The sequence below is a fragment of the Rhincodon typus genome, chromosome 3, assembly GCF_021869965.1.
Source record: "Rhincodon typus isolate 14 chromosome 3, sRhiTyp1.1, whole genome shotgun sequence".
Lineage (NCBI taxonomy): Eukaryota > Metazoa > Chordata > Chondrichthyes > Orectolobiformes > Rhincodontidae > Rhincodon > Rhincodon typus.
The window spans coordinates 694,821-766,909 of NC_063334.1; the positions used below are offsets into that span (position 1 = coordinate 694,821).

At 42.0% G+C, this 72,089-nt stretch overlaps 2 protein-coding genes across 2 annotated transcripts in view; one reads left to right on the forward strand and one right to left on the reverse strand.

Moving 5' to 3' along the window:
• Window positions 1-10,645: 10,645 nt before the first annotated feature.
• Window positions 10,646-36,193, forward strand: hacd4 (3-hydroxyacyl-CoA dehydratase 4). Its single transcript, XM_020511137.2, has 7 exons — window positions 10,646-10,881; window positions 22,613-22,719; window positions 25,514-25,641; window positions 27,006-27,118; window positions 31,262-31,368; window positions 34,373-34,504; window positions 35,979-36,193. Exons 1-7 carry the CDS (start codon window positions 10,793-10,795, stop codon window positions 36,059-36,061), a joined length of 759 nt encoding a protein of 252 aa, XP_020366726.2. The 5' UTR covers window positions 10,646-10,792; the 3' UTR covers window positions 36,062-36,193.
• Window positions 36,194-53,094: 16,901 nt separating this feature from the next.
• The window catches only part of focad (focadhesin), a 187,727-nt gene continuing 168,732 nt past the window's right edge, over window positions 53,095-72,089 (reverse strand). The window contains exons 33-37 of the mRNA XM_048619555.1: window positions 69,977-70,154; window positions 68,054-68,151; window positions 67,046-67,297; window positions 62,771-62,846; window positions 53,095-53,763 (exon numbers count right to left, since the gene is read on the reverse strand). Of these exons, the coding sequence (XP_048475512.1) occupies window positions 53,690-53,763; window positions 62,771-62,846; window positions 67,046-67,297; window positions 68,054-68,151; window positions 69,977-70,154 (678 nt within the window). The 3' untranslated portion in view covers window positions 53,095-53,689. The remainder of the gene's footprint in view (window positions 53,764-62,770; window positions 62,847-67,045; window positions 67,298-68,053; window positions 68,152-69,976; window positions 70,155-72,089) is intronic.

Below are 72,089 nucleotides of genomic sequence, written 5' to 3' on the forward strand. Positions count from 1 at the left end.
AAATCATTATTCAATAATAGACAATTTACAGAATATAAGAATGTACAAATTATGTATATATTCACGTATGGAATTCCCCTGCACTGATCTACTGCAATGTAATGCTCATCTGTAATCTGTTTATCTGACTGTAATGGTTATCTTTTCATTCATTTTCTTATACTATGAATAACTATAAAGTAACAATTTCTTCTTTACTTCTGTATCTTATATCCAAGATTTGTACCTAGATACTTTGTACCAAAGATAGCGCTGTGAGAGGGGACATTGTAAACTTTCTCTGTACTCCTGTAATTGAGTACACATGACATAAACTTAATTCCAATCCTGCATTGTATATATGAACAACTACTCGAGTGTATACTCAATGCTGCTCTCTGCTGGTAGAATTATAAATGACTCTACAAAGTTTCCCTACAACAAGATAAACGGCTTAGATTATTTCTCCAGTCCTTTCAATGATTTTCCATAAAAGTTAAAGAGACATTCTAGAGAAATTTCCCTTCCCATGTAAATTCCTGGCAGCAATCTATATGTGGTTAGTAAAGAAATACACATTTCACTTAGATACATATCTACTTGTGAGATACTGGTATTTATTCCGACTTGTGACTTATAACTGGATTTAACTTCTTTTGGCTGCAACATACAGGAAAGAAGCAGTAGACCAAATATTCTCTTGAGCTTGTATGCTGATAGCCGGATGGTGTGAGTTAAAGGATATGGGTAAAGGGTAGAGTTAGAAGTGGAGTTAAGGTTGAAGATCAACCATTATCCTATTGATGATACATTGTTTCAAGATCTCCCCATAATTTAAGTATTGAGGACTAAAGGTGGCTTTTCATTCCCACTTTGCCAAGTATGGCCCAGTATGATGGTTATAGTACAAAGGTAGTGGATACAACATCGCTCTACTAGATTAATTTATCCCAAATGTGATTTGAATAGTTTTGAATCTTTTGAATGTAGGCACTGAAGAAATTCAATTTAAAGTGTCATCAAAATATACTTTATGTTAAATAATGATTTTTAATCCATCAGTGGGTACATAAATTGGGGTTTTACAAAAGAAGAACTTTTTAAGATACGTGGATTAAAGTTGAGATAGGTTGTGATCATGATCTAAGATGGCTATCCCAGTTTGCACTACTGTACGTCACATATTCCAAATCATTGGATTGGAGATAGTAGGTTTGCAAAATGCACCAATGACCTCCCAGGTAATGTAAAGAACCCATATCTTCAGTCCCATTAAAAAAAATTAAAGCCAGTCTTCTAAGGTATTCAACTGTTGGGGATGACCTATTGGACTAAGCACTCGGACAATGAGACCCTGGTAATGAGAGTTTTGCAGTCATTATCTAGGCAAGATACTGTTGCAATGCACAGACAATGAACTTATTTGTGTCCCCTGGACAGTTGCAGAAGGAAGGTCATATAAGAAACCAACACTTGTATGTTTTATGTGCTGGGTTTCTTGGAAGAACTGAGGGCAAACAGCTGAAACAGCGAGAGAGAGGATTTGAGTGGCACACTCCTCTCTCCAACACATCTTGCAAACGTTGAACCCTGTTTACTGATTGCAGCCAACCAGGTCCAACTCAGGTGCAGAAAAGGACTTGCTAAAAGAATTCAGCCCAGCGGTGCCATTTTCAGAAGAACCAAACCAGCTGTCAACACCTTTAAATCAATTGCAAGACTACTAAAGGGAGTTTAGTTGACAAATTCAACCTGCAGCCAACCAAGCCATCAATCTACAGATCATATATTTCTTTCAGTTTACGCAACATTTCCTTCCTCATTCTCTAAGCTATATTTATATCTGTGTGGAAACTTCATGATGTGTAAGAGAAACTTGGGGCATCTTTTTATTTTATTGAAACCAGTTTAAGTATAACAAAACGGAAACCTTCTCATTATAAACTCACGAAAACCTGTTCTCTTTTTTTCACCAAGATGGCGGTAGCAGAGTGAGAGCACGATGCAGCGTGTGGGCTCCTTAGCCTATAGCTCATCTACTCCATTGGCTTTTACAAGTTTTTTGTTTCTTTTTCTTTCACTGTTTCCAATTAGCATCATTTATATTAAAACATCAAAATTCATCTTACCTTCATTTGTCCAGCGACAGGGTGGCCTCCAGTGGTCTGAAATGGTGGGCTTTTCCCAGCATGGTGGTCTTGGCCCTGTGGAGTGGTCTCCTGGTGTGGCGGTTTTTGCAGTCTGGCTTAATCTCCAGTGAACGCTTCCAGCCCAGTGTTCCACTGGCCCAGCGAGGTGCCTTCATCCAGGGTGACAGTCTTGTCCCAGCAGCGGTTTTTTTTCAGAGGGGGCTCTCGGCCCACTTTTTTCTGGCCTGGCGTGTTGGTTTCGTCCTGGCGTTTGATGGTCTCATTCCAGCTGTGTGTTTCGCCTTTTGATCGGCTTCCTTTGAGCTTTCATCTTAAATTTACTTTTCAGTTTTACTTTTGAATTTACTTATGATTTCTGTCACTAATACAGGCACCATTGTAAGGCAACTTATAACACTTTTTGGTGTATTTTTCTTGTAAAAGTACGTGTGACAATAAATTCCAAATTCTCAAAAAAGAGGTGACTCTTCTACACCCCAGTGTAACAAAAGAAAGATTCCAAGGTGGCTGTGATCTTTCACCAGCTTTTTTCCTGTTCTGTGATCTCAAAACATGTTGCATCTCTGAAACCTTCCCTTTCCATCTCCCTCAGAAACAAACTTTTCTTTTAACATTGATTTCAGTGGAAACAAAAATTGAGAGATATGTAATGGGCTGCCAACTTGCTATTACGCATGTTACCTTTCTATAAAAAGCCAAGATACAGCCTTATAGGCTCTGCAACACAATGTAGCCTTTAGCAGAGTTTGTGTAGTGTCACTTAATGCCAGTATCTTCATTTGTTCATAATTTATAAAGATGTAAAGGAATAAACGACCATCCATCAAAAGTAGGTCCCACTAGGAGAAAGCTACAAAATAACTATCCAAACTGCTCACTGCGTGATAAAGTACTAAATTGTCCATAGTATCCAGGGATCTGCAGGCTAGGTAGATTAGTCATGGCAAATACAGGGTGCAGTGATTTGATAGGTCTGAATGGGATGCTCTTCAGGGAGTTGGTGTGGACTCGATGGGCCAAATGGCCTGCTTCCACACTGTAGGGATTTTATGATTCTATGTCACATTACCCTCACTTCATTTGCACATCACTTTATATTAATGCCTTCTTGTTCTTTATTTTTGACAAGCGAAAACAGCTTCACCCTGTCTACTCTGTTCAATCTGCTCATGATTTTGAAGTATCTCAAAGATACTAATGACTGAAGACTTTTTTGGCCACAGGATATAATTGATAGCATTTCAGTTATAAGCCAATTACTAAAGTTAATTCTGCACATTCGTTAAAATATTGTTGAAAATTGAGATCACCTACAGTGGAAGTGACACAGCAGCATTTTGCAGCAAAATTAAAATGTAAGGTAATATCATGAGATATGCAATATTTCGAACATAGAACAGTTCAGCACAGAAATGGACCCTTCGGTCCACGATGTTGTGCTGAACATGATGCCAAATTAAACTAATCACTTCTGCCTGCCCATGATCCATATCCCTATATTCCTTGCATATGCATGTACTTACCTAAAAGTCCCTTTAACACCCCTGTCATATCTGCCTCCACCACCAACCCTGGCAGGGTGTACTACACTCTTCTGTGTAAAAAAACTGCCCCTTACATCTCCTTTGAACTTACCCTCTCACATCTTAAATGCATACACCCGAGTATTAGACTTTTCAACTCTGGAAAAAAGATTCTGACCGTCGACCTTGTCTATGCATCTCATAATTTTATAGACATCTTTCAAGTCTCCGCTCAGCCTCCACCGCTCCAAAGAAAACAACCTGAGATTTTCTAGCCTCTCCTTATAGCTGTACAGCATTATCTCCACCAGCATTAGATTAGGAAAATCGAGCTCTCAAATGTATTGGATTGGATAGCAACAGAATATGGCAGGCGTATATTATCACTGCTCTGTTAAGGTTTTGTGGTTAAGGTCAAAGCAAAGACACTCATCACCGACCTTAAAGAATGTTGACCACAATCGTTGAGTGATCTCTGTGGCCTTTACCAGGTTAAATCTGTCACTAAGTGAAACACATTTCCAAGCATGCAACAGCAGCGAAATCATAAAGCAGGATAGACAATCAATTAGAAATCTTCTCCCAGAAGGCCAATCAGGAAATGGAAAGCACAGAAATTCCTTCAAATTTAATCTATCTTTTTCAGCTAACAAACTAAGTCATTAAATTATTGGATTAAGATGAAGACAAATAAGCTTTAGCAAAATGTTTTGAAATTATGACGTTGTTTTGTAAGAACAATGGGAGAAGGGCGAAGAACTTGACATTGATTCTTAGTTGGTTGCTGGGATCTGGGGCTCTTGACATCTCCACAGCAGTCACAGTCCCCTCCCATCTTGGTCAGGATTCTCACCTTGTAGGAGCTGAGGAGATGAATGTTGGGCACCCCGCCATCTATTTTGTCTCTCTGCCCACCATTGTGGATTTTTTTTCTCTCTTGCAATGAGGCAAAGGAAGGGATTGATTGAGATGAAAGGTGCTTGTGTTATTGCTGGTGCAGGGGTGAGGTGTCCTGATTGAGTACACAGGGTGAATGCATTAGGGGTTAGTAGTGTGCCTTGACCTTTAATGGTGACAAAGCCCTTTGACACTCAATGGTATCACCATCACTAAATTTCCCCCAGTATCAACATCCTGGGGGTGAGATTTTAGAGTCCATTATTAAGAGTGAGATTGCAGAATAGTTGGAAGTGCATGGTAAAAATAGGGCTCCATCAGCATTGTCAAGTGGAGGCCATTCCTGATAATTCTGTTATAATATTTGAGGAGATAACAATCAAGTCAGACAGAGGACAGACAGTGGACGTGATCTATTTGGATTTCCAGAAGGCCTTTGACAAGGTGCGGCACAGGAGGCTGCTAAATAAATAGCCAAGGGCGTTAGGGGCAAGGTACTGGCATGGATAGAGGATTGGCTGACTGGGTAGAAAGCAGAAAGCAGGAATAAAGAGGTCTTTTTCAGGATGGCAGCCAGTGACTAGTGGAGCTCCACAGGGTTCACTATTGGGACCACAACTTATCATGTCATACAATAATGACCTGGATGAAGGAACTGAGGGCATTGTTGCTAAATTTGCACATGGTACAAAGATAGTTGGAGGGACAGATAGTGTTGAGGAAGCAGGCAGATTGCAGAAGCACTCAGACAGGTGAGGAGAATGGGTAAAAAAGTATAAGATGGAATACAATAAGGTTATGCACTTTGTTTGGAAAAATAAAGGCATAGATGATTTTCTAAATGGAGAAAGGCTTTAGAAATCTGAAGCACAAAAGGACTTAGGTGTCCTAGTTCAGGATTCTCTTAAGGTTAATGTGCAGATTGAGTTGGCAGTTAGGAAGGCAAACACAGTGTTAGCATTCTTTTCAAGAAGGCTAGAATACAAGAGCAGAACTGTACTGCTGAGGCTGTATAAAGCTCTGGTCAAACTGTATTTGGAAAATTGTGAGCTGTTTTGGGCTTTGTATCTAAGGAAGTATTGGCTGGTGTTGGAGCAGGACCGGAAGAAGTTTACAAAATTGATCCTGGGGATGATGGGCTTGTCATATGAGGAGTGATTAAAGACTCAGGGTCTGTACTTGTTTGAATTTAGAAGGATAAGGGAGGATCTGATTGAAGAATATTGAGAAGCCTGGATAGACTGGATGTAGAGTAGATGTTTCCACTAGTAGGAGACTCCAGTTCCTGAGGGAATAGCCTCAGAGTGAAGGAAGAACCCCTTAGAACTGTGATGAAGAAGAATTTCTTCAGTCAGATGGTAAGTTAATCTGTGGAACTCTGTCACAAAAGACTATGGAGGCCAGGTCTTTGAGTAACTTTAAGACAGAGAAGGACAGGTTCGTAATTAGTAAGGGTATCAAAGGTTACGGGGAGAAGGTAGAACTAGAAGTCGAGAAACACATCAACTATGATGAAATGGCAAAGTGATTTATTTATATACATATATTTATCGCTACAGTGGCCAAAACAGCAGGTCAGAGGCTAGGAATACTGTGGTAACTGACCATCTGATTCCCCAAAGCCTGTCTATCATCAATGAGGTACAAATCAGGAGTGTGATGCAATACTCCCCACGTGCCTGGATTGGTGTAGCTCCAACAACCCTCAAGAAGCTTGACACTATTAAGGACAAAGCAGCCTGATTGATTGGCATCACATCCACAAACATCTGCTACCTCCACCACTGACGCTCAGTAGCAGCAGTGTGTAATATTTACAAGATGCACTGCAGAAATTTGCCAAAGATCCTGAGACAGCACCTTCCAAAACCATGACGACTTCCATCTGGAAGGGGAAGGGCAGCAGATACATGGGAACACAACCACCTGCAAGTTGGACTGCAATCCACTCACCATCCTGATGTGCAAATATATTGGCCTTCCTTCACTGTTGCTGGATCAAAATCTTGGTATTGAGAGCAAGTGAGAGAAGATGCTGCATGCCATATTGAGAATGGTAGAGCATGAGCCTTGGTAAAAGCAGTGGTAGACTGATTGTGAGGAAGAAGATAGTGGAAGACAGAAGATCATTGGCTTCCTTCCTGCACAGCTGGATGTTCCTGCAGAACATGGAGATGACACTGACCCAGGTCAGCTCAGATCAGGGTGGCAGGGTCTGATGCTGTGGTCTCCTTTGATAGTCTTGAGAAAAGAGCCATATTGCTTTCTCCAAACTTGCCCACCAGGGCCTCCAAACCCCTGGTAAAGTGTGGTGCCCAAGCTGGGTACCACAGTGATATGATGCATGCGTAGTGGGGTGAGAAGAGGACAATTGCATGGGATTCCTCATGGGAAGAACACCCATCCATGAAATTCCCCGAAATTGGCCCTTAGCTGATTTTTGGTAAATTTCAGCTCATTGATACTAAAACTGAGAGCCTAAAGTAAAAAGGTACTGAGTTAGTTACTTTAATGAAAGAGAAAAAGTAGAATTTTTAAAGATTTACAACTTCATAGGTTTGAGGAAGTAAGCTTCAGAAAACTGTTACAACTGAAGTGGAAAGTGAAGTGGTAAATTTCAGGAAGTAAGCATACCTTATAATGTACATTTTGCATATTATGTTATTATCAATGATGAAATCTTTAACTCTTTCAGCAGCACAGATTAGTGTATGGATGGAATAACTTGGCAATTGCTGTGCAGTTTCTGTCTGGGAAGCGCTGCTAATGTGTGACTAAACGATGCCAGAACCAGTTCAACATGTCACTAGAAAGCTTCTCCCAGCACATAGGGCACTGGGAATGCAGGGGGCAGACTATGAGACACCCAAGAGTCCACGTACACAATATCAACATCATTGTCCTCATTATCTCTCTGTTACCTCTTCAAAACATTCCAGCAAGTTGATGAAACATGATTTTCCCTTAATAAATTTCTTGGCAAGGGGTTGGGGAAAGAGGAGGTTGCCTTCATTTGTTTCTGCTGGGTGTTATGAGAGTGGGGAGGGGGGGTTAGGAGGAGGATGTGGTGTTAACAAACTCTTTGGGTTGAAGGTACTAATTGTTGCAGGACTGTGACTGACAGAAGGTGCAGGAGGAGGAGGAGGAAGGGGAAGGGAAAAAAAATTTCCTCGGATGGTGATGGCTAGCACGAGGGGACATAGCTTTAATTTGAGGGATGCTAGATATAGGACAGATGTCAGGGGTAGGTTCTTTACTCAGAGAGTAGTAAGGGCGTGGAACGCCCTGCCTGCAAAAGTAGTAGACTCGCCAACTTTAAGGGCATTTAAATGGTCATTGGATGAACGTATGGATGATAATGGAATAGTTTAGGTTAGATGGGCTTCAGATTGGTTTCACAGGTTGGCGCAACATCGAGGGCCGAAGGGCCTGTACTGTGCTGTAATGTTCTATGTTCTAAATCCTTGCTGGATTTTCTTAATGAATCTGCACATGTCTATGTGATCATTAACTTTGAGTTATTGTTTTGAGAAGTTTCCCACCATCAAATTTAAACTATTTACTAGGGTTACAAGCTTTTTTGAACAAGGCAGAAAACAAATAATTAAAAACTACGGGTGAAATTTTCCCAGCTTTTGAATTTCATGGACAATGAGGAGAAAGTTTGGAAAATACTGTGAGAATTAAAAAATCCTCAATTTCGAGAAAAAGAATTCAATCTTTCCCTTAAGGTTTAATTGATTAGGAGAGAAATATGCTTGTGAGCAGCAAGTGGCCTAGATGTATGTATCAACATCTCATTATGATCTAAGATAACACCATGTGGAACTGGAGGAACACAGCAGGCCAGGATCCATCAGAGGAGCAGGAAAGCTGACGTTTCGGGTTTCTGAAGAAGGGTCCCGACCCAAAACATCAACTTTCCTGCTCCTCTGATGCTGCCTGGCCTGTTGTGTCCCTCCAGCTCCACACTGTGTTATCTCTGACTCCAGCATCTGCAGTTCTTACTATCTCATTATTATCTAATCTCTCCTTATTTATAAGCAGGTACAATTTTCCCAGGGGCCAGTGAGAAACCCAATGGTGCCACTACCCGACATGAAAATCAATGGGCAACTGGAGCTTACCAACGTCTTCATATTGGCCTGCATTCCCAACATCTCAGGGTACAGTTCATGGGCATCAACCATCTGCACGCTTTGTCTTCAGAAGTCAATATCGGTAAAGCACCAGCCTCACCTCATCGGTGACTAGTCTCGGACAAAACCTATAAGACAGTTCACCATTTCAATGCTGCACTTTGAAGCTCACCACGATACATTGCAAAGCTGGTTCCAGGCAGGCAACTTGTCATGTTCACCAACAGTACAGTCAAGACAGTGGGCATGTTGCTGTAGAGCAGCATGCTACATTAATGTCATCCTATAGCATATGCCAGAAATCTATGCAGCAAATGCACTGCATGAGCTTCAACCTAATGGTCTTATCTGAAAATCTAACAGGAGTAGTCCTTAGTCTAATCAAGGCCTACTATGGTCAGTCACATGGTATCACTGCAATTAGGCAACATTATCATCCAACCTTAGTCCATGGTCCATGATTAGTCAGTTGCTTTGTGCAATCAGGGTTTGAGCGTTCATATAATTCTAGTCTGGGGATTGGGCCATGGTTAGTCCAGGGGTTGAGACTAAACATAGAGTCATGCAGCACAGAAACAAACCAGGTTTCCCAATTTAAACTAGTCCCATGTTTTAATTTTATGTCGAAATGGGAAGAATAACTTTTGTAGCTCTTCCATGCACTCTTTAAGTGTTTTCCATTACCTATCAACAGTCATCCCTTCAAATAACAATTCCCAATGATCATAGCTAGCACTTACCTCATGCCATTGTAATTCCCTTTATTTAAATTCAGGACCCTTGTCTGAGAAACAACTACCATCGCACTTTATCTTTATGAAGAATTCTATCCTCTTATATTCTTCAGAGGGCTGGTGTGGATTTGATGAGCTGAAAGGCCTGATTGCACACTGTACGGAATTTATGATTCTATACTGAGGTTTCTTTGCTGAGTCAGAGATAGTAGGAACTGCAGATGCTGGAGAATCCGAGACAACAAGGTGCAGAGCTGGATGAACACAGCAGGCCAAGCAGCATCATCTCTGCTCCTATGATGCTGCTTGGCCTGCTGTGTTCATCCAGCCCTGCACCTTGTTTTCTTTGCTGAGTACCTGCTTTTGAGAAGTACTCTTCAGTTTATATTCTCTCTCCATGCTTTTTTTTTCAACCAAGATGTATCATTCCACAGTTTGAATTTTCATCTGCTACTAATCCATCAACTCTACCAATGTCTTTACCTATGTGCTTTTGAAGTTTGATACTATCCTTCTCACAGTTTAAAACATTTCCAAGTTTTGTATCATGCAAATTTGGAAATTGTGTTCTTCATGTCAGGGTCTAGGAAATGTATTAAAGAGATATGAGCTAAAGGCAAGTACATGGAATTAGGCCACAGATCAGCTCATTCAAGAAGCATTCTTGATGGGCTGAATGGCCTACTCCTGTTCCTATGTTCATATCATCAATATATATCGGGAAAAGCAAGGGTGGCAGCACTGATCCCTTGGGATGTCCATTACATACATTTCTCCAGTCTGGAAAACATCTGGGAATGATCACTCCTATCATTCATCCTATTTTGCGTCCATGTAGCAACGTGTCCCTTTCAAACCGTGAGCTCTAAACTTTGCTCACCAGCCTATTGTGGGGCGCCGCTTCCAACTTATCTGACCAGCTAAGACTTTTGAAGCTCAGAATCTTAAAAATAATTTCTCATCTGAAGTGTTTCCAAAGCCACTTTGTAACATTAATTCTTTACTTTCTGTCAAAATACTGCTCTGCTCACTTAGCTTTTAGTCAATTCTTCAGAAGATTAAGTACTTTCATATTTCCAAATAGACCGCAAACTTTTATCAAAACAAATCCCGTTTTGCAACAGTAGCTGTGTGAAAAGATAATCTTTCTTCTGGCTGGCTTTACATTAGCACTTAGGTGCTTTTGCTCTTCTGCCATTTCCTGTGCGCGTGTGTATTTTTATACATCAGCCACTATTCATGAAATCACCAGTTCGTTGGTGCTTCTCGTCCAGAAATAAGATACTTTCCAAACATGGGAATCCTGACGTCAGGCTTCCTGAAAAATATGCGCGGCTTTAACTTCCTCAAGACGCCTCAGAGGAGAGCTGATGTCTTTAAAGTGGGAGGTGATGAAATCCACCCTTAGCTCAAAGACGTTTGACAACCAGGAATCGACCACTAAGTCACCCCAGACAAGGTAAGGAAACAGCGGCTTGTCTGATCCTGGGCTACTCCCGGATGGATCGGAAACGCCGCACCTCAAGCCTTTTGTTCATTTACCTTTTATGTAAAACATTTGTCGGGGAGAAACACAGAAGGAGGGGACATGGGGCTTGATTCGGTATACAACTGTCAGTCTCAGATTTCCTGTAATTCTCGAGTTCAGGAAAAGGGAGTTGAGCAGATACGAGGGAATGAAGAGGCTTTCGGACAGCTGGAGTTCAAACAAGCTGCTCATTGCAAAACAAAAGTATTATAAACACAAATTACTGCGGATGCTGGAAATCCAAACAAAACAAAAAAGCAGAACATATTTGAAATACCCAGCAGCTCAGGCTGTGGAGAGGAAGGGTTAGCATGCTAGGGGGGCAGATAGTTCAGTTGGCTGGATGGCTGATTTGCCATGTACAGTGATGATAACGGTTTGGGTTCAGTTCCAGCACACCCTGAAGTTACCGTGAAGAACCCTCCTTCTCAACCTCTCCCCTTGTGGTGACCAACAGGTTAAGCTACCACCAGTTATGTCTCTTTGTCTCTCTCTAATGAGAGAGCAGTCTCTCTAATGTGATCTGGTGACTTCACCTTTACCTTATTATAATGGTTGCTTATGGGGATCCTGCAGAATCCACCTGAAGATCTTCATAAAAATTGGTGAATGGTTGCAATTATATTAAGGAAAATGATTACTCAGAAAAGGTTAGACTCTTAAATACATGGTGTAACTCCTGAATAACTGTTAAACTGATCCCATCATTTGCTTGCACAAATGTTACAGACCCTTCACACTCCTAGATACTGACCTGGCACTCCCTGTGTATAATCCCTAACTCTATATCTCTCTATAGCATCAATTCCCCCACCCCTATTACCCTGCTACTGGCCTGAATCCCCCTGACACTCCTGTTCCTATGTTCATATCATCAATATATATCGGGAAAAGCAAGGGTGGCAGCACTGATCCCTTGGGATGTCCATTATATACATTTCTCCAGCCTGGAAAACATTAACCCTCTCAAGCAGCACCCTGATTAAACCTAATTTTTCTACCCCACCCCAAAGTACCCTAAACACTTCGCTGCCCCTTTGTCACTTTACACCCCCCATCCCAGCTGGCACTCCATCTCTTGTGGAATTGCCACGCTCCGGAATGTCTGACCTGATGTTTCAGATTGATGACCAGGCCAGATGAAACATCATCAATCAACATGAAATCCCATACCTAGACTTACATTTTTCAAAAAAAAGTCCCAATTTCAAGGGAATGGGAATGAAAGATCATAGAAACTTGGAAGATTGGAAGATTTAGATCTAGCCCTTTACCACCTGCTCCTTCGCTCATGAAATATTTAGCGATGTGCGTGCAAATTTAACAGCATTTTGAATATTGCGAAGTTCCACAATAGCAATACAATGTTTCAGGTTATAGATAAAAAAAAGTATTGTTCTGTAGTAATTGTAACAATGTCAGCCAGTTGGACCTCATAGAATTTGAGTTTCCTGATTGGGACTGTTAATCTGGTCCAATCAGGGAGCCCTGGCTGACAGATATAAACAGGAGTGTCAGATATCCTGTTGACTCTGAGAGCTGGCTGTGAGGGAGCTGGATCAGTATCAAGGACTGTCCATGTGTAAATAAAAGGTGACTCGGTAATGGGATACTGGCCTCTGTGGAGATATTTCACAAAGGAGATCTAATACTCATTTCAGGTACAGCATGATGGAGATACAGCCCAATGTCAGTCAAAAGCAGCACCTGCCATACTATAGCACCAAGACATTACCTTCACTGTGTATTCCACAAATAATTTGAACTCCAGCCTTATAATTTGACAAAGAAGTGCTCAACTTGTAAATAAATTCTAATCTCTCATTCTATTTATACCCCTGCTCCCATTGTTGTGCTCAATTCTGTCACAGATCCACTTTTTACTGGTTGCATGGGTCTATCTACAAACACTCAGGGATCACCACTTCACACTCACTCTACCCCAGTGCAGACTGAAGTCTCCGTAAATATTCTTCCACATCATTTAATAGTTTTCAAAGTTCATACTGAGAGTCTGTGAAAATTTGGGATTCCTTTGTTTCTTTTCTTTTCACAAGTCAACTAAATTTGGACTTTTCATGGATGATGTGGGTAGTATGTGGGTGATTTTCTAATATATGCCACAAGTAGGCGAGGATCTATTGTAGCACTGTGAATTTGGACAATTGTCTCTGCTGTTCAATTGAGGACCATGTCACTATCTTGCTACGTCCTTTGCTTCTGAATATAATTTGAGATACATTTTACCAAATAGAGTAGGCTGCATATATGGAACAAAAACAAAGTTGCTGGAAAAGTCAGCAGATCTGGCAGCATCTGTGAAGAAAAAATCAGAGTTAATGTTTCGGGTCTGGTTCTGAGGAAGGGTCACCGGACCCGAAATGTTAACTCTGATTTTCTTCACAGATGCTGCCAGACCTGCTGAGCTTTTCCAGCAACCTTGATTTTGTTCCTGATTTACAGCATCCGCAGTTCTTTCGGTTTTATTTAGGCTGCGTATATGGTTCTGGCAGCATAATCTGTTCTGTTTTCAGGGTTAATGCCAGGATGTGGTGGACATCCCAAGTATCTTCCAGTGAGTGATGTAACATGAAGAAGAATTCATTGCCAAACACGGATGAATTAAAATTTAAATTTTAGAGAACAAAATGACTTTTAATAGAATGTTTGTGAAGTGGTATCCATCAATGAATGTGAATAGAAGTGTTTAAAAACCAATTGAACGAAGCTGTGTATTTCAGCACAATTGGTTGTGTGTCACTGGATAAGCAGAATAGTAGCTGATAGTATAATAACATGCAAGTATAGAAGAGTGAGTAAAGGCTACCAAGTGATTCAATGCTCACCTTATTTAATTAGCAATTGCCACCTTTACTTTGTTCACTCATGTGACATGGGCATCTCTGGATGGGCCAGCATTTATTGCCCGTCCCTAGTTTCCCTTGAGAAGGTTGGGGGTGAACTGCCTTCTTGAATTGTTGTCGTCCATGTGCTGTAGGTAGACTCACAATGCCCTTAGGGAGGGAATTCCAGGATCTTGACCAGTGACAGTGAAGGAATGGCAGTAAATGTCCAAGTCAGGATGGTGAATGGCATGTGGGGAACTTGCAGGTGGTGGTGTGCCCATATATCTGCTGCCCTGTCCTTCTAAATGGAAGTGATTGTGGGTTTGGAAGGTACGGTCTGAGGATTTTCAGCAAATATCTGCAGTGCATCTGGCCAAATGGGCACACTTTGATCCTATGTCATAAAGTCATAAAGTTATACATCATAGAAACAGGTCCTTTGGCCCACCGTGTCTTTGCTGACCAACAAACACCAAACTACACTAATCCTATTTACCATGTGTTATGGTCTTATGTCAGGAAATTGATCCATGTCTCTCTATACCATGCACACACGACCCAAGAGATTCTGTTTCCAGTATGTTTGTGATGATTGCAACTCATCTCATGTATCTGTAATATGGTCCACTGTCACAGGAACATAGACTGTAAAGGATGGCGAAGGATCTATTTGAGAGTCTATTCTTAACGGTCACAGACGCACTTCCTACTGGGGCAAACTGGACGTGGAAATTTCCTGACACGTGTACAAGTCTGGCAGGAGCGCACATACATGGTACAGTCCTTAGAGGCAGTATCATTCCCTAATATTGGTTTTGAATTTATTGATTGACTTCTTTTAGGAGGTTTGACTTTTTTTGATATCTGTCGTCATCTCTTGTTTTACTTCTTTTTTACAATTACCTACCTGCACAAGCTGTTAACTTGGCTAATCCCCTTGTTCATCCTTGTTTTCAAATTACGCTATGATCTCACTTCTTCACATCCCTGCAACACTCCAGGTCTCCAACCCTCTGAGTCTCCTTCACTCTAAGTTCTTATAAATTCTCACTTTCAATTTTTTTCTGAGCTGTGGAATTTGTTCCTTAAACATACCCGTTTCTTCATCCTTAAGGCCCTCCTATAAAACTACCAAGTTTTTGCTCACAAGATCTCTTATCTCCCCATATGACACATTTTCAAATTTTATCTCATAATGCTGAATATTAAAAGCACTGCTGAAATAAATGTTGTTATAAAGGCTCAAGATAAAAGAACTTGTCTAGTCTTGCACCATTTCTGGGAGCAGTAAATCTACAGGGTAAGGAGCGGCCTATCGTTTGACAATAATTGGCAATTTCAGAGATCAACAAAGAGATTAGGTTGAGAAAGAGAAAAGCAACATTGATACATAGGCTTGCTGCACTTCCCTTGTTCTGACAAACCTCTCTAACTTGAAGTTCTATCATTAGTGGAAAACAGGCAACTTCAAATTTGTCACCTTATTCACACTTTGCCTGCTTTCCCTTTCAACAGAATTCAATGAATGCAGAATGTACAATGACTGACAAATCCACTGTTATCTTATTATTACCTGACTAATGTGTTGTGAAGCTGTAAAAATGAATGTAAAAATCTGTGTTCAATTTACTTGAATTGGCAAACTTTGGAAATGTTTCCTGATTGTCAAGGTGCTACTGAGGGTTTATATTTCCATATAAATCGTGCAATATCTCAGCTGAGAAAGCTCATTACTATATTTACCATTAGTGAGTTTGTTTTTTTACAAGGATAACATATACTCTGTTAATTTGAAAAGTGCAATTTGTAAAAAGCTTTTGGCTTCCACTATGATATCTCAAAGTATTTGATCCAGAACTCACAATATATTTAACTTGTATCATGACCACTGCCATCCGTTTGTTCATTTAATCAATGAACGCTTCATCAGCAGCGATTCTCACAATCAGGACATGTACTAACTAGAAGACCAGGACACCCAGATCCTTCCATCCCGCAGAGTTCTGCAGCTTGTCTCTTTTTCAAAAATGTGCTTCCCTAGTCTTCCTGCCCAAGTGGAGAAACTAAAATTTTCTCACGGTATATTACTGTTGGAGGGAAAAATGTTAAAGATGTCTCCAGTGTTGTATCTAGCAGCACAAATTGATCATTATTCAGAGCTCTTTAGCATGGGAGAGGTTGGTGGATCAGTTTTCCACTGAACACTGTGGCCCTCCCAGTCAAGCACAGCGTTGTTATACTTTTCATATTACAATAATCATGTGCAACATTGATGCCATTGTTAGCCATGTCACCCTCAATCTGTACATCTAATCCTGTAAACTCATGATCAATGATGGACATCTCTATGGATAGCCCTAGATCCTTCCACGATTTCATGATGTTTACCAGACACCCTTATCATTAGTCCTTGGGATCTTACAATGCATGCTGTATTCATTTACATTCAAATATACTGACAGTTATAGTCCTTCCCAGACATTTGCCAGCTGCATTGCATTAATTGATACTGCATATCACTAATGATCTTTTTTCAACTTCGTTAAAGCAAGTTATATAATATTACTACGGGAGATACCGAAGAATACTAATTTTACCAAATGCTACCGATATATATCAGTCCAAATATAAAGTTAGTTATATATTAGCTTATATAAGTACATCTAATGTTATAATCCCTTGACGAGGAACAGCTTCTCTCTAGCTTGCATCAGCAAGTTGGTTCAAAACTGAAGTTTTATACTGGGGTGGGCACCACCCCTTAACTACCTTTACTTCAAATACCTTTCACACTAGTTTCCCCACCAGGTAGCACATGTTCAAACTCCATTGATAAGAATGAAATTCAATCAGTTTCACAGCTCTCTGCGTGCAGAGCTGTGAAGCTGCAATTGTTTATTTTCGATGTTTTACAATCTCTTTTGCTGTCTTAGAGGTCGTCTGTTTACACCATTTGTTGGTCCATCTTCCCTGCTAACGAGGGGGTCTCTTTTTACTATCTACAGTTGGCTGCTTAGAATTTAACTAAATCCCTGAATGGAAGCTTGTAGGTTGCATTTTTAATTTCACAATACCCATATGGGCATGTTTTACTCTATGTTATTGTGGGATCATACTTTTCTTTTGGTTCTTGCTAAACTGCAAACTTCAGTGTGGTTGTTACTAGATGATGCTTTCTTATCAAAAATGCTTGTGCACTTACAGCTGCCTGTCTACAGAAATCTTATTAAATTCCCAATGTCTAATGTACTAAAAATAAAAAACAACCTACTAAAAAAATAAACCAACCAGTGTGTGTGTGTGTGTGTGTGTGTGTGTGTGTGTACTTGTTTCTGCAATTTACAACCACCTCAAACTTTTTTAACTCAGTGGCCCAATTTCCCTCTATGTTAGATGGGACTCTTATGTTGGATTGCTAAAGAAAAGGTTTCCATCTATGCCTCAGTTATCATGGATGCCTCATTGACTACATTCCCCTGTCTTCTCTCACTTAGACCTTTTAATATCTTATCCAGTGACCCTGAATGGAGGGTATATGTAACTGCCAACCCCTTTTGGCCATCTTGTGTCGGCTTAAAAGCCCTTGTCAGCCATTTTAAGTCAACTTTAGCCATGGGTAGCTGCAACAAGTCCATTTTTGTTTGTTAATCTATCTGTGTCTCATTGCAGACTCTTCACTACTTACTTTTTCTCACCTACCTTTGCATCATCAGCAAATTTAGTAACGATACATTTTGTCCCTTCACCCCCCTCCCCCCATCATTGATATAGATTGTAAATATTTGAGGCCCCAGCAATGTTCCTTATGGCACTCCACTCATTGCATCTTGTGAACCCAAAATAAGCTACTTGTCTCTATTTCTGTTTCACTTTAGCTAACCAAACTCATAGAACAGTACAGCACAGAACAGGCTCTTCGGCCCACCAAGTCTGTGCTGAACATAACATTATTCTAAACTAATCCCATCTGCCTGCACATGGTCTGTATCCTTCTATTCCCTGCCTTTTCATGTGAATATCTAATTGCCTCTCAAGTGTTGCTGCTGCATCTGCTTACACCACTGGCATCAATATGGTCAGGTGAATACAATCCCCATCATGGGAGTACTTTCACCAAATGGCTGCAGGGATGTCGGAAAGCATTCACCATCACTCTCTCCTCAAAGGCAATTTAAGGGTGGACAATATTTTCCTAGAGATGCCACATCCTAGGAATGAAGCACACCATCTAGTTTTATTTAGTTGATTTAATGACTTTGATGGATCTAAACTGAGCTAAGATGAAACAATGTGAGTGAATTAATGGTACACATCAAAGCAAAAAAAATAAAGTACTAAGTTATCGCAACAGTGTTGAGAATAATAAACGTTTTTTATAAGTTTTGAATTGGTAACATTTCACATGTAATTTGAGAGTCTTCTTTACAAAAGCAGAACAATAAATGAATAAAAACAAAACTAATTTGTCTCTCCTTTTAACTTAGATAAGAGCCAGGAATTTCCAAACAGTTACTAAATTACAGAGAAGCCTCCAATTGACTACTGAATATACTTGTTCACAGGAATTCAATCTCTTGCCTCAAGGGAGAATATATCTGTCTGAATTTGACATTCTCACCTGGCAACGTTGCTTAACTGCCCATTAGCTGCAGTTTTATTTTGATAGTTTGGAAAACACGAACCAATAGTTTGAAGAAGTAGAATTTGAAATGTCACTGTCTCCTATCAGCAACAGTACCAAAACAACATAAAATAATTACTGATTAACTCTTGCACTGTAGAACTGTTGCAGTCAAGAATGGTGCTAATTACTGTGCTATAACATATAGGTAGCCTACCATAGAAAATAGAAAGATTCACAGCACACCCTGAGGGGCTGTGCATCCAATTGTGCTCTTGCCAGTTGACAAAAAGTTAGTTAGTCTATTCCAGAGATAGTAAGAACTACCGATGCTGGAGTCAGAGATAACACAGAGTGGAGCTGGAGGAACACATCAGGTCAGGCAGCATCAGAGGAGCAGGAAAGCTGATGTTTCAGCTGAAGAAGTGTCCCAACCTGAAACGTCGGCTTTCCTGCTCCTCTGATGCTGCCTGACCTGCTGTGTTCCTCCAGCTCCACACTGCGCTATCTTAGTCTATTCCAGCTATGCCTGTATAAGTTGTAAGTTATAGAACCTGAAGTGTACATTTGGATGGCAACAGATTTTGGGTTAGCCATTGTACAGGTTGTTCTATAATTACATAACATTATGCAGCCAAAAGCAAAACTCACTATCTCATAAATCTGAAACTGATATCCTTTTTTTGTGAGGGCAAGCTATTGAAAAGTATATATCTTTCAGAATTTTTATTTGTAGTACTGTAGAGCACTGCGATGATAGAAACAGTACCTTTCAGATTACTCCATTAACGAAAGATTTTGAAAAAATTTAGCTTCGATGTCAGAAGGAAAGGAGCTATATACTCCATGATGTTAATGGAGACAATAGTGAAATTAATGGTACTTGTTGTTATTTATGAATAAATAGTGTAGAAACTTCAGCAAGGGATAGAGACATAGACTTAAACTAAAAATCCCTAATTTTACTGATCATGTTTTGTTGCTGCAACTTTGTGTAAACAGTATCATGTTGCTTGCTTCCCTACTGAAATGCAACAAATGCCCTAAAGCTTTGTAAGCTAGACATTTTTTTTTGTTATTCATACAGAGTCAACATTTGTTGCCCGCTTGCCTTTGAGAGGTGGTGGTGAGCTGCCTTTTTGAACCAATGCAGTCATTTTGTTCGGTATGCCCGCAATGCTATTAGGGAGGGAGTTCCAGGATCATGACCAGATACACTGAAGAAAAGGCGATATTTTTTCAAGCCAGGATAGTGAGTGACTTGGAATAGAACCTACTGATAGTGCAGTTCTGATGTAGCCGATGCAGTTATCTTTCTAGATGGTTATGGTCATGTGTTTAGGTAAAGGTAAAGTTATCATAGTCTTCTCTCCCATCAAAGAGATGACTGCTGATGGCTTAATCTGCAGGTCACTGAACCTAAGGCGAGGGGAGAGGCTGAGAAGGAACGTCCATCGTGGTAACTTCTGCTGGTGCAAGAATTAAATCCATGCTTTTGGCATCACTCTGCATCACAAGCCAGCCACCCAGCCAGCTCAGACAAACCAATCGCTTGCAGAGAATCAGTGTTAAATTGGAGCATGTCTTCAGAAGGTGATCTCTAAGGATCCTTGGTGAATTTCTGCAGTGCATCTTGTAGAGGGTACATGCTGCTGCTACAGTACACCAGTGGTGGAGGAGGTGAATTGTGGATTTTGTGCCAATCAAACAAGCTGCCTTTGGTCTGGTAGAATCAAACACTTCAACTGTTGTTGTAGCTGCATTGAATGGCACTACATGCAAAAAAAAATCAAGCGGGTTGCTTTTTCCTGGATGCTGTCAGCTTCTTGAGTGTTGTTGGAGTTGCATTCATTCAGGCAAGTGGGGAGTATTCCATCATATTCTTGACTTGTGCCTTGTAAATATTAGGACAGGTTTTGGGAAGTCAGGAGATGAGTTATTCCCTACAGTATTCCTAGCCTCTGACCTGCTCTTGTAGCCATAGTATTTATATGGCTAGTCTAGTTCAGTTTGGTCAATGGTAACCCCCAGGATGTTGATTTAGATGAACTAAATTTGCCACAGGAAACTGATTCTTGCCATTTCCCAAGTACCATTTTAACATGATAGCTGTTAGCTACTGCCAATCAATCCATCTTTCTAGCACTGAAAATTGACTGTTAGAAATTTAGAATCTCATTCCTATAGGCTTTAATTAGCACAGGAGGTTTAAAATTGGAGAAATTAACGTTAAATTTTCAATTTTAAGTTTCTTTCTTCTTTACATCATAATCCAACCTTTCTTTCCTTGTCTTTGTTTGCTTTTCTGACTGATTGTGCATTGAATTCATATTCTCTAATTTAACTACCTACTGAGTCCTTGCTCTGTGAATTTCTCAATATTTCAATCTGACTGGCAAGGAGATATAACATTGTTTGCCCTGTTTAGTTGGGTCCAACTTCCATAGTTTTCAATTTGCTAATTAAAAGTTAAGTCTAAATGTGCAAATAATTTTAAATCATGGTTGATGCTCATGGATGCCTGGCATCACAGATTATGGTCAATGATTTCTGATAAGACAGTTGAATAAAACTGTGCATGTGAAAACAAAACAACACTTGAGTGAATGGATTCATTAACTAGTTAAATAGCCTGCAGGAACAGAAATTGTAACAGAAAATAAAGCTTTGGCCAAAGTACTTGTGCTGCAATTAGCTCTCACATTATTCCTTGTATCTTTTAATATTTTTCAACAGCATTTGCTTAACCAAATTGGCCTCAAAGGTCATCAATGAGTTGCCTGCAGAAGACGTGCACTCAGCTTCAGTAGCCATAGACGCACAGCAGTAATGCTACATGCTACTGGAGCACACCAGCAGCATGGTGCTACAATGTTAAACCAGCACATTTCAGGGAAGGAGCCAATGATGTCCTGCAGCTCGGTTTCAGATTGAGCACGCACACAAATGTGATCTGAATCCTAAAGCTTTATGAGGCAGGAGTGGTTTTAGTTTTACATTGAAGGCAGTGTAAGTTGCACAGTTTCTCAGCTATTCTGTGTTATCTCCAGAGCTGTGGCTTATTTGCTGTCAGGGATGAAATGCAGCATTGGAAATGGAGAAGTGGTGGCTTGATGCAATGGTGAAATGGGCCTTGCACCGAACACTCAGAAAACTAAGTTCCTCTTGCAATGAGTTTCCACTGTACAAAACCTCCATCTCTTCCCTCTCTCCCCACACACCAGCAGATTAGCAGTGAGATCCTGGAAAATTATAATATTTTAGCAGCCCTCTCCTCTCAACAAAGACAGATATGGATAATATTGATTGTCACCTCCAATGTGCCAGTTCATTCTCTGGTTGACTGAGAAGCATATTTGAGGACCACGATTTGAATCCATGTTCCCACACCATTAGCCTAGGTCTCTGGTTTTACTAGTTCAATTACCTCATCCCTACTTCTCCAACTCCCCATAATAGTCCACATTTGTCCACATGACTGTTAATAATGGCATGAATTATCATTCCTAAAAAGATTGATTTTACCACCACTGTTAAACCAATAGGTCTGTAGTTGCTAGCTTTAACCTAACAGCCTTTTCAGCAATTTTCCAGTCCTCAGGCACCACTTCCTTATCTCAGGAGAATTGTAAGGTTTTGGGCAGTTTCCACCCTTACTTCACTTGATATGATTGAATGCATCTGATGCAGTTCTGATGATGCATTGACTTTTAAGTACTTTCTAAAACCTTCTTTTTATTATCTTTTAGCCTACCCACTGTTTGAACAGGAGGTCTTGTGGTGCTGTGCTGACATCACTACCTCAAGACTGGAATCTCGAGGGTTAGGTTGCCTGCCAGGACATAATGGCCAAATGTCGCCAAACAGGTTGATTATCAGCCTGATGGTAGGTAATAAGAGTGGGGTATTCCCCTGGTCTGCTAGCTCACAGAAAGCAATGGCAAACCAAAGCAATATTTCCAATGGCAAATGGAATATTGTTCTTCATTGCTAGAGGGATGGAGTTTAAAAACAAGGAGGTTATGCTGCAGCTGTATAGGCTGTTGATGAGGCCACACCTGGAGTACTGTGTGCAGTTTTGGTCTCCTTACTTGAGAAAAGATGCAGTGGCACTGGAGGGGGTGCAGAGGACGTTCACTAGGTAAATGCCTATGCTAAAAGCAAGTTAAAATTACGTTTGTTTTCCTTCTCTCAGATATGGGTTGAAGATCTTGTATCTTTTCACATATAATCTGATACAGTTCTGTGGATACTCATGGATATCTACGAACATTACTGCCAGATTCTTAACATTTGGTGAAGGTAAGGACTGTTCTGTTTTAACGAAGTCTTGTGTCCTGCACTAGCATTCCTGATGATGTTTCACCCTAACCCCAGGTCCGGGAGGATTTAACCCGGTGCTGAGTCTTCTCCCCCTTAGAAATTCTGCTGGAGCTACCCCTGTAGTTGCATGAGGAGTGGCCCTATAATCAAACAGGAACCGGGACAGGTTGGTATCTAGTGAAGCTGTAGGCTGTTCCTTTAAGCCTGCCTTCAAAGTTTGGAATGCTCTTTTTGCCAGACGATGATGGATGGCATAGAGCTGTCATTATACATTGAATACCACTTGACTTTAGGAAATAGTCAAATTCCCTGCTGGTAAATGACGGCACGTTATCTGCGACCAACCACTTCCAGAAGAACTGAGCACAGTTTTTCTATTGTCATTCCTGTGTTTGACAAGTGAACTCTATGCTCATCCGGCCATTTTGATTGGGCATTCACAATAACTAAGAAAATTGACCACATGAAAGGACCTCCATAGTCAACATGTAACTGAGTCCAGGTTTTTACCCAGCCATTCGCATGAACGTGGGGGTACTGTTGACAGTAATGTTTGTCCTTGTTCCCACTCTGGCACTGCCCCACAAACACAGCAATGTCTGCATCCAATCCTGGCCACCAGACAAAACTTCTCGGCAACATCTTCATTTTGGAAACCCCTGGATGATCCTGGTGGAATTTACCCAGAATCTGGTGGCGACCTTTGCTCGGGACAATCACTTTTGCTCCCCATAGCAATATGTCATCCTGCGCTGTGATCTGGTCTCACCGAGTCTAAAAATATTTCATTTCTGGTTGTGACGGCCCTTTGGTTTCCCCCATCACCACCAGCTGGTTCAGTTTTGCCAGGACCGGATCTTTCTGCGTCCAAAGTCTGATATTGTCAGCTGTGACTAGAAGTGTGTGTGGAGAAAATTTAAAACTGTTATGGACTCTTCCAATGGTGGTACCACCGGTGGTGTATCTGCCAATGAGAGGTACTCAATGCATCCATATTTGTTACTTGGTTCCCCAGAGAGTGTTCCAACTTGTATTTATACGCACTTAGTATTAGAGTCCACCACTAAATTCAGCCTGAAGTTATGGGCTGCACTGCCTTGTCCTCTTTAAGTAGAGCAAGCAGGTGTTTGTGGACAAATTCACGTCCGTAAAGGTATTGGTGGAACTTTCTGACTCCAAATATGATCGGCAAACCTTCCTTCTCTATCTGGGCATAAAAACGTGCTGCATCAGCCAAAGTCCTGGGTGCAGACGCTTTGGGCATTCCTCTCCATTGGGCCACCTATGAGCTAATACTACCCTGATGCCTTATGGGGAGGCATCGCGTGTCAACACCAGATCTCACTTGGGATCATAGAGTGCCAACATTTTAGAGAATGATAGCTGTTTCTTCACTTCCCTAAAAGTGATGGTTTGGATACATATCCATTTCCAAGGCTGGCTCTTTTTGAAGAGTTGATGCAAAGGTGCCAGGATGGAGGCCAGGTTATGTATGAACTTTCCATAATAATTCACCAACCCAAGGAAAGACCTAAGCTCTGGTACGGACGTGGGAGCTGGGACACCTTTGTTCAACCTCGCTTTATCTTCCAACGGGTGTAACCCAGTCTTGTTGACTCTGTAGCCCAAGTAGGTCTCTTAGGGGGCCTGGAACACACATTTTTCCTTTCTAAGGCATACACCTGCCTGGGAGAAACATCTAAGGAATATGTACAAGTTCTCTAAGTGCTCCTTATTGGCCTTCCCCGTTATTAGCACGTCATCTAGATAAGTGGCGACCTGAAATAGACCTTGTAAAATGTTCTCCATCATCTGCTGAAAAATTACACAAGCTCATAATACCCCAAGTGTCAATCTTGTATATTGGTACAAACCCTTATGGGTATTAATTGCAGCATACTTCTGGGAATCCTCATCTGACTGAAATTGCAAGTACGCATGGTTCATGTCCAGCTTGGTGAAGGATAGCCGCCCGCCTGGCCAGCTTGGTTCTGGATACGAAGACTAACCAACACTTGCTAGACATGAGCACTGCATCAGTATTCAGTGGGTTTGAGCAGAGCTTTGATTGTGATGCTGTCTGGGTAGGATGTGACAATCTCCAGAGTTGATGTGCCTTGTTGACCAAGCATGGGGACTAAATTCTGAAGGATTCCACCTGGTATGTATAATGATCTCCATTCCATCCTAGTTCCTTAATCCACAGTAGAGGGGCTGAGAGAGGCTGTCCTACTACCAATTTATTGAATAAATCAAGAGTGAAGGGAATCTGTGTCAGAAATTGAAACAAGTACTATTGGGAAGATAGCGCCTTTCTTTAATCCATGTTATAATTTATTTTTGTGTGCCATTAAGGATCAAAGATATTCTTGTGCTACGTGTGTGAGATATGAAGATTCATTCCAAAGGATAGCAGAGGGTCTGCTAATGTATTCCTGGGCCCCACTGCATGTTGATAGACACGAGGAAGTGAGAGTCAATTGATTTATTAAAAGAATTGCTGACAGCACTGAATCAAATGGATATCAGCAGCAGAATCCAAGTCAAAATATGTGCCAGTTTGTAGTTTGCACTCTTAGCTAACTCAGGTCCCTGAATATATGCTAACTCTTGGTAGAGAGCCCAATCAATTCACTGCCCAGCTTCTAACACTGCATGACTGCAACCAAGCAGCAAGGAATAAAGAGTAGCAATTTTGGATGATATTTTTCATTACAGCTGATTGGAGAAACTAGATCATAACAATATTTTATCTCTTGTGGTTTCATTGAAGACAGTCTGGTGGACACGTACCATTCGATTGGGACTGTGATGAGTTTCTGCCAATTGTTATCAATCCTGGAATTGATTCATATACTGATAGGCATTGAACAGAGTCCATTTCTTCCACGACTTGTGCAGGTAGGATTTATAAGCTCAAATAAATCAGTTTATTCTTCCCCGTGTGAAATTGTGATTTCTGTTTCTTTATTCCATGGATGACATTCCTCAGATGGGAACTTTGACTGAACAATATGGTAGCCAAGTTCTTGGATAATATTGGAATAAGGCTTTATGTATTAAAGGAGGTATATGTTAGAAATGCAGATTTAGAGGCATATGGGCCAAATGCTGTAAAATGGGATAGGATTTATTTAGGGTATCTAGTTGGCATGGACAAGTTGGACCGAAGGGTCTGTTTCTGTGCTGTATATCTATATGACGCTATGACATAAGAAAAAGCATTCCTGCTTGTTCTGGCAACATGTACATAATGATTCAAAAATTAAAATTTATATTGTGTAATACTTTATCAATCACATAATATTATGCAATCATAGAATCTCACTGCACACAAAGAGGCTGATAATGCTTGTACTAACCCCCATTGGTTGGGAGATACAATTAGTTCCACTCTCCTGCTCTTTTCCCACAACTGTTCTGCTTTAACTCACAGTGTTCTGTAGAAGTTTCTCTTGAACCTTTTTCCACCACCCTTTTAGGTAATGCATTGCAGATGCAATAACTCATTGCTTTAGAAAAATTCTCATCTCCACACTGATGCCTTTGCCAATTATTATAAATCGGTGCCCTTTTTTACTGATCTTCCTGCCAGTTCATCACAACATATTCTACCACAACCTGTGAAGCTGATTGCATAGATGTTTTCCTGGGAACTGTTTGGAAAGATCAGGTCAGGGTCTAATTAAATTATATTTATTATTACTGATTCTTTAATATTTGAATCAGTTTTGTCCCTGCTGGTCTGCCTCAGTTTAATAACAATTCCTACTGCCCTTCGTCAACAATTTGCACAGCCTAAGGATATGGGGCAGGCATTTAGAACTGAGATGAGGAGAAATGAAGACGGTGGTGAGCCTGTGGAATTCTGTGCCAAAGAAAGTAGTTGAAGTCAAAATAATGAATGCTTCCAACGATATGTCAGTTTTGGTTCTTAAGACTAAAGGGTCTGTGGAGAAAGCCGGAACAGGGTGTGGAATTGGATGGTCATATTGAATTGCTCAACAGAGTTGAAGGGCTGAATAGCCAACTCTTGTTCCTATATTCTATGTTTCTGTTTCATATTTTAGCCAAATTTCAGACATGTCGTTTAATATGGTGTAAAGCAGCTAGAGAAACAGATGTGATAAATATAAACAAAATGTGTGATAAGATGGTTATCCTTATTTCAAATTAGCACATCATTTGTGTGAACTTCATGTGCAAGCACTAACATTTATGAAGCTCACAGAGTTATAGCCAGTGTTACTGGTGTATATTTTCAGGTTACCGAGAGGAACATAATCCTTTTTGTGGTCATCACCAGTCAAGAGGAGATGCAGGCTAAACCTACAGTTTGGGGCTTGTTTTCCCTCTGGAGCACCCTCGATGTAATCAAGTGAGTAACTGGGCAGTATGAATGACCATTAGCCTACTGGGTGAAATTTCTGTTAAGATTTGTACAGAGCAGAAGAAATTTCTGCAGGCTGCTATCAAGAAAAGAAAGCTCATAAAGCACAACTTCAAAGTGATGAGATAACAAGGTGCAGAGCTGGATGAATACAGCAGGCCAAGCAGCATCAGAGGAGCAGGAAAGCTGACGTTTCGGGCCTAGACCCTTCTTCAGAAAAAAAATCAAAGTGATGCTTCAGTTAGTCGGTTCTTGGCCTCCAAACAATACTGGGTCATACTTGCTCACCATTGATCTCTTCATCTAACAGTGAGCATTTTGTGGACTCAGTCACCATAGCAGCATTTGACTGATTCACCACAGCAGCTGTCCTCTCCTTTGAGTTCTATTGGGTTTGGCCGGCACTGCCATCCATTCTGATCGCTCGTCTCACTGAAGCCCTCTCAATCTCTAGCCTCTGCCCAGCAACTCCCAATCTCTGGCCCATATTTGCCTCACCCTTTGAGAATCTTTGAATAGGCCGAAGCTGGAGATTGGGAGGCACTGGACACAGGCTGGAGATTGGGAGGGACTGGACACATGGGGGAGATTGGGAGTCGCTGGGCACATGGTGGAGATTGAGAGGTGCTGGGCACATGGAGATTGAGAGGTGCTAAGCACAGGGTGGAGATTGGGAGGTGCTAGGCACAGGCTGGAGATTGAGAGGTGCTGGGCACATGGTGGAGATTGGGAGGTTCTGGGCACATGGTGGAGATTGGGAGGTGCTGGGCACAGGCTGGAGATTGAGAGGTGCTGAGCACAGGCTGGAGATTGAGAGGGCTTTAGTGAGACTGGTGTCAGAATAGACAGAAGGCAAACGTTTCTCTTAATAGGCATGAGAGACAGCATTCTTGGGTCATAGGGTGTGTTAAAACAGCTATTTACTCTGGGAGCCAGCAGCTTCTACTTGGATCATTGCTTGGGATCCCACAACATGAACCACCCCTTCAAAGTGAAATCAAGTTACGCACCGATTATGTTATCGGACTACTGCCCTGCCTTTAGTAGGAAGCTCATCATTGGCTTGATTTCTGTATTTCAGAACTTAAAGGAAGGCGACAAATATATTAGGTTGCTTGATTCAGATAGCTTAACCCCTTGTCATCTTCCACCAATTGGTGGCATACTGTTAAAACATTGACCATGCTATTTTCAAACCCTTAAATTCCCTGATAATTTTGACTTTCAGGCAAGTGTCATCGCCATCTGTATTAGTGGGGATTTAACCCATACCTCTGTCCTAAGCATTTCTATCTTACAATCCCTCTAAATAAAAACCAAAAGACCTGCGGATGCTGTAAATCAGGAACAAAAACAAAGTTGCTGGAAAAGCTCAGCAGGTCTGGCAGCATCCGTGAAGGAGAAAACAGAGTTAACGTTTTGGGTCTGGTGACCCTTCCTCATAACGGTTCACAGATTTGTTTTTGTTACAATCCCTCTACTTCTTTAGTTTACTTAACACCAATGCATTGGAGCTTCTGATAATTTAGATTGACAGTGAGTAAATGCTTACTTTATGAAAAGAAAATAAAGAACTGCAGATGCTAGAATTCAGAAACTAAATCAGAAATTGCAGGAAAACCTGAGCAGGTCAGGCAGCATCTGTGGAGAGAAAGTACAGTTAATGTTTTGGGTCACTGGATGAATTTTTGATTACTTTATGAAGACTGATGCAGAAATTAAAGATAATGACTTCACAAAACCACATTTCAAAATGTGCAAGTTTTGCTTACTTATCTTACAAAACCACAGACATGCATGCATTTTGGCAAGGTGCCACATGACATGTGGGTAAGTGTGGGTGATGAGTGTTGATCATTTTCTGCCACTAGTTAAGTTTGTCAATAATGATGGCCCAAATCTTCTGATATGGGGAGAGGTCTCTGACTCAACCCACAAGCCTTGGAACCCTGAGAAAGTCCTGAAGTGAGTACATCCTCAGTATTTTCCAGGAAAAGTTTAGAGTTCACGTTAATGGTTTTAGACCATAAGATACAGGAGCACAATTAGCCCATTCGGCCCATCAAGTCTGCTCTGCCATTCGATCGTGACTGATATCTTTCTCAACCCCATTCTCCTGCCTGCTCCTTGTAACCCTCAATCCCCTGACTAATCAAGAACCTCTCTATCTCCATCATTTCCATGGATTTACCATGTCCTGCATTGTTACTGCAACTACTGTGGATCAGACATTCGGAACGTTGGAGACATGAGCTGTTGGCTAAACCGATCCTGGTCTTAACATAGATTTATCTGCCATTTTTAAACAAAAATTAAAGGTTAATGAGGTTTCTTAAAAAGCCAAAGGGCCTGAATGTTAGGCAAGGCTGACATGAGCAGTAAGGCAATAATGGCCAAGCTGTTTTAAAAGGCCTGCATGACCAAATGTAGGAAGGAAGGAAATGCCCGTGACTTAGAGGGATGCCCAACGCATATTGGGGGAAGCCCTTCAAGATGCCAGTCCCCCTTCCTTCTGCACTGCCTGCCTGACAGAACCAGGTCCCTCACCCCAACCACCTCCCTTCTCTGGATTGACGCCCTAAATCCTTATCCTTGAGTTTCCTCTGACCACCTCCTGGAGTACCGGCAGTGCTCAGTACTGACCTAGTAGGAGCAAATTACTGCAGATGCTGAAGCTCTGATGAAAAGTCATCTAGACTCGAAATGTTAGCTTGCTTTCTCTCCATGGATGCTGCCTGACCTGCTGTGATCTCCAGCATTTGTTGTTCTCAGAACTAACCTCAAGTGTTCCTGAGAGTGATGGATCTGTCCAGCAGCTCCTCTGGGCAGGACTTTCTCCCAACCTCAGGGCAGGAGTCCCAGTAATTTGCCCATTGCATGTTATTGCTCTGGGGTAGCTTTGCGTGGAGTGAATTGGCTTCCAATTCAAAGCTTCCAGCATAGAAACAAGAAGTATTAATTCATTAGAAATGCATTACGCCCAGTTTCTCTATGCTGGTGTTTATGCTACAAACAAGCCCTCTTGCCTGTCACCTAACCCTATCAGCAATTTAAGAAGCACTTGCACAAGCACTTACAACACCAGGGCATAGTAGGCTGTGAACCCAGTGCGGTAAACGTATATAGCTTGGTTGACATGAACATGGTAGGCCAAAGGTTCCATTTCTGTGCTGTATGACTGTATGACTCCATGAGAATTGGAAGTGGAGAGAGTTAGACACCATGCTTAGTTAATTTTAAATCCCAAAGAGGTTAACTGGCAGCAAATAAAACTTGTGGTCTATTTAGAGTGAAATGGACAAGAGTTAATTTTCTGCAGCAAGTTTAATTTATACATGCCACTCAGATGCAGCAACCTCATTACAGTAAAGGTAAAATTACCATTGTCTGACCAAACCATAGGGCTGCTCACTCATTAGAGAGAGAGATGACTAGTGGTGGTTTAACCTGAGGGTCACTATGCCTTAGGTGAGGGAAAAGGTTGAGAAGGAGAGTCTTTCATAGTAACCTCAGCTGATGGGGGAATTGAACTCACATCACTCTGCACTGAAAACCAGCCATCCTGCCATCAGAGCTAATTGGCCCCCATCCTTTTTAATAAAGGACAATTTCAAAAAACATTCAGCATTCAAAAATATTCCATCTTCTTTGTTTCCTACCAGTGATGTGCGCAAGTAGCAAAATACTTGGCTTTGGCTGTGTGCTTTTTATTGCAGCTGACTGTTTGGTGTCTGGTTTACTTTGAACATTCTCCCTTTTCTAAATCTATTCCATGTCAAGGAATCAAGAAGCTGAACTTGAACAGTTTAATATTATAGACTGCTGATATGCTGACCTTTTGAGATTCATGTACAATGACACAGAGGTGGCTCTGTAATACATAAGTCAGCTGTTTATGCATTCATTCAAATTCCGTGATATGTGAAAAACATTTCAACCTCGGTGACAGCGTCTCTTTCAAATGAAAAACAATCCTGAAACTTGGATGACTTTCATGTAAAATTGAAACTTCAGTTACTTTGTAATTAAATGAGCAATCTGTAAAATGATCATCGATTGATCATTGATTGAGCATTTAATTATTTAAAAATGTTTTAAAGTTACAAGCGTATTATTTTCTTGAAATTGCAGGTATCCACATCGCATGTTATCTATCGTAGGAACTGATTTGTATACATTGTCATGGATTCATCATTGCCTTTGGATTCCTCTTTTGCCTTCAATACTGCTGACTGAAGGTATTATTCTCACTCACCATATTACCTTATGTAAACCTGAATTATAGTGTTACATAGATTCTAGAAGATGTTTGTGCTTTTTTTCAATTCTACTTTTTTTCCCTCTTTTATCACTAGTGTAGTCTCTTTGGGGTAATGACTATGCCTCACTAAAGGCAACTTAGAGGCACAGTCTTAAGCTTCTGCCAATACAACACCTTTGTAAGCCTCTGTTAGAATATATTGTCCAAGTCCTCTCCCTCATATACTCAATGATATTGAAGCTTTGTGAAAAGTGCAGAGGAGGACCACAACATTTATTCCAAGAGATTATATAACGCTGGGCTGGGTGAGAAGTAGAGGTATCAGCAAAGCTGAAAGTGCATGTCAAGTTGTAGAGTTATAGAGATGTACAGCAGGGAAACGGACCATTTGGTCCAACTTGTCCATGCTGACGAGATATCCTAAATTTCTCCACTCCCATTTGCCAACATTTGGCTCATATCCCTGTAAACCCTTTTTATTAATATACCCATCCAGATGCCTTTTTAATGTTGTAATTGTACCAGCCTCTACCACTTCCTCTGGCAGCTCGTTCCATACAGCACCACCTTCTGTGTGAAAAAGTTGCCTCTTAGATCCCTTTAAAATCATTCTCCTCTCACCTTAAACCTATGCCCTCCAGTTTTGGACTCCCCTGCCCTGGGGAAAAGACCTTGGCTATTCACCCTATCCATGCCCCTCATGATTTTATAAACTTCAGCAAGGTCACCCCTCAGTCTCCTGCACTCCAGGGAAAACATTCCCAGTCTATTTAGCCTCTCCCTATAACTCAAACCCTCCAAGCCTGGCAACATACTGTAAATGTTTTCTGAACCTTTTCAAGTTGTTGGTTTAGATAATTGTTTCAACCAAATAGGTTAGAGAACTGGGGATGCATTTGTAAATTGTGTAAAGTCAGGGATACCTTCTTTTCCTGGAGAAACATGACCATGTGGAACAGGCTATCTGCTCATGTTGACGGGAAAGTGATTTCATTGAGTTTCCAAATGGGCAGTCAGGTTTTCCAGCAGGTCTGTACCCCATCCACTACAGGATACCTTTATGAACTATAATTTTACTTTTGTGTTGGTGGCAATTGAAATGGTTGCTAAATCAGATTCTCTGTCTGCCTCATACAGACTTGCTGTGTCCCTGTGATGAACCATCAGGTACCAGTGGCTTGCTCTTTCCTGGCCAGCCTGGCACAGAAACATTTGGTCACCCTCTGCCCAGATACCCTCGGGTCTAGCCTCAGGCACTGTTGTTGTTGATGGGTTCACCTCACTGAATGTTAATTGCGACCATTCCTTCTGTCTACTGCAACAAGTTTGCAGATTTAAGGTGGCCATTCGCACGGCCTTAGACAGTCTGGTTTTCAGCTGGTCCAGTGCCCAGGTTTCTTGGGCTGCGTCAGCGACCACCCTACCACCTGGCCAATGCCGAAAGCAAGAGTGTGACCTATTTTTGTTTTGTTTTGGCAAAAGTTGCCTCATACAAGAGGTGCCTTGTAATTTTAATCAGGGCTGAGGCTGTTGCCTGGACTAGACTCAATGGCTCAGGAGGACTGGAGAGAATTGTCATGCTATTACCCCCAAAGTGCCTGTACTTTCATCTGTTTCTCTCCTCTTCCGGGAGATTAGGTAACTCTTAGCTGTGTGCAAAATGTTTGTACCAACAAAGCTGAAAATGCATAACAAACCTCTCTGCGCCTTAATTTTATAAAGAGGAGAGAATGATGGATAAGTGGCAGAAAGATTAATTAGAGATGATTAACTATCAAAGCCGATGATGCTTGTCTGTTTAAACTCGGTTGGCAATTTACTGTCGTTAATTTAACGGTGATGTAGGAATTGTGACTCATTATTGAGTGGTTTGTGCAGAAAACTAAATTTGAACTCTGAAGCTGTACGATATGTCATCTCACTGATAAGAATGGCTAATGTGAACGTGCATATTTGCGATAAAACCTGACAAGTGTGATCTCAATGGTGGAGGGAAGAAAATGACACAAATGCTCCTTCTGACTTTCGAGCTGGCAAATTGGTTAAGAAAGTATGACTGAATTTGAAGATGATATTGACAGTGTGACTTCCTTAATCATAGATAGAATCAGAGGAGATGGCATCTTCAACAGAAAATAAAGTAAATGAGACAAGTTACATTTTTATTAATTGCTGTTGCAACCACTGACTGTGTCTCAAGTGTTGCTATGCAGTTTGGTTTTCCACTTGTTTAGCTGTGCTGTCAACATGATTGCTTTTCAACCTTAGCTTCAGAGGTGTGCTCTACACAAGCATGACATTTCAATTCTCCACAGTCTGGGCCTGTCAGATGAGACTTGTCATATTTCGCAGTCCATTCAAAGCAGTTTTAATAGTGTGGATTTATTTTGACTGGAAACTGGGTGGAGTCTGTCACAACTCATTTGTGACTCTGAGTGACAAGACTTTCATCCTTTAACTCTGGCCAGAATCTCAATCGGAGTGTTGAGAGGTGATAGGCATTTTCAAATACGCGCTGTTGCTCAGTACCCATAATATGCAACATGGAATTTGTACAAATCTTTTAACTTAGTTGTGCCTGATGCTCTAAATCAGATTACTGCACCCAGCCTGGGGTGGCTGTCCCTCTGACTTTTTTTAAAGTATCTGCCCTTAGGGAACTCCAAAGCCTTTATTTTATGTTTCTTGAAATGCATGACACAGATTGGTTCACCACATGGGGTAGCACAGCAATAAACTGCCTAATCAATGCTCCAACACACTGAGCGTCTGAAATAACCAAGCCACGTACTGACCAGCATTTCTTCATTCTACATCATCATAGTAAATTGGGAAATTAGATGCCATACGATAATGTTACAAATACCGTGGAGGTACTTGGTTAATAAAACAAAAGCCACAAGATAATTCTGTATACACATCTTCAGCTTCTTCAAGATTTTAGTGTTGAAGTTACTAACAAAATATTTCTTATATTCCAGTAATTGCCATTTACCAGTCGCTGCCATACTTTGAAGCTCTGGGAACCTATTCCTTTCAGTTACCTAAACCTATTGCTGTGCCAATACATTTCCCATATGTATTGCAACTGTACTGTCCAATACTTGTTATAGGTAAGTCAAAACTAGTCCTTTTTCTAAGTTTATAAAAGTAGCTGTACAAACAAATCAAAAGTTCAAGATGGCAAAAAGACAGAATGCTCGTAATTTTACACAATTATAATGGAATACCAAAAGTGATTTTGAAGCCAATTTGACCAAATGTGCCAGGCAGCATCAGAGGAGCAGGAAAGTTGACGTTTCGGGTCGGGACCCTTCTTCAGAAATGGGCCATGGCTTTGAACAGTGTTAGTAATCCTTGTGTAACTGTCATTCACTTCACAGCCATCGATTCAAAAGCAGAATGGTGAATAATGTTCTCTGATGCATTCTTACTGGCAATGCCTCAACCACAGTCAGCTTGCAAATCTATCAGTACCATTTTCTCATGCTGTGTAAAATGTTGCTGTTTTTTGAAATTTGGCAATCTAGCATCTGCCCTGATCTAGAGAAAAAGCTTTGGTGGCACGGTGGCTCGATGGTTAGTGCTGCTGCCTCACAGTGCCAGGGACCTGGGTTTGATTCCAGCCTCGGGTGACTGTCTGTGTGGAGTTTGCACTTTCTCCCTGCATCTGCGTGGGTTTCCTCTGGATTTTTCCCACAGTGAAAAGATGTACAGGTTAGGTGGATTGGCCATGCTAAATTGACCACAGTGACCAGGGATGTGCAGGCTAGGTGGATTAGCCATGGGGAATGCAGGGTTACAGGGACAGAGTTGGGGGGTGGGTCTGGGTGGGATGGTCTCCAGAGGGTCAGTGTGGACTCGATGGGCTGAATGGCCTGCTTCTGCGCTGTAGGGTTTCTATGATTCTGTGGCTAATTTTGGAAAGGACTCTATGGGGATGTAAACACATTGTGCACATTATTCTTAATGCATTCTTTTTGTGGAGACGTTGGGGTGGTTTATCATGGTATAGCCCAATTAAAGAATCTGGCATCGGAAAGGAGAGAGGCCATGTTAAAAGAAAGCCCCTCTTGCCTCAAGCCCCTTGCCCGCTCTGTTCACCACCTACCCTACAATGACCACCCTGTAGTAGTTTTTGGAGCTTCAACATTAGCAATCATTGACCCCAATTTCCATCCCACTGTGGAGGGGGTGCAGGGGGGTAGAAACAGGCCACCTCAGTACCTGAGGGCACTGATAAAGTCATAGAGTCATACAGCATGGAAACAGACCCTTTTAAGTAGCTTCAGGCCACCCTGTGGAAATGACATGGACCTCCCAACAGTCCTGCATCAAGTATACATCCGTAGCCACCTTCCTTTAAAATGCATTTAAAAGCAATGTAAAAAGACTGAATCCAGTTTGAGAATGCATGTTACTGTTTTTAAAACCAAACTCAATACTTTGCTGTAGTTCGGTTGTCAAGTCTTCAACCTTCCTAAATGCTCCTATTAAACAAGCACTGACAGTAATGCTCCAATTATACACTTCTCCCCTAATGCAGTAGTTGTAATTTTTTGTTGCTTTTGCCTATGTTTAATTTAGGCACGTACATCAGCTGCAGGCACTTCTATGAAGAGCGAAAATTGAACATAAGAAGATACACAAAGAAACTCAAGCAAAAGTAACAAATTTGAATCAGCGTCCACATCATTTGCCAGGATCAGGAAAAAACTGCCAAGAATTTGAGAGTGTTTCAGAGATAGTAGGAACTGCAAATGCTGGAGAATCTGAGATAACAAGGTGTAGAGCTGGATGAACACAGCAGGTCAAGCAGCATCAGAGGAGCAGGAAGGCTGACGTTTCGGGCTTAGATCCTTCTTCAGAAAAGGGTCCAGACCTGAAACGTCAGCTTTCCTGCTCCTCTGATGCTGCTTGGCCTGCTGTGTTCATCCAGCTCTACACTTTGTTATCTCATGAATTTGAGAGTCATTGTTTTCACCCTTGGAGTCTGATCTTATTCAAATAATGCAGAAACTCTTCCAAATGGCTTTCAATGATGCTCAATGTTAGGCAATACTGCGCAAAATGGGCCAAATCTTAATCCACAAAAAAAAAATGATGGGTTGATTTTAGGTCAGTGGTTAAAACTGCAAAATTCTGAAATTAGGAATTAATTCCCTTCCAACTGGCCCTACTGCAGTTTTCGTTCAGGTGAGGCAAGAGACATGCCATTAATCCATTCACTGTCTGCAGGCTGGTTATTTTGATGTTATCATTTTAACCATTGCTCAAGTATTGATTCTTGGGTTTTCCAAGGCGTGGAAATCTGAAAGGGATGAAAGTGAAGCTGAATTGAAAGGTGCCTTGATGGCATTGATTAATGCTTAACAACAAGCTGTCCAGTAAAACATACTGCCTGTAAGTAGGAACAAAATTCAAAAGTAGCCTAAAATTCAAGCTCTCCAAATAATTAGATAGGCTAAAAAGAAAACTCAAATTTAACCAGGAATCAGTTATAAACTTAAAGTATCCAAACTCTACACTCTGATTTTCAAGCCCCTTTAAGAATGGGAGCAGTGAATGGGTGTGGGTGCACTTTGAAAATGGCACTCCCAGCTGGTGTATCAGCTTGCAGAAGGTGTCTGGGATGTGGTTAGATTTTCAAAGTGAGGAATGGGAACGGATTGGTGGGAGCTGGAAACCAACATAGCTCCAGTGACTGGCCTGCTAAGCACATCAAGGAGTTTGTTCACGGGTCAGCAAGGTCATTTTCGCATCAGTAATAGTGAAACTGAAACAGCCTGGTGCAACTTATTGCATATTCAGCAGGTTCAAAGTGGGGAACAATTTAATTAATTTTTTTTCTGATAGAGTCGTGGACTTACACAGCATGGAAACAGACCCTTCAGTCCAACTTGTCTGCGCCGACCAGATATCGTAAGCTAATCTAGTCCTGTTTGCTAGAATTTGGCTCATATCCTTCTAAACCCTTCCTATTCATATACCCATCTGTGTGCCTTTTAAATGTTGTAATTGTACCAGCCTCCACCACTTCCTCTGGCAGCTCATTTCATACATGCATCACCCTCTCTGCAAAAAAGCTGCCCTTAGGTCCCTTTTAAACCCTAACCAACTCACCTTAAACCTATGTCCTCTAGTTTTGGATTCCCCCACCTTAGGGAAAAAGACCTTGGCTATTCACCCTATCCATGCCCTGTGTAATTTTATAAACGTCTATAACATCACCCCTCAACCTTCGATACTTCAGGGAAAAAAGCCCCAGCCTATTCAGCCTCTCTCTGTAGCTCAAACCCTCCAATCGCAGCAACATCCTTGTAAATGTCTTCCGAACCCTTTCAAGTTTAATAACATCATGCCTGTAGCAGGGAGACCAAAATTAAATGCAGTATTCTGAAAGTGGCCTTACTAATGTTCTGTACAGCTGCAACATGATGTCCCAATTCCTACTCTCAATGCACTGACTAATGAAGCTAAGCATGCCAATTGCTTTCTTCTCCACCCTATCTACCTGCGATTCCACTTTCAAGGAACTAGGTACCTGCACCGTTAGGTCTCTCCTTTCAGCAACACTTACCAGGGCCCTACTGTTAGCTGTATAAGTTCTGCCCTGGTTTGCTTTACCAAAATGCAACACCTCACATTTATCTAAATAAGCTCCATCTGCCACAGCTCAGCCCATTGGCCCATCCGATCAAGGTCCCGTTGTACTCTGGGATAACCTTCATCACTGTCCATCGCACCAACAATTTTGGTGTTATCTGCAAATGTACTAATCATACCTCCTATATTCACATCCAAAATTATGAATAATTTTAACAACCGGAGGTTTGTGTGAGAGTTCTGGTGCAAACGTTTCAATTGTTTGGCCATTTCTCTGAGCAATGAGGGTATTGTACTCTCAAACATCTGCCTCCTCTCTTCTGACATTGTGCTGTGCAGGATTCCCTGCCCATAATAATGCTTGGTTCGAATGTAATTACATTAAAGGATAATGTCCCGAGTGGTGCAGATGCATTGAGGGTTCAGGGCCCAGAGACAATGGGGATGCCCAGTTCCTGACCCTGGATTGAAATTCAAGCCCCTAGCAGTCAGCTTCAATAATTAGTCAAACAGCCCCAGAGGCATGTTGCACAATTGTGGCATATTGACAGCACCGAGTTGCTTGATGTCTAGAGGTGACAGCAACATCGCTGTGCAGTTTTCAAGTGAATTTTTCCAAGTTCCCCAAAACCGCCAACAGCGAGAAGTATATGGGAATGATTTGCTTTATTAGCTCGATTGTCAATATTTGCATTGGAATTTTTGATGCCCTATGCTTCAATGGAGCGTATTTTGAAAGTTTACTGCTTTTTTCTTGTCAAAATTTCTTGTTTATTTTTCAGCATGATGTGAATTTAATTATGCATCAAAAGTGGTTTGATTACAGTGATGTAAATGGCAGGATTCTATCGCCGTACGACTGAACTGTGTCTCACTGTACTTTCATCTCGTTATTTCCTAATATTGAGTCATAACTATTAACTCAGCAGTGAAATAATTTATCCATTGAACACTTCCTACTAAATTATCCAGATTTATTTGTTGCCCCAGATTAGTATTAACCAGAATTGAAATAGTTAAACAACATTCAGTATTAATCAGAATGGAAATAGTTAAATATCTAAATTCTGCATGCCAAAGGCTTTGGTTCGTGAAATTCAGAGGCTTGTTCGAAAGTGAGTGCCAGTTGACACTTTGCCACGAGAGTTGATGTGAAACAATCCTGGGAAATGGCACTGTTAGTGGACTTGATCTTCATTCTTTAAAAAAAAGCACTAACCTTGATTAATTGATTCACTTACTGGGGAGTGGAAGGAACTTTAATTCTGAGACAAAATTGGACCAATGAGGGAGGTAGCATGAGGATAGGAAAGCAATAGAAAGGCAGATCCTGCACCACTTTTATATTGTAACTGCTGGTCCAAGCTAACAATTGCAGTTTAGGTTCAGTTGCCAGGGCTCTATTTACATCGCTGTGCTTCTACTTGGCAGAAATGTAATTGTCATGTTTAGGAAAGAGCTCTCTGTGTCAGATTTGATATATACGCACACAAAGTTCCCTTTTGAATATTTGGATATTTAAATATCTACAAAGTAAGCTGGAGGCATTTGTCTTTTTTGAGGCAGGGGGTGGGGTAAGAGGTGGGATAATGGCTGTTATCCCCCAGTCCTCACGTAGCATTTATATTGGAGCTATGTACACTTAAAAATTGCCCAGGAGATTCAATAGCCCTCTTCCAGAGCACATAGTCAACCAGATTTAACACCAAATGAAAGCTAACAGTGGATGCTGTAATTCAGAAACAAAAACAGAAGTTCCTGGAAAAGTTCAGCAGGTCAGGCAGCATCTGTAAAGAGAAATCAGCGTTAATTCTGTGATTACGCATCACAGATGCTGCCAGATATGCTGAGCTTTTCCAGCAATGTCTGTTTTTATTTCAGATTTAACACCGCACTGACTTAACACTCTATACTACCATACCCTAAATGCATTAAACAGTTTCAATAATTATTATGTATACTGCATCATTATGAACATCTGGCAAAATATGATATTTTATTAATAAAAAATGAACTATTCAGCTAAGCTAATCTAAAAAGGGGTAAGGCAACATACATTTTTGTCTATTTTCTTCTGTATTGTTGCTACGCACTATTAAACTAGAATTGTTGAACTGTATACAATACATTGTCCTACCACTGGACCAGGAGGCCTGGGTTCAAGTCCCATTTGCTCCAGAGGTTTGTAATATCTACGATCAGGTTGATGGGGAAACATCTACAATATATTGCCTATTTGTGTTACACTGTATTGTATTTTTCTTTAACTAAGGTAAAATGGAAGCCAGTAAATAAAATCATTAAAAAGTTCTAAATAAAACCTTGCCCTTAACGAGTTTTCTTTAAAGTCTATCATTCAGCTTACTTTTCAAAGTGTGTTTTAAGAAGTAATATGCGCATTGGAAAGTTGCTCTTTTAAGCTAATCAAATGATTAATTTCAGCAATACCAGGAGTACTTTAAATTATACAATTAATTTAAATATTTGGATTTGATGGAACAAAGTTTTGATTTTTCATTGGTGCAGAGATACTGTATTATCATATTTTTCGTCAAATCTGGAAGAATTAATGAGTAAGTTACCCTTCTCTGATGGCTGACTAAAATCATTTTACTTAGCAGTAATAAAAGGTGAAACAGAATCTAAGCAAAGATAAAATGTGCAGTACCAAACTGCCAGGAATAAATCAAGTTAATCTAATATGCTACTGAGATAGATTCACCGAATAATGAGTTGAGATCTCACTGACTGTATGGAATGCTTATTTAATTGTTGTTTCTCACCGGGCTGGCTCCACAACAGTGCTATACCATTTGAAAGACACCTGCATATTGCAATGTAAGGACCAACCTTCTAAACAAGGTCATACTGGACTTGGATTGGGAACTCTGTTTCTCTCTCCACAGATGCGGCTAGGGCCTTCTCCAGAATTCTCTGGGTTTGTTTACGATTTCCAGCATGCACAGTATTGTTTCGAATCCACAGATTACAAACAACTCTGACACATATAACATTCCTCAGCCAGCTGCTCCTGCTGCGTCCTAAGATCCACACTCAGAGCCGTGTATCGCCATATGCATTCTTGACCTCTCCCTCAGCACTGCCTCATGCTATCTTAAGGATATCCAAGCCGCTTGGAGTACTGGTGTCTCTCTAAATCCTCTCCCCTCCACTCTGAGTTTATCACTTCATCTTATCCCCACTTCTGTTGTGTATTCACTATATTCTCTGACTTTCCCCTGTGTAATGCTGAATGATCTGTATTTAACAAAGGACTTAGCATTATCCCTTTGCACCCCCACATCGTGAATTTTGCGCACAACATGATGCTAAACTTTTCTTTCTTCATCTTCTCATGTCATTGGACAGAAACCCTCTCCCTACCACACCCATTTCACCCAGACCCCTTCCTCTGGCCATTTACCTGATCTTGATCACTTCATCAAGAATTGCTAACCTGACATCAACTGCCTTATTTTCTGCGCTCCCTTCGCTCAGTGTAACCTGTCTTCCTCCGAACTTGCTGTGCTCTGTTCCCTCAGGTCCAACCCTAACTTTGCATAGAATTCTAAAGAATCATAGTGGACTCGAAACACTAACTGTTTCTGGCTCTATAGATGCTGCCAGACCTGGTGAGTTTCTCCAGCACTTCCTGTCTTTGTTTCAGATTTCCTGCATATACGGTATTTTGCTTTTATTTGACTCATAACATATAGTCTAATTCTGCTACTCTTTCACATTCACTCATTGTCTATAAACTGTGAGCTTCTCTTCCAGTCCTGCAGACCTGGTGGTTGGGTGTGGTCTTACTTGTTATAAACAACTAAAGGAGTATACTGTTAGATGTGATCTGCCAGTCTGTATGGCGTACAGCATACGTACCCAGCGTCAAGCCAGCATTGACATTTATAATCAATTCATAACCCAAGAAATTCACACTTGTAAAACTCACAGCACTGTATCCAACATTGCATGTGACTCAGCACATTCAGGATTGATAAACAAGTGCTGTCTATTTACAAAGACAACAGGATTGTCAGCCCAGCTTCCAGTATGGTGTATTGAGTGTACTGGAAGTTACATATATTAATACTTGGGTCCCTGTTCTTTGCAGACAGAAAGAAGATGTACCACCGTAGGACCATATGAAATAGGCTCAGGAGTAACCTATTTGAACCCTCCGGCCTGCTCCACCTTTCAATAAGATCATGGTTGATCCAACATTCTTCTTGTCCACTTTCCTGCCCATTCCCCATGACCTGAACTGACCCCAGAGTTCTGAAGGCGATAGTTGAGGAGATTGTGAAGGCATCATTGGGGATTTTCCAGGAATTACAGGAGTCAGGGAGCATCCCTGGAAAAAGGTAAATGTAACACACCTGTTTAAGAAAGGAGGAATGTAGAAGACAAGACACTATGGGCCAGTTAGCCTGTGCTCAGTCGTTGGTAAGATTTTAGAGTCTGTTATTAAAGATGAGATTGCAGAGTACTTTGAAGTGCATAGTAAAATAGAGCTCAGTCAGCATGGTTTTGTTAAGGGGAAGTCATGCCTATCAAATCTCTTAGAATTCTTTGAGGAGGTAACAAGCAAGTTAGACAAAGGGGAACCAGAGGATGTGGCCTATTTGGATATCCAGAAGGTCTTTGACAAGTGTCAATCAGGAGGCTGCTAAATAAGATAAGAACCCATGGTGTCAGGGGCAAGATACTGGCATGCATAGAGGATTGGCTAACTGGCAGAAGGCAGAGGATGGCAATAAACAGGTCTTTTTCAGGATGGCAGCTGGTGACTAGAAGTGTTCCAACGGGGCACGTGTTGGGACCATAGCTATTCATGTTATACATTAACAATCTAGACAAAGGAACTGAGGGCATTGTTGATAGGTTTGCACATGTCTCAAAGATATGTAGAGGGACAGGTAGCATTGAGGAAACAGAAGGCTGCAGAAGAACTTGGATAGACTAGGAGAGTGGGCAAAGAAGTGGCAGATGGAATATAATGTGGGAAAATGTGAGGTTATGCACTTTGGTACGAAGGACAGTGGCACAGACTACTTTCTAAACAGGAAAAGGCTTTGAAAATCTAAAGCACAAATGGACTTGGGAGTCCCAGTTCAGGATTCTCTCTTAAGGTTAACATGGAGGTTCAGTTGGCAGTTGGGAAGGTAAAGGCAATGTTAGCATTCATTTCAAAACGGCTAGAATACAAGAGCAGAGATGTACTGCTGAGGTTGTGTAAGTCTCTGGTCAGACTGCATTTGGAATATTGTGAGCAGTTTTGGACCTGGTATCTAAGGAAGCATGTGCTGGCCTTGGAGGGGGTCCAGAAAAGGTTTACAAGAACAATCCTGGGAATGAAGGCCTTGTCACATGGGGAGCAGTTGAGGACTCTGGGTCTGTACTCGATGGAATTTAGAAGGATAAAGGGAGATATGATTGAAACTTCCAAAATACTGAAAGGGCTGGCTAGAGTGGACATGGAGAAGATTTTCCACTAATAGGAGAGACTAGGACCTAAGAGCACAGCCTCAGAGTGAAAGGATGATTCTTTAGAACTGAGATGAGGAAGAATTTCTTCAGTCAGACAATGGTTAATCTGTGGAACATTGCTGCAGAGGGCTGTGGAGACCAAGTCATTGAATGTATTGATGACTGAGACAGATAGGTCATTGATCATTCAGAGAATCAAGCATTATTAAGAGAAGGCAGGAGAATGGATTTGAGAAACATATCAGCCACGATCGAATGGCAGAGTAGATTCAGTCTGAGTATCCGAATTTTGGTCCATATCTCAGTCTTATGATTCTCTCATTGATCAAGAATCTATCTATCTCAACCTTAAATGTACACAATGACACTGCATATGGTACACTAATCCTGTTTCAGTTGAGCAAAATATGCACAAGCCATTCTTTCATTCAGTTCTCAGGGTAAAAAAAAACTTGCCTGGTTTAAAATTTAAACAATTCTTGGTAGTGAACTGTCAGTCTTCAACAACTAGTATACTCTTCATGACAACTTCTATCAATCAGAGTCCACTTACCCACCAATCAACGCTCTTCACTCATACAGTTGTTTTTCCTTTATTCTGGGATTTCTTGCAGATTGCAAAATTATAAAGTATGCTTTTCAGGGCCAGTGAGGGTGCTTATAAGTAATTATAAACTTATTATGCCTTTAACAACCTAGTTACACTTCATTGAACAGTAACAGCATTAAAGCAGAAATCTTTATCAAATGAAGATGACAATAGACAGAGCCAGGTGTAGGAAATGAAATAGGGAATCCTCTGGAATAGCATAGATCCACGTAAACAGACAGCAAATATGAGCGTCTGCCCATGTGTGCAATAACATAGAGTTCTAGAGACAGAATCCAGATGAAATAGCTGTTAGCCCAAATGTGAGCTGGGATCAGTATGTCTTCTTTAAAAGGAACATGGCTACCATAGCCTCCTGGATCTTTGCAAGATTGTCTTACAAAACACAGGGAATTTTCCCAGAGCTTTTCCTCAATTGGCCACTTGGCTTTTTTGTTGTCTCTTTCAGAACATTGTAATGTTCTAGCTTAATGGTATGTATTCTTCCCTGATGGTGTGGGCTTGATGGGCCATTTTCTGACCTACTTTTAACAGATTTATATAAACCAGTGGAATTGATTGAATTTTAGGATTGAGACAGAAAAGAGTTCCAAAACACAGAGCGGAAAGGAATGCTGCTCAGCAAAGCCTTACCAGATACTCTGGAATACAGAAACACCACTCTAGAAAGGTAGGTGGTGCTCTTGGTGCTCTTAGCGCAACGAGGAATCTCATGTCATGTTTAATGTGCAATTAAGGAATATCTGACTATCTTCAATACTTGCTTCGTAAACTGTATATTAAAGAAAATTCCAAATCACCTTGTGACTTTCTTGGGATAGAATGAATGGGGTTGGTGGTGGGGGTATGGTGAGGGGGAACAGCATAGACCTTGGCATAATGCCCAATATTCTATACACTAATAATCTTTTCCACTAATGAAAACAGATGCATAGCAGAAAAATCTATTTAAGAACAAAAACAAAGTTGCTGGAAAAGCTCAGCAGGTCTGGCAGCATCTGCGAAGGAGAAAACAGAGTTAACGTTTCGGGTCCGGTGACCTTTCCCCAGGTTCTGAGGAAGGGTCACCGGACCTGAAACGTTAACTCTGTTTTCTCCTTAACAGATGCTGCCAGACCTGCTGAGCTTTTCCAGAAACTTTGTTTTTGTTCCTGATTTACAGCATCCGCAGTTCTTTTGGTTTTTAAATCTATTTAAGAATTCAGTTGTGAGACGTTGATAGTTTTCATTCAATTTGAAGGATTACTATTCTAATATACTGAAGAAATTTTAAATGTGCTTTTAACAAAAAAATGTCTAAATAATCTAACATTTCCATGCCTTTTACATAGATTGAACATATTCTTTACAAATCCATTTATTTACACTTTAGTGCTGTATTATAACATGGTGCTTGGTAGCCCAATTCTCAATGGCACAGAGAGGGGGCTCATGATTGCAATTTCCCTATTGCTCGGCTCCCAGTTAAAGTCTGTGCAGTCTTCCTCTCACACAACTGGATCTTAACTTCCCTGACACAATGGGTCCAAGAGGCTAATGCGAGAATCCAATACATGTGTTGAGTTAGCAGGCTTTTGTGCACTGGATTTGGTCACATTCTCAGCCTACACTGCTATTAAGCGGTAATGACGAGAAAGAGAACAAAATGTGTACATCTGCCCTGTTATGGCAGAACGTCTCAGAGTTTGGTTAATGATCAACTGACCTCAGTTACCTGCCCACACTGTAACATGAGTGTTGTGTGAGGGGCTGTGCAAGAGTGGTCAGCTTGTTTGTTTTGTGTAAAATGACAGGGAGGAATAGGACCAGAGATAGTAGGAACTGCAGATGCTGGAGAATCCAAGACAACAAGGTGCAGGGCTGGATGAACACAGCAGGCCAAGCAGCATCATAGGACGTTCTGTTTACAAGCGGTGCCCTTCGCAATGGGGACTCTGAAAGGCCCACTCCACCCCTCTATGTAAGTCAGACAAATCCTCCCCTGTATGAATCCTTGACTTACCTGGAACCAGGTATCCACTGAGCTTTCTTCTGGGAGCACTGGCAGCCGAGCTTGGCCTTGCTGGAGCTGCCAGCCAATTTGATTGGGTAAGAGGGTTGCACTTTCATCCACTTGTTTTTTATTACTCATTCTGGCAACATGGGCATCACTTCAGGTCAGCATTTATTACTCACCCCAATTTTTAATAAAACTAAGGAATGCCAGCAAGATAATGGTGGCTCAGTGGTTAGCACTGCTGCCTCACAGCCCCAGGGACCTGGGTTCAATTCCACCCTCGGGCAACTGTCTGTGTGAAGTTTGCACATTCTCCCCATGTCTGCGTGGGTTTCTTCCGGGTGCTCTGGTTTCCTCCCACAATCCAAAGATGTGCAGGCTACGTGGATTGGCCAGGCTAAATTGCCCGTAGTGTTCAGAGATTAGGGGTTAGGTCTGGATGGGATGCTCTGTGTGTTGGTGTGGACTTGCTGGGTCAAAGGGCCTGTTTCCACACTGTAGGGATTCTATTTAATATCATAGTCATACAGCACGGACACTGACCACATTCCCAAACTAAACTAGTCCCACCTGCCTGCTCCTGGTCCACATTCCACCAAACCTTTCCTATTCATGAACTTATCTAAACGTCTTTTAATGTTGTAACTGTAACTGCATCCACCACTTCCTCTAGTAGTTCATTCCACACATGAACCACTTTGTGTCAATATGTTGCCCCTCGTATCTTTTTTTAAAATCTTTCTTCTCTTACCTTAAAAATACTCTCCCTGGTTTTGAACACCCCCACCTTAGGGGAAAGACCCTCATTAAGGGCAAATTTTGTTTGACTAATTCAATTGAGTCATTTTGATGAAGTAATAAGTCGTATTAATTTTATTTTTCCTATTCATTCTTGGGATGTGGGCATTAATGACTAGGCCTGCATTTACTTCTCATCCCCAAACTGCACAGAGGGCAGTTGAGAGTCAACCATTAGAGTCACATGTAGGCCAGACCAGTTGAGGATGGCAGTTTCCCTTCTCTAAAGAAAATAGCCAACCAGACGAGTTTTTCCATACATACAGACTGGTTTCATAGTCACCATTAGACTCTTAATTCCAGATTCGTATTGAATTTAAGTTCCACTATATGATATGATTTGAACGCAGATCCCCAGAACATGACCTGTTCTCTGGATTAATAGGTTAAACTATAATAATGCAAGGCCATTACTTCTCCAATCAAATTCCTGCAGTTGCCATGGTAGGATTTGAACCGTTGCCCTCAGAACAGGAGTTGTGGTTTCTGGATTAGGAGCCACTACAACACCACCTCCACTGAGGAGCAGAAGTACCCTCTGCTGGTGCTCACATCAGAGAAAAGAGGTAATTAGTTGTGCATTTGGAGTAAAAGCTCCAGCATCTTGAGAATAAATTGTGACTTAGGACTGAGATAAGCAGCATTGATGGTAATGTGAGAGCAGCACAGCACACTGAAGTGAACTGGACTGGCTGAACTCCTCCCAGGTCTTAGCATCTCCAATAGCAGTCTCAAATCTCAAAGGCCTCCTCTTCATAGGGGAGGAGGAGCTGAATATCAGTCACAGTCCAAGCCCACTTGATAACGTGACTGTGCATGCAGAAGCGAGAGGTGCAGACCGTTACACTTGATAATGCAATTCTGCATGTAGTACAGCGACGTGCAGACCATTAGGCTAGGTAATGAGACCGTGCAATGGTTCTGTTAAGACGGAGTGTGAGGTAGCAGAGAGAAGATGGTGGCACACACCCTTACAGAGTCAGCAGGTCACTGACCTTCTTCCTGCAGGATTGTGCATTTTGTTAGATCTGAGAAATGGCACACAGCCCGGCTACTGTCTGGGTTCAGGCTGGCAGTTGGGTTTCCTGTGCCAATCTCCAGGAAAGCAGATTCTTCTCCTTTCTACCACTCCCTCCGCCAGCAACTCCAGAGACCTGTCAGTGAAGCAGGGTGCCAGGTCCCCTTTCTAGGTCATGTTCTTTGCAATAGCAATTGAGTATCACCATGTGAATGCCAGTCACTGGCTTGTCGAGTTGGAACAAGGTGCACCACTTTAAATATACTCCAATACTGAACTTCCGTGGCCCTCTCAATGCTCCTTATCTCAGTCTTAAATCACAACCTCCTATTTTAAAATTATGTCCCCTGGTTTCTGACTCCACGATAAGGGAAATCACCCTACCTGCATTTATCCTTTCTGTCCTTTTAAGTATTTTGTAAGTTTCAATGACATCCTCTCATTCCTCAAAACCCTAAAGCATAGAGGTCCAGTTTGCCCAATTCTTCTGCACTGAACAGTCTCACCAACAGTGGGGACAAAACTGGTGATGCTTCATTGCAATAAAATACTTCCTGAGATAAGGAGACCAAAACTGTACACATCACTCCAGATGCGATCTACACAATCGAAACAAGACTTGATCACTTCCGTACTGAGATCCTCTTGTGATAAAGACTAACATTAGCTTTTCTAATAAATTGCTCCAGCTGCATGTTGCCCTTCAGTAATTTATTGACATGGACTCCCAGGTCCCACTAAACATTTACACTTTCTCACCTCTCACCATCCCCAGTTGTCCTTCCAAAGATGTGGGTGAGCTGCCTTCTTGAAATGGTGGAGCCCACGTGTTGTAGATAGACACACAATGCTGTCGGGGTAAGATATCCAAGATTTTTAACTTAGTGTCACTAAAGGAACAGCAATATAACTCTAAGTCAGGATTGAGAGTGGCTCGGAGAGAAACTTTCAGGTGGTGTGTTCCCAATTATCTGCTGCCCTTATCTTCCTGGAGGGTAGTGGTCATGGGTTTAGAAAGTGGGGTTGAAGAAATGGTACAGACTGGTGTTAGTGAGTGTCTGTGGTGGAGGGAGTGAATATTTGTGGATGTGCTGTCCATCAAGCAAGCTGCTTTGTCCTGGATGGCATCAAACTTCTTGAGCATTGTTAAAACTTCACAGTGGGGAGCATTCCATTGCACTCCCGATGGTGCTTCACAGATAGCAGACAGGTTTCGGAGAGTTAGATGGTGAGTTACTCACTGCAGGATTCCTAGCCTCTGACCTGCTCTTGTGGCCACTGTATTTATACAGCTAGTCCCATTCAGTTTTTGGTCAATGGTAATCACCAGGATGTTGATAGTGGGAGATTCAGTGATGGGAATATTGTTGAAGTCAAAGCACAATCTTTGGATTCTCTCTTGTTGGACATGGTCATTGTCTTGCACTTGTGCAGTATGAATATTACTTGCCATTTTTCAGCACAAGCCTGGGTATTGTCTAGGTCTTGCTGCATTTGGACATGGACTATTTCAGTATCTGAGTTGTCAGTGCTGAACATTGTTTGTTAATGATTGCACATTCCCATTTCTTATAGGAGTGAACACCATTGATAAAGCAGCTGAAAGTGGTTAGGCCTAGGTCAATACCTTGAGGAACAAGGACTCTTGTAGTGTAGTGGAAGTGTCCCTACCTCTGAGCCAAGAGACCTGGGTTCAAATCCTACCTGCTCCAGGTGTGCTTGTGTGAGAGAGAAAGACAGAGATATCCCTGAATGGGTCAATTAGAAAATATCCATAAGGTGGACCTTGTGGTGTAGTGGTAGTGCCCTTACCTCTGGACCAAGGGACCATGTTCAAATCCTACCTGCTCCAGGGCTGTTTGACAGTGACTCTTAAACAGGTTGATGAGGAAAAATTTTTAAAAATGTAGACCCATGATGCAGAGGGGTGTGGGTAGATTTAGGATCCGCTCCTAGGCTTGGCCAGGCTAGCTATAAACAGGTCCAGGCAATGGCCTGTGGAGGATGTCCTATCTGTCGACTGCCTGTCACTCTTCTGTGAATACGTTTGTGCCTGGCTGTTCTTGGAGGAGAAGCATGCACTGTCCATCAATGGTCTTGATGCCTTTAGAAAGAGGCAGAAAATTGCAGGGAACATAGCACTTTATTCACCGCTCCAACTCCATTTTGATTTAGCCCCATTCCACTCTCCCTATTACCCCACACCAAACCCCTTCATTTTTGATGTTTCGCAGCATGCATAATGGGCTTTGCACATAAACTTCTAATTGGGTGCATAGGTGATTACTAGTGGTGGTTAATAGTTGGAAACTAAAAAAATGTCACCGTGATTTGGTGATGGGAAAGTTGTTGAGGTGTGTGGTAACACTACTGGATATTAATACAAAGGGCAGCCCCATGATAGGCTCTTGTGACACAGTGGTAGTGTCCCTACCTTTGAGCCAGGAGGCCCAGGTTCAGGTTCAGGTTCCAGCTGCTCCAGAGGTTAGAAAACATTTAAGACAAACAGAATGTCAAAAGTCATAAGGCAGACCCATCCCTTCCACTCCATTTTTATTTAGCCCCTTCCCGCTCTCACTACCTCTCCCCCATCAGTGATAGTTTGTAAAACCCAGAAAGGGATTTGCGTTTAGTTAATTGGAAACATTGAAAGATACAAAAGCTTAAACACACATACCAACAGATTTAAGAACAGCTTCTTCCCTCCTGTTATTAGACTTCTGAATGGACCTCTCAAATTTCAAATCTAATGTTGATCTTGCTTTTTGTGCACCTTCTTTGCAGCTGTAACATTGAACAGAGCGAGGAATGCAATCACCCTCTGGTCTTTGTATGTTATGATCTGCCTGTACTCCACACAAAACAAAACTTTTCACTGTATCTAGGTAAATATGACAATAATAAATCAAATCAAATATGGGCAATTTACTGGTGCTGGTTAATAAGATAAAACAATGTACTCCAGGTGCGAACTGTTCAGCTGTGCGTGCTAACACTTCTGGATATTAAATAAAAGCAGACCCAAACAGGGCGATTAAGGATTTAGCAAGGACTGCAGATGCTGGAAGTCAGAATCGATAAAATGTGGAGCTGGAGGGTTACAGCAGGTCAGACAGCATCTGAGGAGCAGGAAAGTTGACATTTTGGGTCAGCACCCTTCATCAGGACTGGGGAGGGGGAAGGAGCTCAGAAATAAATGGATAGGGTGGGGCGGGCCTGGGGGAAGGCAGGTGGGATGGTGATAGGTGAATACAGGTAGGGGTTGTAGAGATTGGTCAATGGGAAGGGTGGGAAGGATAGGTGAGAAGGGAGATGCACAGGTTGTGTCAGGTCAAGGAGGCCTGGGGGGGGGAGGGGGAGGGGGGGGGGGAGATGAGAGGAGGCTGGGGGTGGGGAGATTTTGAAGCTGGCAAACTCTACGTTGAGGCCATTGGGCTGTAAGCTCCCGTGGCGGAAAATAAGGTGTTGTTCCTCCAGTTCATGTGTTCTGCAAGTGTGGAGCTGAGGATCTGTAGGGAGAACCATTTCTGGAGGAACAACACCTTACATTCCACCTCGGGAGCCTACAGCCCAATGGCCTCAACTTAAGAGTTCACCAGCTTCAAATCTGCCCACAACTCCGGCCTCATCCCATGTCCAGCCCTCCCTCTCAACCCGGCCTCCTTGACCTGAAACAACCCGTCCATCTCCCTTCTCACCTATCCGGACCACCCTTCCCATTGACCAAACACTACAAGCTCCCTACCCGCACTCACCTATCACCATCCCACCTACCTTCCCCCGGCCCCAACCCTCCATTTATTTCTAAGTTCCCTTCCCCTTCCCCAGTCCCGATGAAGGGTCCCGACCCAAAATGTTGACTGTCTTGCTCCTTGGATGTTGTCTGACCTGCTGTAACCCTCCAGCTCCACATTTTATTGGCAAAAACAGGGCGATGGTGGATATCCAGCTCGTGGCCGATACCATCCATTGCCTGAAAACAACACTGCTCGGACCTGACACTGTGATAGGAAGCTCAGGCGTGCGGCGGCATCCTATCTGCACATACTCCTGCTCGGATGGAATTCCACATTGGGTCCAGGGCCCTGAACCTCCCTCAGGAAGCCGCGGCCCACGGGTCTGCCCTCCACGTCCTTCCGCCTTGCGGTGAGTGTTTGTACAGGCTGTTGCTGCTGCACACCATCCACCTCAACTCTTAACGTCCGCTGTCTGGACACACCTTGGTGTGTTTATTTACCGCTGGGGATCCCAAGTGAAGGGCTCTCTATGTGAGAGTCTTCCCACTTTCCCTCGAAGACTTGGGGTGGAGAGTGGTGCATTCAGCTGTCCCCTGTAACTGCAGACTGTGGTGGTTCATGGACTCCCAGCCCAGCTGTTTGTTTTGCGGTGCTGTGGAATACGTACATATCACTTGTGGGCAATTGTACACCGTTTTCAGAAATCTTCCGTTGTGCTTTTGGTTGGACTTCAGCTCTACGGTCCTGATCTTTTGTCATCCAGTGCAGAGAGGTACGGGCAGATTGGAGGACCTCTTGATGGGTCTTTGCTCCTGGGCCTGGTCCAGACGGTGGTTGTGGAGGGGTCGTCTCTGCCGACTGACCCCTGCTGCGGTTAAGTTCATGCCCAGGTGTCCTTGGAGAGGGAGTATGTGTCGTCGTTGATGCCTTTAGAGAGATGTGAACATCTCACGGTGGTACAACTCTTTGTCTCCCCTTCCAAATCCCTTTGGTCCCTTCCTGCCCTCCCTATGCCCCCCTCTCACTTTTGATGGATTGCATTGCCCATACCAATGGGCTTTGTTTATAAATACTCAATTGGTTACCTGTAATGGTGGTGGTTGCTAGTTGAGGAAAGAAAAAAAATACCAAGGGTGACGGGGAAAAAATTGTTCAATTATGTATAAGAGCACTGTGGATATTAAAAAAAAGCAGACTAGGGATGGTCTGTCCTGGGCTAGGACTAGCCTATGTAAGGCATGAAAAGTGGCTCTATATTGATGTTCAACAATAAATAATGTTTTGTTCCAGTCAGGCTTCCTGAGTTATTACAGGCAGTGGCTGATCCCAGTTTGTAAAATAAAATTTTTAACTGTTCTTCAGAGATTGGAAATAGTCATAGTATCCACCTATAAAGTATACTCTCCCTCTTGGTTGAAGCACACAACTTGAAACAGTGCAATGCTGAGAACATTTCAGAATCCCAACCTTTAATTATTATTTGACTTAACATCAACAGAAGAACTTCAAACTTACAGGCTCTGCACATGAATTGATGTTTTTATTTCATCATTCCGATTTGCGTCTGAATTTTTTTTTAAGCAAACAATATGTTGGCGCGATATGATTAGAACCTTGGCCAACTTCTCATTGGAAACTATTCGCAGAGAAAAAGCACTGGCAGTTTAAAGACGCAGGGAACAATATTTTAAACAGAGCTAAATGTCTCTGTTTTCAAATATATTGCTTATACTTTGGTGAATTCTTCAATAACAAAACAAAATCTATTAATATAGTTGTAGTTTTATGCACTATTTGAGGTGGTTTGTTTCTGTAAACAAAGTGCATAAGATATCTTTGACATACATGGTGGTATGTGATAGGCATGCTACTCATCCATTAGCAGCAAACAGCTTGTCCGTCATGGTTTTGTAATACATTTGGTATCTTGTCACTCGAGTGCATCATCAAGCCCATCCTTCCCTTCCTCACGCAGTCCTCACTTATTGGCAAATGCAGGCTCCTGCTTAAAGCTGATCAGGTTAGCCCTCAAAACATTGCCAGTTACCATCCATATGCACGAGTCCAGATAGCCTTCTTCCTGTACTCAGGTAAAAACCGCAGTGCCAGAAGTGTTGCTAGGAGAAACAGAAAAGGACACGTGTTAAAGATAAAAGGCATAACTTTACAGAAAACTATTGCCCGAGGTACAACAGGGTCATTGTGCTCATTTAAGGGCACTGGGGATAATCAACTCAAATATACAGATTTCATGACATGCAACTCAATAAGAGTATTACATATTAGAACACTGAACAGTACAGCACAGTACAGGCCCTTTGGCCCACGATGTTGTGCTGAAATTTTACCCTCAACCTAAGGTCTATCTAACCTCCACCCCCACCTTGTACTATCATATTACTTTTCTACATCAGACATACCCAAAACTAGGAATTCTGAGAATTGTTGAAGGATTTTACATTCTGTTCAGAGGTCTGCTGTGTCCCAATTTAAACGAGGGAATTTTGTCAGTATTCGAACAATATGACTGTCATGTAATTTTGTGTACAGTTCTGATCACCACATTACAGGAAGGGCACAATTGAAGTGGAGAGGGAGGACAGAGGGCGTTTACAAGAATGCTGTCAGGGCTTGAAAATTACAGCAGTGAGGAAAGATTTGATAGGCTAGTGTTCGTTTCCTTAGAGCAGAAAAGGCTGAGGCATGACCTAATAAAGGTTATAGTTTTACCAAATTTTTGTTAAGTGAGTTGATAAGTTGGTTTTCAGTTCTTATTTCAAGCGGGTTAGAGTATGAGAGTAGGGAATTTTTACTGCAACAGTACAAGGTGCTGGTGAGACCACATCTGGAATACTGTGAGCAGTTTTAGTCCCCTTATTTAAGAAAGGATACTATTTTAAGAAAGGAACCTTCAGAGAAGGTTCACTAGGATGATGCCCAGTATGGAGAGATTGGCTTATGAGCAAAGGCTGAACAGATTGGGACTTTCCTCATTGGAGTTTAGAAGAATGAGAGATGATCTCATTGAAACATATGCAATCCTTAAGGGGCTTGACAGGGTAAATGTTGAGAGGATGTTACCCCTCATGGGAGGGTCTAGGACCAGAGGGCATAGTGTCAGAATAAAGAGGTGCCAATTCAAGACTGAGATGAGGAGGAATTTCTTCTCTCAAGAGGTTTGAGTGTTTTTGGAACTCCTTACCACAGAGAGCTGTGGGGGCTGAGTCCTTGTGTAGAAAGGTGTAGATTCTTGATCAGTTGGGGAATTAAAGGTGATGGTGAGAGGGCAGGAAAGTGTACAATGCTGAATGTTGGATCAGCCATGACCTTGTTGAATAGCAGAATAGGCTCGAGGGGCTAAATAGCTGACTCCTGTTCTTATTTCTTATCTAAACAATGGGTATCAGTAATACCTGCTTCATAATTGCTGTTTAATGACAAAATATATTTTGATCTCACCCAGACATATTTAATCAGAAGTCAGATGACACCAGGTTATAGTCTGACAGGTTTATTTGAAATGTTATTCATCTTGTTGACACGCTGCTCACACCATTTGTACTATCTTCTGACACTCTTAGTTACTTAGAATTACCTTGCAATGATCTCTCTGCCGAGAATTCTGTGACTGTGCGCCTCCCTCCACTTCACCTGATGAAGGAGCAGCACTCTCAAAGCTTGTGATTTCAAATAAACCTGTTGGACTATAACCTGGTGTCCTGTGACTTTTGACGGTGTCCATCCCAGTCCAACACTAGCACCTCCACATCACTTTATCCTGTGACTTCTGACCTCACCTTAAAAAGTGCAGGTAGTCCAAAAGCCCATAACGGTGCAACAATAGCTGACAATTTAAAGCTGTGACAAGTTGTGATTCCACTCAGCGTTTTCATTGAAGCGTACATTGAGAGCGGGATAGGGGAAGGACAAAAATGACAAACGCATCGAAGAGACATCTTTGATCACAATATTGGCTGGTATATGTGTGTGTGGGGAGGAGGGTGTGAAAGGGGTCTGTGAACTGAAAGCATGAGAAATTTGCCGATCTGAAATCTTGGTCCCTGGGGGAGGTGGTGGGAGGACATTCTATCATTTAGAAATGAAACCTTCTGGGGCAGGAACTGAAGACAAATTAATTGGTGCTCTCAGAGTCTGGTGAAGCCTCTGATAATTGGTGGCACACTTCTTGGAGCATTATACGCCTAGAAATCCAGCTATTGTCAAGTGCAGATGTATAGCTCATTAAATCACATTTACTTTACTTCAATGGGTCTAACACAGGTATTCGCACTGGGTGATCAATTTGATTAATTCTAAGCATAGATAGCAAGGCAGATCTTCACCAAATAGTTCCAGGATGAAGGAAACTCATGAAAACAACTGGCCTATTAAATCTGCTCTGCACACAGAGAACCTTTGCTCTGTTGTTATGCTTCACTTACACTGGCAGAACATGACATGGGTGGTCTTGGCACCTGACCAGAGGCTTATATGCTCACATTGGAATGCAGCGAACAGCACTGATTATTGCAGGCCATTGTACACGAGTTGCGTGTGTGTGTGAGTGTGTGAGTGTGTGAGTGTGTGAGTGTGAGTGTGTGTGTGAGTGTGTGTGTGAGAGAGAGAGAGAGAGAGAGAGAGAGAGAGCCCACAGTGAACACCAGGTGGCATCTGACCCCAATGTTGAGCTTCCACTGTTATTTTAATAAGGGATATAACGTTTACGCAGCATGTGTGTCCCCTAAGGCCAAAAAGGAGGAGTTGGGGTTGAGAGAAAGACACATTCTGAAAGAACCACGCTCTCCCTCCAAAGGTGTTAGTGTCATACTGAGAGTGGGTGTGGTTAAAAAGTCTCTCTGACAGACCAAAAGAAAAATAACTGTGTGTGGATCTTATTCCAAGTTTTAAAAATCTACTGCTTAGTTTTAACTATTATTTAAAAAGAAAGCTTAAAAGCTCAGAGAAAAGAGAAACTTTGTGACATGATGAAATCCAGGGGAGTCAAGATATCCAGGGGAAGATTTCAAGGGAAGACAAAAGAAGTGGGGGAGTGGGAAAAGTAGATGGGAGAAACATCTTCACAAGATGTACAAATGGCAATTTCATGAATAGTTATTGGCCCAAAGTAAACAAAAAAATGGAACACAAGAGGGGAACACTAAAAAGTGAGTGAAAAGAAAAAGAAACAACATGTGTGCAGAGGTTATCTAAAAGAACTGACCGCAATATTGAACCCAGAATGCTTTAGAGTTTACCACTGAAACATGAGGTCCTGTTCCCCAGGCTCACATGATGCTTCTCTGGAATACAACAGGAGATTAATGTCGGTGAGATCAGAACAGGGCCAAGATGAAGAATTGAAATGGCAGGTAATAGATGCTCGAAGATACATCTGGGGACTGATTGGAGGCGCTTCCCAAAGCGAACAAGCACCCTGTGGTTTGGTCTCCCCAGTGCAGAAATGGTCAACAGTGAACACTGTACCAAACTGAAAAACGTACAAGTAAATTAGAACAGACTTGGTAGGGCCTTGGATAGTGATATGGCAGGAAGTAAGCTCCATTTCCCGCATGTGCAGTGAAAGATGCCCAACAGAAGGGAACGGGAGATAGTAGGAACTGCAGATGCTGGAGAATCCGAGACAACAAGGTGCAGAGCTGGATGAACACAGCAGGCTAAGCAGCATCATAGGAGCAGAAAGGCTGCTTAGCCTGCTGTGTTCATCCAGAAGGGAATGGGCATTGGAGATAAACGGAGGAGTGGGACTATGGTGTGACAGAGGGGAGGTTTCCTGGAGACTGCTGGAGAATTATCTGTTGAATATTGAGGTTTGTGAAGACAAGGGGAATCCTATCACAGTTCTGGGTTGGAGGGGATGGAGTGAGAGCATAAGTGTGAAAATGGGACTGACATGGTTAAGGACCTTGTCAATCATTGTGGTATTGCGTTGGGGGGGAAGGATTCCTTGCCTAAGGAAAACATATCACAAAGTTCTAGAAAAGATGGTTGAATCATCCAAACAGATGATCAGAGATGAAGAACTGGGAGAAAGGAATAGATCCTTGGAAGAAGCAGGATGTCAGCAAGTCACTGTGGGAGTTGGAAATAAAAACTGAAAATGTTGGGAATGCTAGCAGGTTAGGTCGCATTTGTGGATAGAGAAAACAGCTAATGTCATCTTTGGTCCAAAGCAATTCGAGATAAAATGTTATATCCCAAATGTGACAAAGAGGCTTGGATGTAACATTCTTAAACTCTAGAATACTGGCTTGGCAAATGGAATCTAAGAGCCATGACCGACAATATAATGAATGTGATGGGTACCTTGGCTACTCACTTCAGAAAGTCTTTGATGAAAATATGTTATACTGTCACATTAAGCTACAGTGTTTCAGCACCTATTGTGCCAGAAGACATACTTATATTGCTAATTGGCATCACTGTGAAGCAAGAGTATGGGAGTTCAATGATGCATGTTAAGATAAATACACACACAGAGAGACAGCTGCTCATCTGCCTGACTTGAGTCAGTTCTGTGCATGTGCTAAAAAGTAACTTGCAGGACATTTGGTATTTCCAACTGAAACAGATCTGCTGAACAAAGAAGACCAGAGTTTAAACATTTACAAAAAAAAAGTAATACCAGCTGTGGCAGGTCAAGTTCAGACAAAAGCTCATCAACCTGAAATGTTAATTATTAATCTCTTTCCAAAGAGGCTTCCTGACTACTTCTGTTTTTATTTCAGGTTTCCAGCATCTGCAGAATTTTGCTTGTGCACTGCTGCTGGTTATCTGGTTTACCGCTCTGTATAAACTGCCCAGTACATCTCCAGTCTTCATGTGGACTATTCATGTTACAGTGACCACGTTATTGTGGATTCTGAAGCAACAAGCAGTCTTCAGCATGTGGCTTAATAATTCTAGACGCTCACTTGTTTAATCACCAGCACATCCTTGCACACATCTCGTAAAGACCCAGAACAAAAAATATAGTGTTACAATTTGAGGAACCATGAAATATGAATGGCATGCTGAATAATTCAACATGCGTTAAATTTAATTTCTTCCCAAGACACTAAAACTAAACCCAGTATGTGGGACAGCTTATTTAACAATGTGTGGTCTATGGTGGGCCAACGTATTTTGTTCTCCGTCTCAAATTTTGGAAAGTTATCCTTGTTACGCCTGACTTTGTTTCAGCTTTGTAAGAATCTGAACATTCCTGATGAAGTAATAGCTGTAAGCAGCACAAAGATTTTCAGACTGGATCCTCTTCTTCATGACAGGAAAGTTGTAGAACCTTCATCTGCTGTTGTCACCAGGCAAGTCCATGTTATTGTTTCTCCTGGATTGGGGATCAACAAGAGGTTGAGACTGCCCAGTGCATCTCCAGTCTTAATGTGGACTTTCTGGGCCAGTATGTTTGTCCAGCCCTAGGTACCCTTGCGAAGGTGGTTGTAAGCTGCCTTCTTGAACCACTGCAGTCCTGGTGCTATGGGGAGATCCCATTTTCAATGAATTGAAGGGTTCTGACCGAGCGACAGTGAAGGAACAGTGATACATTTCTGAGTCAGGATGGTGAGCCACTTGGAAGCGACTTGCAGCTGGTGGGGTTCTCATGTATCTGCTGTCCTTGTCCTTCCAGATGGAAATGTTTGTGGGTTTGGAAGGTGCTGTCTGAGGATCTTTGGTGAATTTCTGCAGTGCATCTTGTAGACAGTACACACTGCTGCTACTGAGCGTTGGTGGTGGAGGGAGTGGATGTTTGTGAATGTAGTGCCAATCAAGCGGGCTGCTTTGTCCTGGATGGTGTCAAGCTTCTTGAGTGTTGTTGGGGCTGCACCCAACAAGGCAAGTGGGGAGTATCCCATCACATTCCTTACTTATGCCTTGTAGGTGGTGGACAGGCTTTGAGGAGTCAGGAGGTGAGTTACTCGCTGCAGTATATCTAGCCTCGGGCCTGCTCTTGTGATCACTGTGTTTATGTGGTGAGTCCAGTTGAGTTTCTGGTCAATGGTAAACTCAAGGATATGAACAATGGGTGATTCAGTGATGGTAACACCACTGAACGTCAAGGGGTAGTGGTTAGATTATCTCTTATTGGAGATGGTCATTGCCTGACATTTGTTTACCTGTCACATGTCAGCCCAAGCCTGGATATTGTCCAGGGTCTTCACTTAACATTGTTCCATTGCCGCAGCAGGGAGGAAATCCAAGAGGAGAGAGTTAAACTCAGAATTGTGGAAAAGACAGGCATGGGTTAGAATGCTGACAGGACACCGAGGACCTGACAAGAAAGAGTGTTTGGAGGCGGGATAGTAATTTGCAAAGACCTGATTATAGACCTGAGGAGACAGATAGAAGTACGGAGGCTGTGGAGGAAAGGTGGGTGACCAGCTTTCAAACCAGAGGGGAGGGTGTGCCTTAGAAAAGTGACAGCTGCAGATGCATGGTGCTGAATAGAGGATTAAAAGCTGGACCGTTGTGAGGTTATGAGAGTGGTTTTAAGTGATCTGGAGGAGAGCTTTAGCCTAAGATGGACACAGAAAGAAATGGTCTGGAAGTGGGTCAGGAGATACAAATGTTGAGGTACAACAAAGTGATGAAAATGTCAGATCAGCGACTGAGGAACGGTCACCGGACTCGAAACATTAACTCTGATTTCTCGTCACAGATGCTACCAGACCTGCTGAGCTTTTTCAGCAACTACTGTTTTTGTTTCTGATTTACAGCATCCACAGTTCTTTCAGTTTTTATTTAATGTCCTGGGGACCCAGGTTCAAATACCACCACAGCAGATGGTGGAATCTGAATTCAATAAAAAAAAAAATCTGGAATTAGGGGTCTAACAACGACCATGAATCCATTGTCGATTATTGGAAAAACCCATCTGGTTCACTAATGTCCTTTAGGGAAGGAAACTGCCATCCTTACCTGGTCTGGCCTACATGTGATTCCAGACCCACAGCAATGTGTGATTGACTCTTAACTGCCCTCTGGGTAATTACAGATGGGCAATAAATGTTGGTCTAGCTAGAGATGCCCTCACCCCATGAATGAATAAAAAAAAAGTTGGAACGGGTGGCTGTGATTTTGGCAAGTTGAATTCACGTGGAAGGAAATGTTTAGGTTGTGAATTCAGAGGAGACAGGGTAAAATGAACTGAGATACAGGCTGAGATCACCCAAGATGATGAGTAGCGTTACTCCTATTTCTAAGCTAATATTCCTTACTTCCAGACTCACTAGCCAAGGGAAACATCATATCTCCACCTCCCCTATCAGACCCTGGAAGAATTTTATAAGTTTTGAATGGGATCACCTTTCATTCTTTGAAACTCCAGATCACAAAGGCTCAATTTCCCCAATTTCTCCTCAAAAGACAACCTGCCACCCCATGGATTAGTCTGGTGAATCTCCATTGCACTCTCTCTATGGCAAGTAAATCCTTCCCTAGAAAAGCAGATCAAAATTATACACAGTACATTGGTCATGGTCTTCCAGGTTCCATACAATTGCAGCAAGATATCTTTACTCCTGGATTCAAACTGCCTTCTGCTGAAGCCCCAACAGACAGCTTATGATAAATAACAGTTCATTATTCTTAGCTGTGCCTGGACATTAGCTTTTGGTCACTCATGAACAAGAATAGCTCGGTCCCTTTGGATATCAACACATCGCAAGCCATCGTTAGTTAAGAAATATTCTGTGCTTTTGTCTAATAAAGTGGATACCTTCAGACTTAGGCACTTTATATTCCATCTGCCACAGAGTACAATATTCTGTGAGCAATTAGACATTCTGAGGGAAGAAAGTCTGTGAGAACGTGATTATTTGTTCATTCTATTAGAAGAGTCTCAGGGGGTAGAGGTGAGTAGTGATGCAGTGGGATAGCAAGTTGGAGTATTGGTTTAGAAGGTCGAAGAGACAGGGGATGGGAAAGTTAGCATCCCATCCCATGATTGCCTCAATGAGCTATAGAGAATAGATTGGCAGGACTGCTTGAAAGCAAAGAAGAAGTGATGATCTAAGGAGGGAATCAGAGGTGGGAAAACTACCTAAGATTGGAAAAGGATAGCTGGCAGCTCGGATGACTGGAAATAAAGCACCATAGAAAGCCCACAAAAGAAAGTGTCTGGAGCAATGGATTCAGGTTTGAAATGACAATTAAAATGTGCAAGAAAATTCAGGTCAATTAGGCAAGTTAGCAATTAAGACAGCTGCACCTTGTGCCATATGGATTAAAAATTGTTGTACCCAGTGACATCAACAAACATTACAAAATGTAGTTATCAACTGTCAGTCCATTTTTACTTCATCAACAATCTCATTGAGCGCATTTGAAAAAAAAAACCGAAAGAACTGCAGATGCTGCAAATCAGGAACAGAAACTGAAGTTGCTGGAAAAGCTCAGCAGGTCTGGCAGCATCAGTGAAGAAAAAAAATCAGAGTTAACGTTTCGGGTCCGGTGACCCTTCCTCAGAGGGTTTGAATGTTTATTACACTTGTGATGCAAAATCAAATGAACACTTTTAAGGAGATGGTTACTGTCAGAATTTTAAAAATATTCTATTCTGTTTAAGTTAATATTATACAAACAAATATCTAAACTAAAAAAAGCATAAAGCAGTTGTACTTCAATAACAATAGTTAAACATGATCAGTTCCTAGGTTTATTTATTTTTCTCCTGGATTTAAGACAACTTTTTCTTTGTGCCCTGATTGGTCCAAAACCACAGCCGTGATATGACAATGAAAATCTGGTCCGCATCATAGCCCAGGGAGCTGTTCCAAGCATCACAGAACTCCACTCCAATCACAGCATTACCAGAATGGCTGCTGGCACAGATTCCAAATGGAAGATCACCAATAAGATTTTTTAAAAATATCAAGCCACCCATTGTTAACATTTTTCGTTGGATGGTATACTGTACGGGACTAAAAACTCAAACTGCAAGAGATCCTTCTTAACATTACACATAGCAACAAAAACTGACCTCAATATAACTTTAGCCTAGCAGTCAAATTAAGTACAGGAATTAACCAGCCAGTATGATTTATGAACAAGTAAACTAAATATTCTGTTAAGGCTATCGAAGATTTTAAATAGAAGCAGCGATGTTACCTTTGATCACGTTCAACTTATCCAATGATAATATTTCACATGGGCATTCGGCTATGTTAAAAAGCCAATCAATGAACTGTAATGGGGAAACAGAATAATTAATTTAGGATCCAGATGAATAGAATATATCAAACAATTTCTTTTCATGCATAAACACTGACTCAATTTCTGTTAAGTGATTTTAAACAGTTGAGCTTGTGTATGAATACAATTTTCTGTTTAAGTTCCAAAGTGATGCAGACCATATTGTCTCAAATTATTCAGTATTCCAGGAATATATAAAGGTCACTTGCTTCCTGGGGACACATCATTGGGATTTGATTGTCAAAATGTACTGGTGCATAGAAATGAACTTCTGGTCTGCCCATCGAATAAATGTTATTTGTCTTGGATTCTTCCTGTATTATACATGATTTTAGATTATTCATGTTACTTTCTAAGTGTTGTGTAGACTGCCGTTTTTGTAAGTCCAATGCTTATTTCACCTGCAAACTTAACCATTTATTAGATTCACCGTTGATTAAGTCTTATTCACTCCATTACCAAGGGTTAAGTGCTGCGAGACTATCACTTCTCTTTACTAACCACTGAGTCCAACTGAGCTTCCTCTGACTCTGTCTCCAAGTTCAGTGATGTGCTTGCTTTACATGGTCACCTTGTTGGAACCCTCTTGCCTGATGGCCTAGGCTGTTTTCTTTTAAAATTCATTCCTGGACATAGGTGACACCAGCTAGGCCAGTCCTTGGTGACCATCCAACCATAACTGTCCTTGAGAAAGCAATGAAGAAGGATGTATTTTTGAACCGCTGCCATCGAGGTGGGTTTGAGGAGCACTTGCAACGGTGTAGTTAGGAAGGAAGGTCCAAGATATTTGCTCAGTGAGAGTGAAGGAATGGTGGCATTATTCCAAGTCAGAACAGTGCGTGGTTTGGAGGAGAACTTATCCCAGTGTTGGTGGTGTTCCCATGCATTTCCAGCCCGAGTTTACAGGTGCTCGAGGCTGTGGACTTGGGAGATGCTGTTGAAGGGTGATTCAATGTGCTGCATCTTGTAGATGGCACATTCTACTGCCATTGAGCATGAGTGAATATTGAATATGATGGATCAGTGCCCATCAAGCGGGCTGCTTTGTCCTGGATGGTGTCAAGTTGTTGGAGTGATTTTGGAGCTGCGCTCATCTAGGCAAGGATGGAGTATTCCATCACACTTCTGACTTGTGCCTTGTAAGCAGTGGACAGGCTTTGAAATAGACAGCAATTGAGTTAGTCACAACAGAATTTCTAGCCTCAGAGCTGTTCTTTTAGCCACAGTATTTTTATGACTGGTCCAGGTCAGTTTCTAGTCAATGGTAATGTCCAGTACGCTGATGGGGGTGTCAGCGTTGGTAATGATATTGAATGTGATGGAGAGACGGCTAGATTCTCTCTTGTTGTAGATATTAATTATCTGGTATCTGTGAGGCATAAATGTTACTTGCTACCTTCAGTCCAAGCCTGGATATCGCTGCGTTTGGACACGGGCTGTTTCTGTATCTGGAGTGGTGAATGATGCTGAACATTGTTCACTGATATTTGCACATACCCATTTCTGACTTTATTATGTAAAAAAATAGGAGATGTAGGCCATTCAGCCCTTTGAGCCTACTCTGCCTTTCAATAGGGCCATGGTTGATAATCCAACTCAGTCCCCTGTTCTCGTTTTCTCCCCATACCCTTTCATCCCTTTAGTCCTAAGAACTATAATCTAACTCCTTCTTGAAAACGTACAATACTTTGGCCTCAATTGCTTGATCTGGCAGAGAATATCAGGGGCTCACCACTCTGTGCATGACAAAATTTCTCCACATCTCAGACCTGTTTAATATTGATGGATGGAAGGTCATTGATGACCCAACTGAATATGGTCTGGCCAAGCACACCACTCTGACAATCTCCTGCGGTGATGATTTGAGATGGAGATTAATTGGCCTCCAATAACAAGCATCTTTGTCTGTGCAGGTATAACCAATGCAGAGATTACCCTGATTCCAGTTTTCAGTTGCCTGGATGGCTGGTTTGTGATGTAGAACGATGACAACAGCGTGGGTTCAAAGCCCACAACAACTGAGGTTACCACGAAGGACTCTCCTTTTCACTGTCTCCCCTCGACTGAGGTGTGGTGACCCTCAGGTTAAACCACCACCTGCCGTTCATCTCTAATGAGAAAGTAGCCCCATGATCCAGCAGGACTATGGCAACTTTATCTTTATGTTTTGTTTCTGCATACTAGCAATAGAAAAGCATCTTTACCATGTTGCTCTGTATACATGGTTTGAAGACGAAAACAAATACCATGTATTGGATATTCAAACTGCGACAAAAAGTGTTGCACTTTTTCCAAACAGGACTGAGAAAAGTTCCATTGTTGGTTTGGTGGGAAGCTGCATTTCAGTGATGTTGAAAGGAGTTAACACCTTCGCAATCAGCAAACTGAGAAAATCAGGTGAAGCAACTTGAATTCTTCAACACAAGCGACAGTGTACAAAGACCGCTAATTTTATTCATTGTGATTCTTGTTTAACCCAAAACAAAGCAGTGAGGGCTGTGGGCAGTCGAACTGTGTGAACAATCTCTCAGTTTAATGTCAGGCATTAACTTAAAAGCAAATATGTACAAATATACAAAAACAGAAGTTACTGGAAAAGCTCAGCTGGTCTGGCAGCATCTGTGGAGAGAAATCGTAGTTAGCATTTCGGGTCTGGTGACCCTTCCTTCTGTTCTGAGGAACAAACTATGAATGGTGGTGGACGATTAAACAACTCACTGGAGGAGACACCTCGACAAATATCCCAATCCGCAATGTTGGAAAAGCCCAGCACATCAGTGCAAAAGATAACCCTGAAGCATTCATAATAACCTTCAGCCAGAATTGCCGAGTAGATGATCCACCTTGGCCTCTTCCAATGATGCCAAGCATTACAGATTCTTTAGCCAATTTGATTTACTCTTTGTGATGTCAAGAAACAGTTGGAGAACTGGATACTGCAAAGGTTGTAGACCCTGACAACATTCTGGCAATAGAATTGAAGACTTGAGCTCCAGAACTTGCCGCTCCCTGATCCAAGCTGTTCCAGTACAGTTACAACACTGGCATCTACCTGACAATGCAAAAAATTGCCTGGGGATGTCCTGTACATAAAAAGCAGGGCAAATCCAACTCAGCTAATTACTGTCCCATTAGTCTACTCTCAATCATCAGTAAAGTGATGAAAGGTGTCATCAACAGTGTTATCAAGCAGCACCTCCTCAGCAATAACCTGCTCAGTGACGCCCAGTTTGGGTTCCGCCAGGGCCACTCAGTTCCTGACCTCATTACAGCCTTGGTTCAAACATGGACAGAAGAGCTGAATTGCAGAGGTGAGGTGAGGGGAGAGTAACAGTCCTTGACAGTAAGGCCACATTTGACCCAGTGTGACATCAAGGAGCCCAAACAAAATTAGAGTCAATTTGCAATTGGGGGGAGAATTCTGCAGGTTGAAGTCATACCTGATACGTAGGAAGATTTTCATGGTCGTTGGTCGTCAGTCATCTCAGCTCCAGGACAGCTCTGCAGGAGTTTCTCAGGGTAGTGTCCAAAACCAAACCATCTTCAGCTGCTTCATCAATGACCTTCCCTCCATCATAAAGGTCAGAAGTGGCGATGCTCGCTGACGATTGCACAATGTTCAGCACCATTCGTGACTCCTCAGTTACTGAAGCAGTCCTTCAAATGCAGCAAGACCTGGACAATATCCAGGCTTGGGCGGACAAGTGGCAAGTAACATTTGCATCACACAAGTGCCAGATAATGACCATCTCTAATAAGAGACGATCTGACCACCACTCCCAGACATTCAATGGTATTACCATCATCGAAACCCCCATTATCAACATCCTCCCCACTTGCCTGGATGGGTGCAGCTCCAACAACACTCAAGAAGCTTGACACCATCCAGGACAAAGTGGCTTGTTTGATTGGCACCACACCCACTCTTCCCACAAGCGATGCTCAGTAGCAGTAGTGTGTACCACATTCAAGACACGCTGCAGAAATTCACCAGTCAAATCCTATACCATTGTCTGCCAGTCCCAGCCTAACTTGCTTGAGCACTGACTCACAGATAGTAAGAACTGCCGATGCTGGATTCAGTGATAACACAGTGTGGAGCTGGAGGAACACGGCAGGCCAGGCAGCGTCAGAGGAGCAGGAAAAGCTGACGTTTTGGGTCGGGACCCTTCTTCAGAAACACTGACTCACCTTTTGCGTGTGGTCTTTCCACGGCTCTTTAGCCAGCAATAAGACAATGCTTTGCGGTAGAAGGTAAAAACATTGTTGCACTGACAAGGAGTCCACTGAACTTCCACCGAGAGAAGATTTCATGCAGTCGATGAAACTTTTCTCTTCACTCCATGGCAACCAGCTGGCCCGAACACCAAGCATCAGTGGTATTGTATGATCACTCCATGCAGCAACAACTGCAGCAACTATACTCAGCAGGAAGCCCACAGCCTGAAAAAGAAATGAAAACCCGGTCAATCAACTTGGACGAATACTTGCCCTTGACATCAGACTGCAGAAAATATTTTAAAATCACAATCCTTCGTTGGAAAAAAAAGACCCAGCATTTTCTGTTGTTACTCTTTCAGTCACATTTAGTTTCAGGTTCTCTTAGCAAATACAACTTTGCAGCTCATCTTCCATTCTGTCAACTTATAGATTTTAGCTGCAAGAATGAGGACCTCAAATACAAAACCCCAGCTTGCTGTACCTTCAAGAAAATGTGGGCGCTACAATTTTTTTTATTTAGTGTTAACAAGATAATGTTTGAAAGTAACCCCAAGGCCACATTAATTAGATACTAGCACATCTAGATGTTTATTTACTCAATGGCATAAAATCATATTAAATGACTGTATTAGGCACAAAATGTTGGTGAATAGAGAGCATATGTTTGTATCATTTTGCCGGCTTATATATTGTACGTGGTGAGTTTGACAATTATGTGTTTCTATGTTACACTGCACAGAGGGATGGCCTTTTCATTTGCACAACAATGGTGTGCTCTGCCAAGTCCATAATGGATTTATTCCAGTACAAGCTTGCTTCTATAAATGGCATTTAATGACTTCAATGTGTTTCAATTAACTTCAAGACTCCTAAACAATTCAAGTTTTAGGAGTTTCCAAAAAAAACTACTGCAAAATTTCCTCAAACAGAAAGCATTTCAGATTTAAAAGAGCAAACCTTGTGAAAAGAAAGGGATACCTCTTTAGGATCTGCATTCTGCATAGGAGCTGACCCATAAGCAACATTTCGGACATGTCCCATCAGCTCCAACAGCCATTCCATCCGTTTTATTACACCTGAGCAATAAACAAAAAATTGTTTTCTTTTTACGTCAGTAGTACCTTGGTTACTCTGCTCACTTTGCTTCTTCATGATCACAATGAGTAATGAGCCACTGAAAAGCACTTGCTTCCCTTCCTCGACACCCATTGTTCAAATAAAATGTTTTGTTAGTGACCTGATGCTGTTAACTCTTACACTGCCACTCTGTAAGTAAAGGTGCTGTGTGAGTGCAACTGAAAGTGGTTTGTCTAACTACAGCAGACATTTTGGTGACAGGAATCATGAGTTGTGCTCCACATGGCAACATGTCGCATCAAAGGGCATTGCAAAGGCCACATATTGTGCTCACAACAATTAGAACAGTGTTTCGAATAACGGGGCCAGTTGGCTAAGAGTCCAGTTTGGGATACAGAGTGATGCCAACAGCATAGATTCCATTCCTGCACAGGCTGAAGTTACCACAAAGGTATCTCCAACTCAAGCTGTCCCCCAACATGGTGACCCTCCAGTTAAAGCATCACCAATCATCTTTCTCTCTAATGAGAGAGAGCAGGCCTACGGTCTGATGGGTGCAGGTGACTTTACCTTCCCTTATTAGCCATAATTGGCATGGCTGCCCTCTGCAGGATAATGGAAATTAGCTAATTATCAAGAGTCTGATATCCTGGATTAAAAACACTCAACCTATCTGATACGTGTATGCTGCAACTCTGGCAGGACTGAGGAAGAAAGGTCATTAATTGGTGAGAGGTTCCCTGGTATCCTAGTGTCACACCGGAGTTTCCTTCCTGCCCTCAGGAAGAAGGCATTTCATCGGCTCCAAACAAGGCCAAGCAGCTGGGCTCAAGGACTTGGGCTGTGATTTCTTGCAGACTCAATATCTCAGAGATTGGAAAGGATTGACAGTCAGTCAACCACGAGAGCCCAGAACACTAACAGGTTTGGGGCACCACAAGGCCAGGAAAATGGCCAAAACCCAAAAGTCACCAGGAAAGCTCCAATCTTTTTGGCGGAGTTGGCAGAGTGTCAGTGTTCCAACATTGCTGCTGGCCCAGCAGTCTTCATCCAGGTGTTCTTGTCTCTAGGATAGCACATATCCCAGATGCACCATTCACTATAAGCCATCAAACTGCTTGTCCGACATCCAGCATGGGAGAGCAGAAAGTTTCTCCAAAGTCACTGGACTCAATCCAAACGGCCCTCATGAGACAGAATAGGAGGCTGGAAGGGTGGTAAAATGGATCGGGAAGGTGGCTTACAGGAAGCCCCAAACTGTCCTGTTACCAAAGGAAACAGATTGGCCAACTAGGGAACGCTGCAGTCAATTAATTGCCCTGTTGGTGGTCATTTTCTGGCTCCTGGTGGGAGATTCCTGCAGACGCACCCTTCCTCCCGCACAAGTGGCAACTTCCCTTCAAGTTATCGTAAGAAGCTCTGTGGCCCAAGGTTATACCCCTGCATCAATGGCTGCTTCTGGCGTGTTCACCCTTTCAATTCCCAGGGCTTGCCCGATCCTGAAGATCTAGCAATCACATGCTGGTCCCCTTGCCTGTCCCTCTGGGAAGTGCTGTATTAAGGGGACGTATTGCTGGCTACTTCCATCCCTCCCTGCCCCCTGATGCTACAGTGCTGCAATGGAGTTGTTTCTCTACACCAGGCTTGGATCACAAAGCCAACAATGTGTTGCAGTGTCAAAGAGTGGAGTGGCAATCCGGTGACGATCTGGGCCATTACTTTTACTAGTGACTTTTCAGAATGGTAATAAAACTATGCACTGCAGGCTTTATAGCCGTACAGTCCAAAGCACGAGCAAGCCAATGCTCCACTGGTCCAGCTTACCGGTGTTCTGGTGGCTGATGAGTCGACACTGGTAAAAGCTCTGCAGCAAAATCCAGACGACAGTCTCCATGTGACAGCTGCCTACTGCTGCAGCAATAACATCATTAAGACACAGCAAAGGAACCCGGCCTTGAGAAACCAGGTATGCTCGGACAAAGGTGCTCTTTGCAATTGTATCCTGCAAAAAAATTCCAGCCAGAGTCATTGAGTTAAAGAGACTAAATTAAACTATAATTTACAATGGCTGTGTTACATCAGCACCCAACAATTCACACACTTTCTTCTATCAAGATGATTTCATATCTATCTTGCACAAAAAGCTGTGATCTACAGTAAACATTTTATTGTCCAGCACTTCCGGGACCAGGAGACTGCCAATTGATTATCTGAAATATTTGATCAAGAGATCCATGTAATCAATGTAAAAACATACACTATGTAATACAGACGGGTATACACATCACTGTCATACTTTATTTACAGCATAAATCACTTCAATAATAATTCAACTTTGCCTTAAATAAAACTTACCGGTACAGAGCCTTTTCACTTACACCCTCAATTGACTACTCAGACAATGCAGTATTTGAGGAGAAATTGACTCGTAATTGAATCATCTGTGATATTTTGTGTGCCCATTTGATCGAACAAGATATTTACATCGTGGTAAATAACTTTTAAAAAAAACTACAAGAATTGGACAGAACAATAGAGTAAACTTTGTGGTATTTGAGGTATATACCTTTTGCCTCTTTATCAAGAGTGCTGGTTAAAACAAAGTATGGTATGTTAAAACATCATGTGCAATCTTCTGGAATTTTGACTCCCTGACTTTAAGGATCGATCACATTTGTGATTCAGATGGGTTGTTTATGACCACCAACAGTTCTGAGGAAGGGTCACTGGACCCGAAACGTTAACTCTGTTTTTTCCTCACAGATGCTGCCAGACCTGCTGGGCTTTTCCAGCAACTTTGTTTTTGTTCCTGATTTACAGCATCCACATTCTTTCGGTTTTTATTTAGTGGTTACACGGTCACTGTTCAGTGATCTTTTGATTCCAGTTTTGTTTAAAAGGTGAATTAAAATTTCACCATCTGCCATGGTGGGATTTGAATCCGAGTCTCCAGAACATTAATCTCGAGTTCTGGATTACTGATCCAAAGACATCACCACTTTCCCTCTCCTCATCCAACAGGTTGTGCATTTTGTTAGACAAACAGGAAGCTGGAAGAACACAGCAAGCAGGGCAGCATCTGGAGGAAAAGAGAAGTCAAAGCTTCAGGTATTATCCTCGCTTCAGAGAGACGAGGAAACTGAGCAATTTTACTGAATACACCTGCCAGTTGTAGCAGTAAAACCCTGCTTCAGACACTGGTTATGAGAACAGAGATACATAAACACCATGGGACTGTAGGGTGAAAATCTGAAGTATGTGGAAGGGAGTTGCTAACTTAAGCGACAAAGAGTGCTGAGTGGCATAGCAGCACTGGATATCTGCAGTGAGACTGAAATCCGGTGCAAAGTAGTGTGGAAGTTCCTTCGGTTTTGTCTCATGCTGGGTGAGGAATACCTTCAGCTTTGTGTCCATATACAGCTGCCATGTTTAACCCAGACTTGCACTTCTCTGCAGTATGAGGTTGTGCATACTTCTGATCAAAGATTGACAAGGTTCTGCACAGTAAACTGATCAGCAAAGTTAGATCACATGGGATTCAGGAAGAGCTTGCCTGTTGGATACAAAATTGGTTTGACGGTAGGAGACAAGAGGGTGGTGGTGGAGGGTTGTTTTTCCAGACTGGAGGCCTGTGACCAGCGGTACTCCACAGGGATTAGTGCTGGGTCCACTGTTATTCATCATTTATATAAACAATTTGGATGAGATTTTAGGATTAATGGTTAGTTAGTTTGTGGATGACACCAAAATTGGTGGTGTAGTCAACAGTGAAGAAGGTTAACTAAGATTACAAATGGATCGTGATCAATTGGGCCAATGGTGTGAGGAGCAGATGAGCTTTAATTTGGATAAATGCAAGGTATTGCATTTTGGTAAGAGGAACAAGGGCAGAACTTACAGTTATTGGTAGGCTCCTGGGGAGAGTGACCTAGGGGTT

Excerpts from the sequence above, each read along its gene's own strand:
- hacd4 (XM_020511137.2), top strand. The coding sequence starts at position 10,793 with ATGTCTTTAAAGTGGGAGGTGATGAAATCCACCCTTAGCTCAAAGACG. Across the intron at positions 10,882-22,612 it reads ACTAAGTCACCCCAGACAAG|ATATGGGTTGAAGATCTTGT; the intron begins GTAAGGAAACAG and ends TCCTTCTCTCAG. Across the intron at positions 31,369-34,372 it reads TTCAATACTGCTGACTGAAG|TAATTGCCATTTACCAGTCG; the intron begins GTATTATTCTCA and ends CTTATATTCCAG.